This window comes from Chenopodium album, chromosome 23, assembly GCF_948465745.1.
Source record: "Chenopodium album chromosome 23, dcCheAlbu1.1, whole genome shotgun sequence".
Taxonomy (NCBI): domain Eukaryota; kingdom Viridiplantae; phylum Streptophyta; class Magnoliopsida; order Caryophyllales; family Amaranthaceae; genus Chenopodium; species Chenopodium album.
In genome coordinates, this window is record NC_137856.1 from 32,412,026 (window position 1) to 32,472,892 (window position 60,867).

Consider the following 60,867-nt stretch of genomic DNA (forward strand, 5'->3'; position numbering starts at 1 on the left):
GTAATAAGATCTTTTCATGTGTTAAATAGTACATAAAATAGTGTTAATTATGAAAGAATGAACGTGTGAAGGTGGCCCCTAAAAGCTCAAGCAATTGATCTTGGTGACCCTACTATTGATATTTCTTCCCATCTTCAAGTCTTAACTTGAATAATGTCAAAGTGTCAACCTCTAATAAAAATGATGTTCAAAATTTCACATTTCATAGCATATGGGCCCATACATTCTCAATTTCAGTTTTCATCTTTCTTCATGCCTCTAACAAGACTGTCCCTAGTTATCTACTCGATCGATCTTATTAATTACACCTTTTTAATTTGTCTTTATCTTCATAATTGCTCATTAATTCTACTCTTAACACTTTGTTTCCTTCCAAATTATTACTCCCAACAATCGATTAATCATCAGTTTTACCTTTCATCAAATTTTACTATAAGTCTATAACCACGTACGTAGTTACTCTTTTTAGCACTCACAATACGTCAGCACATACAAACTAATGGTATTTGATGTAATTAGTAATCGTAGTTTCTCCTTAATAGTGTCCTCAATGTCAATGATTGTACTCACTTCGTAAGATTTCTTATCTTTAATTTAATAGATCGTCTACCTCCTTAATTACTTCCAAATCGTGTCTAAATAAACTTGTTTTTTAACTGATCAAACATGTTATCGACTATATATTTACTAGGACTAATAAAGCCATAGAAGTACTTTATATTCTAGCTTGATTCTATATACACCTTAAATTAAAATATTATAAATAAGGTTGTCATGATAATCATAAAAAAAAGGAAGGTTTGAGGTTTGGTACCAACCTTAGAAAGGGTTTGGAATTACTATAGTATAGTATAGTATAGAAATAATTAAGAAAAATAGGGGAAATAATGATATGATATAAAATGGAGGTAGCTAAAACAAATAAGAAATGGGTAGCTCGTCACATATACGCCACCTCCCTTAACCACTACCGACCGTCATCATTATACAGGAAACAGGATTGTCATCCCACTACTACTTCTACTTCTCTATTTTTTTTTATATTTTTATTTTATTTTTTTGTATTATTTAAACAATTAGATTAGGTCATTCTAAACATTGACGATTACGGAAGGTCAAATACCGTTTCGTAATTCCGTTCCGTTTCAAAAGGTATGACGCCGTTCCGTTTTGTTCCGTAACAACGTCATAGCAGGTGGCAAAAGGTAATTGGACATTGGCGTAGAAGGAAAGGGGACCCGCTTATTGACCCCACAACTACTAACCCCCTCTTCCTATGGCGTGGCCTTTAAATTAGGCCCCCTTCTATCATTACTTCTTTTTTCCACTTGCCCTTTTTTTTTTTATTTATTTTTATTTTTTTAATGTGGGGTGAAAAATCATTCACTATTTTCTAAATCTATACTTCGATTTTCTACAAGAATGAGATGAGATTATTGGAGTAGCAAACAACAAGTCCTTTAAAACCATTTTTATACACCGATAAGCACTTCAATAATGTCTAACCTTGGCAGGTCCAAAAATGTTATTCAAACATATTGTGAACTATGGCCTGTTCACTTCAGCTTAATTTAAGTTCAGTTTAATTCAGTTTCTAATTTTCTTCTCTCATATAATATTTGTTTCAGCTTTATTCAGTTCAGTTCAGCTCCAATTAGTTGAGTTCAGTTGAGTTTGGTTCTGTTGAGTTTAGCTCAATTCAATTAATTTGAATAAGCCCTAAATATAGTCATTAGTTGGTCACACAAAAGGCTTTTTGGTAGCTTTAAGTTTAATGAAGAGAGGTGTATAGGTATTCGGATATAGTGTTAGTTTAAAGGCAAAGTGAATATTTCCAACTATCTAAATAGCCTTTTGGGATCTCATAGGATTTATCGAAACATCTCGTTCTCTAACCTTTTTGGGTCCGGAAAAGTTGATAATTGTTCAAACATGAAGGTTAAATTAACATGTTTGGATCATGTGACTTTAAAAAAAAAATAATAATTGAAATGAGTGTGGATGGATTTCTTTTCGTGCTTGAAGAAGTAAAAAATTGTCAAAAAATAAAGGTTGAAATCCACGCTTTGGATGAATTTCAGCCGATCTTTCCAAAATTGAACTGAGAGTGGAGTTGTTCCCTAGGGTCGTAAAAGTTAGATTCGTTGAGACCAAACATACCATAATAGACTTATCAATAGTTTTATAGAGTCATGAGATTGAATTTTGTTCAATTATATGGCTGTTTTGGAATGTATATAGGTGATACAAGACTTAATCAAATTTTGTTTATATCATTAATTCACGACTCTTTATAGCACATAAAAACATTAAAAAAAAATGTTTTTTCTTTGTATAAGCACGTTAGTTTGTGAAACACGTGATATCCTTGTGAAACTAATTGGGTGTGAATGGGTGTAAAAGGGGCTGGATATTATTATTGGGCCATTTGGTTGGTTGGCGGGCACACGTAAGCAAAAATCCAGTTAAAATGGACTTGGGTTATTAGTGTCAACAATTATTATGTCTTTAATTTTTGTAAAGTTTGGCATTTTTCAGAAGATGGAAAATCCCATATTCCTTCTATCTACGGTTAAATCATGACATTAGGTGATAAGTATGATCATGTGATGGTTTTTTATCATAGCTTCTAAATAATGCTGCTAATCATGACTATAATAATGTTACCCTCTTTCAATCTTTCTTCCTCTCCTCATACCTTAAAATATGAGAGGGACGGGGGAGCTTTATCTATGCTAGAAATTGCATATAAATACGGAAATATTTGAGTTATGCCCGAACTGAATTTGAGATAATGAGGTCATTGCAACTAACACGATTTACATATAATGATTAAATTATATTTGGTGACAGAATCATTTGAAATATCCAAAAGAAATTAGATAAGAACTGAATTGATCTGAATAACCCTTTGATCAAATTTGACCTAGATCGATTTATATTCAAGCTTCTAAATACAAAATGTTAATAGAAGTGTAAGCAATTTATGGTGTACGAGTGTACGACTTAAGAGTTAGGGTAATTGACCAAACTCTTGACTTTCAAATGGAAGCACTATACTATGACGGAATTTTCCTTTATTAAGCTGATCCTCAACAACTCGTGTGTCATTATATAACAAACAAAAAATGTTACTAGCCTTGTAAACTTTTATTTGATTTTGGTAATTATAATTCATGATATGTGGGACCTATGGTGTTATTTGCTTACTTGAGTGTTGCATTTCCGACATAGAGTGGTTAATTTTGATTACAACTCTAATTTTTTTTTCAACACTTAATAAGACTGAAGGTAAAATATCAATTTTTCCGTGTGATTAGTCACACCGTATGACAGGGGTTACTTATTCAATGGTTACTTGTATGAATTATGTGTTCAGGGGTTATTTGTATACTCAGGGGTTACTTTATCAGTCGGTTAGCACGTTTTCTGTGTGAGAGTAACCCCTGACCATACCGACTGAGTAACCCTTGAATAAGTAACCCTTGAATAAGTAATCCCTTGTCCTCTATGATTCTCTCATGACCAAACGAGTAAACTCTGACTAAACGAGTAACCTCTAAATAAGTAACGAACCCGTAACCAAACGAGTAACTCGTGAATACGTAACCCCATAATAAGTAACCTCGGCCACATATAAAAAATTTCCAAGGTCAAATTATCATCCAACAAAGCACTCCAAAAATAAAATGATACCGTCTTTATTGGATTATGTACTATGTAGTAATATATATGATCAGTTTATTTGGAATGTACAATAACTAAATAGTAAATATGGAGTAAGTAATGTTCAAAACTATTTACATAAACAATAAAATAAAAATAAAAAATAAAAGCATAATTCAAATTCCAGAAGTAAAAGGAACACTAGCAGCTGGTATCCAAGATTCACCTCCAATAAAATTTCCCACAAAAAATTTAGAAATTTGATCAACATTAGTAATAATCTTGTAACCTTTCCATTTGACTCTTTTACTTGTTAAAGATCCTGGCCCAAAATTGTTGTACTCAGCGTAGAACAACGTATCAAGTGCAAAATTACCATCCCATTCTAGCCAACAAACAGGACTAATAAGGCTATCAATAAAGCTCTCCACGACGACGGTACGTGAATATTGTTCCCATGGTCGTCCTAGGAATGATGGGAATGATGCAATGACTGGTTTAAGGTCAGGTGAAGCCGTGATGCGCGAATTTTGTATGATAATGCCTGTGTTTTGGTTAGGGTCAGTTCTTCCTTGGGCTGTCACGGTATTTTTTTGTGAGGCTAGAGGTTTTCTAACGACTATGTTACAATTTTGGAATATTGAGGCCGCGTTACCAAATATAAAGTCTATTGTACCGTAGATGTTACATTCTCTATAGAATTGTCTTTGTGAGTGTGCAAAGAGTGTGTCTTGGTATCCTTCGAAACTACATTGGTGGAAGACTGAGTGGTCGGAGCCTACTCGAAGTGCCACTGCTTGGTTGTTCTGAGGTCCGGCGGTGTTACGGAATGTTATTCCACGAGCTATGAATCCGTCTCCCGTCACAGCTGAAAGTTATGATCAGTGACATATGTTAAAGAATTTCAAGTACATGGTAAATTAAGGACACTAGTACAAAATGAATTAGTTTGGAGGCGAAGTCAGACTTAATTGTTAAGAAGGCTAAACGATCATAACAAATTAACAAATGGATTAGTGGGGCCTGACCAATAGTTAAATACTAATAATTTTTAGTAGGGCTTTGGGCCTTGGTGGGAGGGGAACAAGGAATGCTTTGGCCCAAGCTTCCCTAGTTAGTGATCAATTTTTTTGGGGAGAAAGAATGAAAGAGTACAAAAACAAAACTAACATTACATAAGTACATAGAGGGCAAACTTAACGTATGCGAATGTTATTTTGATCTTTGACGTATACAATGATGAAATAAAGTACTTTGTAAGCTATATATCCTTTTCCCATCCGTTTTAAAATAATTGACACATTTTGACTTTTGACATTATTCACATACTTCACTTTGACTAGTCTATGTGGAAGAAAAAATCATATAGTCATGTGGCGTGTGTGATCTTGTTATGTTAAATTGTTAATCTCAAAATGTATTTTCAAAATCTCAGCTTTTTATATTGTTTGAATATTGATATATAATTAGAATAATTTACAATTGAATTATATGTATTGAAAAAATAATAAAAGAAATGTGTTTATAATGGATAGGAGAAAGTATAGCAAAGAGGATCATCGATCAATTTCTTACCAACAGTAGCTGAGTTAAAAATCGTGAAGCCATCTCCATAACTTCTATTACCGGTAATAAATGTACTTTGCATGCCATCACCTACTAGCATAATATTTCTCAAATTGGTACCAATCACAAGGTATTCAGCATACACGCCACTCTTAATATGGATCACAAACCTCCCACTCCTAGTCTTCTTTGTTGTGGCATCAAGGGCCTCGCGAATAGTCTTAAAATCTCCCGACCCATCTTGAGCCACCACTAGGTTGGCCATGGCTAACTTAGAAGCTTGCAATAGTTTCCTATCGCGTCTAGTGACCCATGTAGGGAACCCTAGCTTGTATGATTGTGTTTTTGGGACGGAGTTATTGTGCATGGCTAAGCTATTGCTAATCAACTTAGTAACATTGTTGGAGATATATGGTTTAAACCCGGCTATACACGTCTCAAGGTTAGTCAAAGCCGTGCTAAGCCAAGTTTGTTTATCAAACTCATTGCAATCTTTTTTGGTAGGGTTTAGGGTTTTATTAAGCTCAAAGATGGTGCTATCAAAAAGGGTCATGCAATCGGCCCATGCACCCTTCTCACGCGCATCTTTACACTTTGATCCGAGCCCTTTGGTGTGGTTGTGTGCTAGAAGGGTGTGATCCAAAGCTATTTGAATCACCATTTTTTGGAACTCGGCTTTGTGTTTGGGTTCGAGGTGGCTCATAAAATGTAGGCATGGTTCCGGGTGTAGGGTTTGGTTGCACCACCAATGTATGTCATTTTTGGCAAGGGTTGGTGATGATAACAACAAAGAAGATGCTATCAAAAGAAAACACATTACTCGTACAAGATTTTTTGCGGCCATTTTTCGTTAAACTTTGTAATAATGGTTGATTATTGGTGTTTATTAATTAAGATAATGAAGCTATTAATAATATAATTACATAATGTTGATATATATAATAAGGTGATAATACAAGTTTTGAATTTTATGCATGCTTGTAGTGAGTTATTACGTTACGTGAAGACATTAGTTATTTCATGGACTATATAATCACCCATGCATATCAAAATTATCTAATTAGGAGACTTGTATGAATTAACAAGAAGTACTTAATAATTAATTGGTCCCTATACTTTTCTGTTACGGTGTTGCCTAACGCTCCATACGTATGATTATATACTTTAGGAAAATAATCTTGCCAGTTTTTTCAAAAACTATATATAGCTTATCGATTTAATGATCATAATTTGTTCTATTGGTTATTGGTCCGTAAGTCCAATCATGAAAAGTGATATTAGTCTTTTCTATCTAAACAACAAACTAATTAAGCCACGTTTTGTTAATTTATAATTTTTAATAATTAAGTTCAAGTATCTTATGTAAGTACATTTATGTTGTCCATAAGAGAAAAATAAAATGAACACGTAATTTAAAACAATCTTAGCTTTATACTCAGCATCTCTCTTCTTAAATAGCTCACGTGTGTGATTAAACTGTGATGTGATTAAAGGACATGCATGATGTATGGAAATTTCTTTGTTTGCTCAACCAATTAACATACTAATTTCAGTAATTTGAAACAATTTTCTTTGTTTAAGTGCTCAACCAATTCAATTACCATCATCAAATTATTAAAGATCTTCATCATCAGATTATCCTATCTTTCTCCACTGTTGCATAAGCCCAATTTTATACAGAGTTCATAACCAATTCAAATGAGATGTGGCCCAAATAAGTTGGTGATTGATGTCCACACTATATTGTCATTTGTGAATAATACTACGGAGTAATAAAGAGAACATTATGATCCAGATCATTCTTAAGTTCGTAGTCACTTAACGGCCTAAAGAGAGTTAGAGAGTGAACACATGTTATCATAAACTATTGGGTGAATCTGTTTCACCGTAAGTCTACCCACCTAAAAAATACAGTAACATATATGACTATATGTTCAATAACTTGTACTACCTCCGTTTTTATTTAGGGCCTGTTCACATTTACTTAATTTCAGTTCAGTTCAGTTCAGTTCAGCTCCAATCAGTTCAGTTCAGTTCAGTTCCAATCAGTTCAGTTCAGTTCAGTTCAGTTCGGCTCTTAATTTCCCTCTCACATAAAATATTCATTTCAGCTCAATTCAGTTCAGTTCAGTTCAGTTCAGTTCCAATAAGTTCAGTTCAGTTCAGTTCAGCTCCAATCAGTTCAGTTCAGTTCAGTTCAGTTCAGTTCAGCTCAATTCAGTAAATATGAACAGGCCCTTAGTTGACACGTTTTGACTTTAGCACTATTCACACACCTCCGATCCCTTTGACCGCGTTTTGTATTTTATACGTAATTAAAAATATAGTCATGTGGGATCTTGTTAGATTCGTCACGTTATATACTTTCAAAATATCAACTTTTCATAATTTTTGTTTAGCGATAATTAAAGATATTAAAATGATTGAATAAGTGCATTGACAAACGTGACTAAAGACACGTGTCAACTAAAAAGAAACGGAGGAAGTATTACCTAACTTAATTACATGAAATGTCGAAAAACTTATATACACGTATCTAAATTTCAAAAATCGGGATTTTCAAAAACTTATACAAAATGCCTAATACGGTGTAATTAACTTATATTCATCCACTATGAGTCCAGATTCATATAATACATTCTCATTAATTATTGTTTCTAAGCAAATAGTTGAAGTCGAATTGAGATAAACACGAAGAAGGTAGTAGATAAGATACGTATTACAATATCTTGCAAGTTGAAAATGAAAGTGGTAGTCCAAAATAGGAGAATGAACAAAAGTATGCTTTCACAATAAGAGAGTAACGAATGAGGGGAACGACAACAAGCTGTATAGTAGTGCTATCGACCATATCTAATGTATAGACGTTGCTGTAGGAGTGTAGGACCATTTTCTTAGGTGTTCTTCGTTGGCTCATGCAGGCAAGGCGACAAAGTTAATTATTATTCATCCAATATATGCACGCACCCAATAAGCTTATGAATTACGGCCGAGTATTTCATAAATCATAATGTCTATTTACCTTATAAAAGTTCGTATAAAAATAAGGGTAAATACAAGCTAGTTAATCTCTGAGATACATAAAATTTGTTTATCATATGATATTTTTTGTAAATAAATCAACAACTTTTTAAATAAAAGCGGGTCTCACAGTGAGGAAATTGCATTGATTTTGGCACACCCTTAGTTGCTTTTAATTTAGGCACACCCCTATGTGAGAAGAGTATAGAAAATTGTGCTCTCACATAGAAGTGTGCCAAAATTAATTAAGGGTGTGTCAAAATCATTTCCCCCACAGTGATAATGACCGGATAAAGTTATTGATTTATTTACCAAAATGCCATGTGATAAACAAATTTTGTTTATCCCCGAGATTAATTGGGGCTTCCTCTAAAAATAATAATGACCATATTTAATCGCGCACAATATATATTATACAAGGAATTATAAAAAAAATATAATATTTACCTCTAACTGGTCGAGTAACCCCGGACCAAATATCTTTGATTGATAGAACTGAGTAACCTTTGAATAAGTAATTTCATCCATACGGTGTGGCCAGCATGTAAAACTTTGTGTTTAAAATATAGTTAAAATTCTAAATTAAAGGACACAAATACGTAATTAGTGAAAAACTCGGATGAGAACTATAGATCATTGAAAAATTTACACTCTAACTTAAAGAAAATTACCATTTAAGAACGTCCGATCCTTCATCCTTGATTCTAAAAAAGAAAAGGGTTAAAACCAATCAAAGAAGTAAGAACGATGAGAGTGAGGGATAGCTCAAGTGGTTAGAGCTTCCCTCCCGATTCCAGGAGATTTTGGGATCGATTCTCACCCCCGTCCTTTGTGGCTCTTTAAACACCAAAGAAAAAAAAAAGTAAGAACGATAATGGATATCAAGTTTAGCAAGCAACCCCGCTTGTCAATTCTAAATTTTGTCATGCAACACTTCAACATTATCAACGTACGTAACGTAGACCCAACTTATAAATAAATGCACATGCTTTGGGCCTTTCTTACTTTCTCTATCACACTAAATATCTCTAATGTTTCATCCATCCCTATATTTGTGAATGTAAATGAATCAATGAATGAGTTATCCTTTTGTTAGTTTAATGGTGCTCTTTAACTTTTTGTTGTATCCTTAACGGCAAATTTGTTCATTTTCAACTAATTTGTTATCTCATGTATTTCATACATGTTGTCGTCTATTAAAAGATGGACTCGTATTAGAAACCTTAATAAAGTTGATTATTACTCCCTCCGTTCCACAATGATGTTCCTGTTTTGAATCTTTGACTTTTTTAAGAAAGAGAGAATCTTCTAAATTTCTCTTAATCTATAAGAGCAAATATAGTCATGTGGGATCTAGTTTGATTCGTCTTGGTGAGTAGATTATTAATATCTAACTTTTATAATTTTTGCTAGTGTGAGATTAAAGATATTTGCGGTCAAAGATGGGTAAAATTTTGCATCGATTTGCGAAACAGGAACATCATTATGAAACGGAGGGAGTATTTGATATAAAATCGATGACAATGCCGCACTAGCTAATGAATAAAAGAGTGAAGCTAGGGCTTAATTATTATCAATATTGAGGCTACTACACCGTAATAATTAAATGTGACTCCGTACATCAAACATTCAAACTTCATACTTCAATGATGAAGGGTATGGTCCAACTATATAATAATTGATTCAATTAAAGGGAGTATTTTGTTGACTTCTATAAATTATTATTGAAATTGCGAGCTATATATCATTAATTATGAAACTTATATGCTTGTATAGTTGTATTCGTAGCATAATAATTTATTTAAATGATTTATTCAAGTGGGACAGTAATATGGAAGATATCAGAAATTTAGGATGTAGAATAACAAACTAATTAAACTAATGACAACTAACTACTGTGAAGCAACTTGCAAAGTAGGACACTAATAACGATCCCTCAAATTGTAGATGTCGGCCTCCTTAGTTCATATAAATATTACGTACACTCCTATGTTAATTGTTGGGCCGTTTGCTATGTACAACTTAACAAAATAATAATAGTATAATACATATGCCATTGTGTAGATATCAATTAGCTTAGTTAAATGCCATTATAGTGTAAGTACGAAGTTTAAAACTTTACTGTAATGAAATAATCGCCTTATTACAATACTGAATACTCGTATATTGTATAAGGCTCCATTATGATCCGTCTTTCATTTTTTTTTTTCTTGATAAAACACTTTAACTTACTTTCGCCAGTTTGTATGATTTTTATTACTCGAGAAAAATATATTCACGTGGAATGATACATTCATCTCAATTTATATTTTCAAATAACATTGTTTCCTACAATATATACTTGCATCAATGTTTGAAAAAAAAAAGTACTACGTATAGTATGAAAAGAGTTTTGTACTTCATACTATGATATACGATTGAATTTAATTATTGTCTTCATAAAATTTAGGGCCCATCCACTTGATTCCAATTCCAAAATATCAAAATTATTTTCCCGGGTGTGCAAAATATCAAAAATTATTAATTTAAAGTAAGCCAACTTGCTGTCTATCTCTCCTATAAATTGATATAAACTTTCTCCAAAAAATTCATCATCTCAAAATCAAACATCAAATTTTCCTAGAAACCAAAATAATAATTAAAAAAAATGATGAAAAGCATATCATCTTCAAAGCATTTTATTGCTTTTCTTACAATAATTAGCATTACTTCCCAAATTACCTCAATATTAGCAATCCATCGTCCAATATACACAGATTTTCTTAAAACATCATGCAAGTCAACTCTTTACCCTGAACTTTGCTACAACTCCCTTTCAACCTATGCAAGTGACATCCAAACAAATCCTCACATGCTTGCAAATGCCGCCCTCTCGGTGACCTTAGCCACCACCAGGACCACCACCGCAATGATATCTAGGATGTCAAATGGCCCGGGGATTCGACCAAGGGAGGCGGGTGCTATGAGGGACTGTTTGGAAGAACTTAATGATGCAGTAAGTGAGCTTCAAGAATCCATCAAGGAGATGAATCATATGAAGGGTAGTAAGAAAGTAGGGCTTATGATGAATGATATACAAACTTGGGTGAGTGCTGCATTGACCGATGCGGACACGTGTACGGCTGGATTTGATGGAAAGGTCATGGACGGAAAGTTGAAGAGTGTTGTGAGAGGGAAGATTGTGACTATTTGTCATCTTACTAGTAATTCCTTGGCTTTGATCAACAGTTATGCTTCATCCATGCACAGTTAATGAGCTAAGTAAATATTTTTTTCTGGTGTGGTCATATTTTATGATAAATAGCAAGTGTATTAGAAAATCTGGGTTGATTTTGTTCACCATATTGAATTGTAATATATATAATGTATGAGTGATTCATGAATTAGACTATGTATTGGTGCCGAACAGCCATAATCGCGACATTTATCTTAACATACAGATTTTGAGAGATTCAGAACCTATTTTAAAATGGAATCTGTCATTTTTACAGCAGTAAATCGAAATAGAAAACTTACAAAATTAACCTTTTCACAATTCAGTAAACCAGTATACAATGACAAGATTTTAGAGCTAAAGATTCACAAAATTTGGTACTGCTGTATTAAAACTTTAGAAATCCTATAGTTTCTGGTATCAATGGAACTTTAAATTTGAAAAATTCAAGAAAAGCTCAGAAAGGACTCCTCTAACCGTATATAATCAGTTGAAGGCGGAGGATCAAGATGATCTTTTAGGAGGAGACATGTTATAAATCAGAGATCTAGTGGTAGTCGCAGCAACTATCTTCACCAACAAATCTGTAGTATTCAAATTAGACAGTAATCAATGACCAGACCTAGTTAATTATCTACTGTATATGAAATAGTGAGAGGAGGAAGTAATAAAGTTACCAATGAAAACACGAAGAGCTTCAATGAGCTGCAAGCTTTGTTTTTCCCAGCAGTTTGCAACCCCATTTTGAATAACCTTTACATCACATAAGCAGAAGGATCAGATAATTGGGACTAGGACAATCACAATAAATACTAGCTAATACAGAAAAGGAGCAGCAGAATGGTGAGAAACGAAGACTCAGTACCCTATGCTATATGTATATCGCGAAACTTTATTGTATTCCCTGTGTAACTCAAACTCTTTGTTTCAACTTTAGCACCCATGTTGCAATTTTGATGCTCTAACATGGATGTGGAAACTTGGCACTTCGTTTCAGCCAGAAACAATGAAACACACAGATCCCCCATGAAGTCTCATTCTTTTCCACGAAAAAATAAGAAGAAAATAGGCATAACTTCTTCATGCAGGCACAAGTGATTAAAGCAAGCCATCTGAGTTCACTTCTTTGAGCAGGGTAAGAGGACTGACATTTATATGAAAGAGTCAATGAAAGCTTTCTGCCTACTTATTTACGCAACTCCAATAAAGAACTCCATGAGGCCTAGATACTCTTGAGACTATCATCTATACATGCCAGTTCACACAAAAGCAATGGGCAATGTTGACTTCAAATCATTTCTTAAAAAGCTCAAAATCATGAGCCTTAGTACAACCGATGATTGGATGCTACAGCCACTACTACCATCTTTAATGATGTAGGCAGAGAATGGCTAAAATGGTTATCCAGGAAACAACAATGAGTACTGAGACAACACCAAAAAAAACTACTTAAAGAATTGAGATTTATCAGTTAATGAGTGCATGTTAATAATAGAGCCTAGTAATCCACTTCAATTCATCAAGCTTGAACTACATAAATTTGGCAGCTAAATCTTTATCATCCAAGAAATTTTCTAGGAAGAAGCTTAGAACAAACCTCTCTTTCTTCTCTTCTAGGAAGAAGCTTAGAACAAAAAATCATTATCACTATTGAGACTATAACTTGCAAATAGTGGCATTGGAGTAACTTTAATGTTGATGTATAACCTGCTTCAAACTTGTGAAGAGCTACTATGCAATATACTACTGTCCAGTTTTCAGAATTTAGAAGATGTTTGAAATTTATCCAGGTCATGCTCACTATTAACAAAGAGAAATTACCTCAAATAGGAGATTGGTCTTCATTACACAAGCTACTGAGAGGCCCACTGCTACAAACGAGACAATCAAGTAAATATTCAACAATGTTGATCGGCTTCGTCTACGACCTACAATACATGAAGTTAGAATAAGATACACATACCAATGCAAACTGATACGCAGAAACATGTATAGAACACATCCATGCACAATTAAAATAGAATACTGACCAAATTCACAAACAAGAAGAGAAAGAAAATTGAGAATAACTGATGAAAGACGGAGCACATCAGAATCTTCTCCCTTTATCATTGGTAACAACATTAAAATGGCACCAACTAACAAGACGAGACCCTGCATAACCAAATCGAGGATTGCGTCAGAAAATAACCTAAATGAAACCAAATTGCTCAGTTGACAAAGATATAATGTCAAATTTGACATCAAATTTAAAAAGCAATGAATTACTCCTAGCAAATATGCAACAGAAATTTAACACTGAGATCATTCCAGTGACTTCACCATCCTAATACTCATCAGCAACAAAACTAGAAATGAAATTAGCACTTTCTCTAAAATCAGTATTCAAGTTCTTCCCAACAAAAGGAAACTATTTTGTAAGGTGTTAGACTGACTATCTTCTCTTTGCACAAAGGTTCTAATAACAGATAAGAGACAAATCAATAGACAAACACTAATCATAGAGATCATACCAATCAAAAACATCAACAAGTGCAATGAATTAACTTCAGAAATCAGCATACTTCAGAAGTTCAGAGGATTGCAAGAACCCTAATCAAGAAGCCTGCTAAAACTCCCAACAACTTAAATGATCTTAAGAAGCAAATAAAGGGCAACACCTAAATGGAAAACAAGTAAGGTTCAAATACAAACCACAATTAATTTCAAATGTTAATGTCCTAAATAATCAACATTTCAGATTGGTTAGAACCAATTAAACACATCAGCAGAACATACCCAAAAACAAATTTCACATTAATTCAATACCCACTTACTAAATTCCACAATGTCATCAAATTTTGCATCTTTAACCATTCAATTTCCCCCACAAATAAAAAAAAAAAAAAAAAAAAAAAAAAAAATCCCTAATTTGTAGCATATTTATCATCAAAGTTCCCTTGTTTTTTCTACCAAATCCTAAAAACTATGAATGGGAAGCTACAATTAGAGAATTATTACCTGAATTAAGAGGAGAAAAGAGAGACGAGACTTCCCTTTTGCAACTTTAGTGTACCCTATTGATGAGATTCCAACAAGAACACAAGATTGTAAGAAAAAAAAGAAAGGTCAAATTTTTACAAAGAAATCAAAATTGCAGGAGAAAAAGGGGGTCATACTGGAATCAACCACCATGCGATAGGAAAAGTCGGAGCCATCAGTTCCTGATGGCCTGCCGGCGGCCGATCTCCTCTGCTGCATTCTCTCTCTCTCGCACTCTTCCTCTTGGTTGCTGCTCCGGTTGTGGAGTTGTCACTTTTTTCCCCTTTCTTGGGGAAAACGCGGTGGAGTTATGGTATGACTTATGGGTAAATCCGTAAATGCATATCATGCTTTCGAGTGGATTTAATAAAGCTGATTTAACTTAAACGACCTTGATCCGAACTTGAACCACCATTATTACAACAATAGAACAAGCTCGATCAAATTCAAATGTTGAAAAAGCTCAATCAAATTCAAATGTACTTCGTAGTTGAAATAGTACGAGTAATATAATTAACTTTTCAATAGAGCCGCATAGACTCGACTAGACCCATATACGGATTACCTCTTCATTTGAATCTACGAGTAACTTTTATGGTAAAACAATCAAACACAACTTGTATTTGACCTAAATTTTCTTAACCTATATCTGAATTCAATTGTCACTCTAGTGACTCTACTTTTGGGTGTTGAATGTAAGTTCTAAATTATGAGCCTACTAAAAGCAAATACCATAATAATCTACCGATACAAATAGAGTAAACTGTTAATAATTGATTAAAAAAAGATATCAAACTCAATAGAATATCAATAACAATCATTTCTATCTTTGTTCATTCAATAAACTATGTAATTATGTATAGTATGTATGGTCACCTCACTAGTAAAAAGGTGATGCAATGTCACATGATTATTGTTACATTGCTCTTGAAAATAAGAGTTGAACTAGTTTACAACAATGAAGGAGCTAAAAGATACAAATGTAACTAATAAAAATCGATGAATAATTAAGAATTAATGTACAAAGAATATGTATTTGAAAAATTACACACATATCAATTAGTGATCTTTATAAAAAGCTAAAAGCCCAACAAGAGGTGCATTGATGTAAGTAGCTGGCTCAGAATGAGGAAAATCAGCTCGAGAATCTGGATATTTGTCATTGATATCGGGTCCTCCAACAACAGCACCTACCAAAACATTCGGGTTAGGGTTACTACTAAAGAAGTAGGAAGTTCCGCCTTGACATTCAAGTTTATTAGGGTGCGCCTCAGTGGATGGCAAAGATGAGCCTCGATGATGTATCCTTTGAGGATATTTTTTGCCGTATCCTACCATGTATGACATGCTCAACGGGTTGTCTCCAAGTATATAGTCCACCTGCACCATTTTTTATAATTAGATACACACGACATTTAATTCATCTAGTCTTTAAAATGATACAATTTTACGTGTTATATGATGATATGTATGCATATGTGTGTATGTCATCAATATATATTACAGAGTACCACGTACGAGTACATACCTGACGTTTAGCGACTTGGGCGAGTCTAGGGGGCTTGACGACTACATTACCACATTGGATGGTCTTTTTTAAACTACTAGCATAACGACCGTAAACCAAAAGTAAAAATGATATAGCTGTAGTATGTTGCATGTTACTTCCACCTGCTTTGAACAAGAGTCCACCTAAACAATTACAATACAAGTTTAAGTTAATTAATCATTGTGACACTCTATTTATGTTGAAACTAACCAAAGTGAACATTTAATTTGTACTTTACCTGGACTATATGAGACTGATTTAGTTGTTGGAGATTCAGGCAATACTGAGCATACAAAGTTTTCAGCATTGGTAATGAATGGATTAGGCTGAAGATGCTTAGCAAATCCCAACTACAAATCATTGTAATCAAACACACAGTTTAATCGAGTGGCATATATAGAAATATTGTACGTAATATGATATGTGTGCACTACACGCGTGGGTGCGTGTATATATAGACTGACTAAACACAATAAATGGACGGTTAGAATAAGAGTATGTACATATATATATACCTTGGAAACGAGTACGTAAATGCCAGCATGCTTAGTATCCCATCCAAATTCAGCAAAGTTACCACCATTTAGTTTGTGGATGTTACTTAGCACATAATTTGAGTAATAAGGTAACTTTGTTGCCCTGTATAGCCAAGTTGCTGCCCATATCAATTCATCCTGCCATAAATTCCAAGCATAATCAACATTCTTCATAAATATTATAAATCGCTTTAATTTGATTCAAAAAATGATGTTACTTACAAGAATAATTTAGAAAAAAGCTATCCTGAAATTACCTGATATCCACTATAACTGCAATAAAATGAACAGACCCAATGTCCAAGACTGTCATTGTATGAGCCTTGGTATGTATTTGCAAATTCAAAGACCTAATCCATAAAATGATGTATGTCAAATCACTATTGACAACATAAGGTTATTATTTTCTTCATTTCACAATACAGACACCATTTTGACTTTAACACAAAATAATTTTAATTTAATGAATCGTGTAAAAAGTCAAAATGACTCAAATATTGCAAACAGAGGAGTCATGCATGTTTAAAGAATTGGCTAACTTGGTGCACACAAACGTACCGTTTTAGCCCGGCTAAGAAGACGTGCAGCATAAGTCCGGTTAGAAGACCTTAGCACAATGGAAGAAGCAGCCAACGCCGCAGCCATCTCAGCCGAAACTTCGGACCCTGGATACTTCTTGCTAACGGCAAAAGGGTTTCGAGGGGTGTCCATGTCTTCCGGCCTCTCCCAACAGTTGTGATCGGCGAAACCTTCTCCGACTTGAGCAAACACAATCCCTGGCATACGAGTGCATTTTAGAAAGTAATCGGTCGCCCATTGGATCGCCTCGAGGGCGTGTGGGAGCTCGGTGCCCATGAAGGGCTTAAAATCGGCCACACTCCAAGCTAGCATGGTTGTGGTGAATGCCATAGGAAAGTTGAACTTGATGTTATCACCAGCATCATAGTAGCCTCCTACTAAATCAATGTGTTTTATGCCAACTTGGGATTCTCCAATCTAAAATTTGTTACAAAATTTGTAAAGCAATAATTTGAGAAAATGAAGAAATTAAATTAAATTAAGTAAGAAAGATGTGACCAACCTATATTATCCTAGGTGGTTTGTCATGATATTGCAATTTTTTTAGTTTGTCGACCTTGTAGAATAATTACAAGTCGATTTTTTAACATTTTAGTATAACAAACTCATTCAAATGAATCATAGTATACATGATTTGTGACAAGTTAATCATATATACTACTTGTATTATGACCATAAACATATAATAATACTTTTGAACACCCCTTTTGATTATAAGGTCATCAACTCATGCTTTATATCTCTATCACATTAATATATTGGTTTCAAAGGACCTTTAATTAGGACTTTAGTTCATTTTCAATGTATGATATAGATAGATGACTAGACGAGTCATACTTTAAAATATGCAAATGAAGTAGAGAACACAAAAATAAATGATCAAATCAAAGGAACTCACGCTCTTTTGGAAGCCATCACGAAGACCAGAATCCTTGCGCCAAGTCATTCGTTGAGAGGGTGGCAACTTCCCCGACCTTTGGCCTTCAAAGAACAATATACTCTTTGACAATGCATCTCCATAATTATGACGTATTGCACCAGTTGAGCTTCCCACCAACTCAGCCAACAAAATTCCCATCAAAACTAACCCTACCCCAACCTTCCCGCCCATTTTCTTCATCATTCTTGCTTTAGTTGCTATCAGTCTCTTTGAATAAGAATGATGTATCCCCTATAGACTATAGTATATTACAATGCTTAATCATAATATCGAATTCATTGCATATATATATATAGGTATAAATTCGGCGTCTTAACAAACATTGTTTTCTTAGGAAGAGTAAAAGAGGGAGAGAGTGAGTGAAGGAAAAGGGATAGATATGAAAACAACAAGTTGAAAGGGTAGAAATTAAAAGAATTGGAGTTTGGCGTGGGAGGTGCGCTAAATGTGCGACTTGCAAAGGTTGTGTGATAGAGGAGGATGTTGCGTTATTAGGTTGATTAGATAAATATAAGAAATTATGCATGTTTGATAACTTATAGGAGAATATTAATGCAAGAACAAAGTAGCTAGTAGTAGCATAAATTTACTTGGTTTTTTGTGAAGGTTTAATTTGTTTGCGACCTAAAACCGTTATCATAATTCATAAGCGCCCATATTCCATTGCATTGCTTTAGGATCCATTACTTAGTATCTTAGATATACTCTCCTATACATACAAATTGCAAGTACTACTAGTACATTTTTTAAGAGTTGGTTTTTTTTTAATTTATTTTTTTTTTTTTTTGAAATTAAAAAATTAATTATTAAATTTTGCTAATAGAACATTGTAGTATAAGGAGATATCCAAACTTGAAATTAAAGAAATCTCATTTACAAAATATTGTTTGTGTCTTTTGATGAGTTAAAATGTTCTATACTATATAACTTCGGTTTGACTTTGATCATTTTGTAAATGATTTATAATCGTCATATTATAGATTAAGACTGGTTGATTAAAATCACATACTCCCTCAGTTTCTGAAAGTTCGACGTAGTCACTTTGCATTTGCGCAGTTTTTAATATTGAACTTTATTGTTGCTTGGTTATGTATAAATGAAAATTATTAAACGTTGATATTTGGAAAATTTACAAGAGGGGAAATCTAATAAGATCTCACATCTAATTTATTTCTATTTTATAAATCATATTATGTGGTCAAGGTTATTTTATTTTGACTACATGATTAGTAAGTGAGTCAAAATTTCAATAGCGGATGTAGTATATATTTTTTCATTTAATCTAAGTAATTTTATACTCTGTAAATGTTAATTTTACTAATTAAAATTCGAATCCTATTAAAATAGTATTGGTTTAGCTTGTGTTTAAATGATTGTAGAAGAAAAGTTAGCAAACATTCATGCACCATACTATTCATCAATTTGCTTTCCACTGGTCGTGGGTGGAAATATTGAGTTTGAGAAATTCAAGAGATTAAATGCTTAAAAATGGTACCTTAAATCAACCACCTTTACGTGCCTACATACAAAATAAAGTACCCTTTTAACATTAAGGCCTCTTTACCTACTAGCCGGATCAATTGGATTGGAGTTCCGTACGATTTGCTGCCCTGCTTTTCTCCCTACTACCATTTTTGAAGGCAATCTTAGATCAAACTTGTGTGCTACTCATAGTCTTCTTAATTTATCGTTGACTTATTCATAATTCTTTATGTTGTTTGCTAGGTTAGCATTACTTTGTAGTGTGTTTAGTTAGCCATTCCGGCTAACTCTGCCAGTCATGCTATGTAGGCTCACATATCGTGCCAACATGTCTCATGCACAAGTGGGCAGTGCCCAAAACATACTAAGATATTCTGAACTTATACTTATCTTTCATAAACAGAGCCCATGCGCATCTTGTTGTATTAGCGAACCCCCTTAGCAGATTTAATTACGGATTAGTTTTTATGTTTTTGTTGATTTGGTAAAAAATTAAGCGAGCGGACAACATAGCAATCGACTCGTCGTGCTCTAATCGAGTTTGTGTCAAATTTTGAAAATATTATCAATGCATGACCCATGGTTCACCGGCGTGCCTCTCGTGCCATATCAGACTTTGACAGCTTCATACCAAGCTGGGTCTTTTCCAAGTCATGTTTAGATAGCCTTCATGCCAATTAGGGGTGTCAATTTGGATGATCGGATCGGGTTTGATATTGTCGATTCGCGTCGGATAAATTTTTAAAGTTAAGTCATACTAAATTATCATGTCCACGCAAGTCCTAATCTAAATCGGATATTTTTTGGATCGGTTTCGAATCGGGTCGGGTGTGCTAACCACCTCTAATGCCAACCCGACCATGTCTATCTCTAGCCCGGCCCATGCCCAAGCCCATGCCCATCTTCAGAAATACCCTTCCATTTCCAAATACATCCTATCATAGTGTTTGAGTTCGTTCAATTAACCCCTCCTAAAACCCTCTTCCACCACTCCCAATCCCAATCCCATACTCCGGCGCCCAATTCTGTACTCAATCTCTCAAAAATGTTCATGTTAAGTGAAATTGAGCACAGATTAAGATTACCCCCAAAATTACTTGATCGTCCATTAGAAGAAGCTATCAAGGGTGAACTTGAAATTATCTTCTTGGACAAGGTTTTATCATCTTTTTTTCCTTTTGTTTTCTGGGTTTTATTTACTCTGATTAATTAAATTCCCCCCCTTTTTTTTTTAATTTATTCTAAATTTTAAATTGGTGGTTTAGGTGATTGCGAAAACAGGTTTGTGTGTATCAATTTACGATATCAAATCAATTGATGGCGGCTTTGTATTACCTGCTGATGGTGCTCCCACTTATACGGTATCTGATTTTTCTCCTTTAATTTTCTGTAGTTTTCCTTTTTTGGTTGAGTAATTTGCAAAAAAAGTTCTGGGTATTGGAATTAATGACTTGAACTCCAATTAAGTTGAAGCTTTGGATAATTATTTTACCATAAATTTCTCAGAAATGTACCTTTTTCAATAATATTGTTATTTCTTGTTTAATTTTGAAATGGAAGGCATTGGCTTTTTTCTACATTATGTCAATTATGTGTTATTTTCCAAAGTTATGATTTTTTTTGTTCGTGTTGTCATAGCAGAAATTGCTTATTGTAATATTTTGGGATAAATAAACTGAGGCCCTATATGTCAAATGAGTATAGTGACTAGGAGTGTGCTTGTTGGGTGATGCAAAGTACCGCGGTGATTCAATGTTATAGACTTATAGTGACTATAGATGGTTGTACTGAAAGGTTTGAGGATAGTTCAAAAGTTTTTAGAGAATTGTAGGTTCACCTGATTTGTAAATTGTGCACAAGTTTTTATTGCAATGCATGAGAGATGGTGATGTGGCTTAGAGCTTTTAGGAGATGTGGTGTGGACTGTGAAGTTTAATTATATGAAATTGATTGAGGGTGTGTCATTTGGAATTAGTCCCAATAGACAAGTGGAGGCTATTTGATGAATTTTGGTTTTGCATAATTTGTATGGAGCTTGTATTTTTTTCTATAGGATTTTGGGTACTTAGATTGATTTATTTGTTTATTGAATTATAAAAGAGGTAATGAGCTTTTATAATAGTAGCAATTATTAAGGATGCAAGATCAAAAATCATACCTTAGTATAATCATATAGCGTATATATTTTTATTGGGTGGATGGTGTGAAGTGCAATAGCATTTAAAACAAATACTGGGAGCTTTGAGTAGAAAAATAAACAGAGAGCGATTGTCGAATAATTGGAGATGCCAAAGGTCTTCCTCATCCTTGTGTAAAATAATTGAAGTGCAATAGCATTTAAAACATATGCCTGTTTATTCTTTGTCAGCTTCTCTAGGAATGATCTATCTCTTTCTTGCAATTTTGATTTTTAAATGCACTAGAAGGTCGTTAAGTTCCCTCTTATGAACAGCAGGGTGAATAGGTTGAACTTGCAAATTGAAAGGATATATGATGAAAAAATCATGGTCTTGTATAGGATAACTCCGGAGTGAACGTAATAGCACTGATATCTTTGTTTCTTCCTTGGATCATGCATATTCTGCTCTGCAGGTGGTTTTTCGTATGGTCATGTTCCGGCCATATGTTGGAGAAATTATTGCTGCAAAACTAAAGAATTCTAACAAAAAGGGATTACAATGTATGTCTTCTTTTCTATATATATCTTCATTACTAATATTTAGTTGTGAGTATGGCGTTTACTTTCTTCATTTGATATTTATACAATCTTGCCTTAGCATATCCTTCTTTCTTTGTACTTGTATGTTGCATCTCCTAATTTGAATGAAGATTAAGGGGACAGTCTTACTTGCATCCCACTTGATATTATTGATGAAGATGCTTCTTAGAATCTTGCCGCACCGATATTAATTGCTCTTAGGCTTGCTACTTGTATTGGTTGGGTTATAGGAAAATATCAGCCCTGGATGAGGGGTGGGGGAGCCGCACCATTTGTTAGTGTTTGATCATTTTTAGTTTCTTGTTGCTTGGAGGACAAAAAACCCTATATTCACAATGTATATGTTTGAATAAAGGGTTTGAACTGATAATAGATAAAAAATGTAGTTATATCTTTTTAATATAGGACCATGAGAAGCAGCTCTGGGACCTGTTTGTTCTTCAAAATGGTTCTTGACTTATCTAATAATGCCTTGTGGAGGGGATGCATGAGCTTTCATATTAATCCACTTTTCTGTTTCTTTCTTTTCATGTTCTAATCTTCGTCTTATTGACCACAATTTGGAGTTGGGGGTGTTTGTCTGGTTTTGAGCTAATAGCACTGGGACTACTAGCCTCTTAAAATCATGTCACCCAGAAAATATCATGGAATTGGTGACAAAATAATTTTGTCAACTAGATATTCTTCATTATCTGGCACTTGACCCTCATCTGCTCTCTTCCATTTGACCTGACCTTTCATATGCAATTATGATGTACCATGATTCCGCTTTGGCCATAATTTTGCAATCAAAGCTTGCTTACAATTGGACGAATTGGTTATTAACTTGTTTCTTGTTACTTTTTGTTGATCTTAATATTTTTACTGCTGCTCTCATACGTTTTTAAGCTTATAATTGGATTTTATAGCTTTCAGCGTCATAATCGCTCATTTTTTTTTCTTGGGTTTAATGTATTGTGGATTAATTTGATGATAAACAGTGTCTCTTGGGTTTTTTGACGACATATACATTCCTGCCTTTGCTCTGCCAGACCCGTCACATATCGAGCCCCATGATGATGATCCGTAAGATCAATTATCTTTATTTGTCTCTTTTTGCACCTCTAGTTTAAAGATACTAAACTTAAGTCAATTATATACATTTTCCTTTAGTTGTAATTTATTTATTTTTTCCTGGGGAACTGCAGCAAACAAGTGAAATGGGTGTGGACTTACAATGAGCTTGAATTATCCTATGATGACGGAAGTGCGGTAAGGACCCTCATTGATTTTTATTTATTGTTGATACTATTATTATTATTATTATTGTTATTATTATTGTTATTTTTATTATTATTTTTTTTATTATTATTATTATTATTATTATTTTTTTTTTTTTTAATATTGTCGCTACCATTATCATTTTCATAGATTACTATGTTTCCTCATCTGCAGATACGATTTCAAGTTACTAGTGTTGACTACCCTCCAATCCCTTTAGAACAAGAAGAAGGCTCAAAGCCTTTTGCTCCAATGGTTGTCACTGTGAGTTTTCTCATCCGTCTTATAATTGTTCACTTATTGTGAAGATGTTGCCAATAATAAGAGAAGAAAAGAGAAGGGGGAAAAAGAGATTATTATCATTGACACTTATAGTGCGTGCATATAGCATTGGTATAGCTATACAATAGAAAGTGCACATAACAAGACCACTATCAGCAAAAATCAATAAAAGTCAGTGGTGTTAACCATAAAACTCAATTGATCCTTAATGAACAAACCAGTTGTTCTAATTTCTAACCGAACAACAGAAGTATTCATTATTAATCAGAAGATTTCAGCTCTGTTTATTATAAATCACTTAAATAAACTAAGGTCTTTTATTTTTTAATAACTTGCTTTATACTGTCTGTTATACTAGTATATCTTCCCTTTTTTTCTGGTTGAACAAATGGCTGTATAATACGAGCATTCCTTTGTCATAGGGATTACTTAACTCTGATGGTGGTTTAGGCCCCATTTCATGGTGGGTATAATTCCCAACTACTGGAACTGATCATCACAGCAAGAACTAGGCCTATGAACATAAATCTCGATTGTTGAAGTTGATTAATACAGAAATAACCAGTCCTGATCATCGAAGTCATTCTAACAATCAAGTCGCAACGAAGCTGCTGAACTTGGTTCCTCCTGGTGCAATGTCCAGCTTGGTTACTTACTAGCCTTCTTAGAAACATGATGAATATACTCCTTGTTACTTCTAGTGCAATGCAAGAGAAATGAAAGACAACTTTGTATAATACTAGGTATTTTTTCAGGGAAGCCCATTTGTCCAAGGCCATGATTCTTGATCCAATTTTGCCCCAGCCACCAATCATGACTGTTACCTTTTTTTAATTTCATCTACCAATACAATATAGATATGGTGTGTATAGTACTCCGAATTTCTTAAAAGTCTTGTGCTTTTGATTAATTATTAATTTTGTGACTTAAATGGTGTTATCATTTTCCAGTTTTGCCCTTACCCCCCTTTATCACTTGTCACACCCCTCCATTCTCTCATCAACCACCAGTCGGGACCCTTGGTGGCGGCCAGAATACAAAATTGTTGACCTTTGCCTCTCTATCTTGCAAACACTCTCAGAATCAATGGTCACATACTCACATCCAAACCCAAAATTGCCCGGAAAAAGTTATCACATTTTATCCGAAGCAAAAGGTTAATAATTGAATTTTCATATATGCTTGTAATTTATGACATGTATGTATAAAATCATGTATTGAGCTATTGAGATTTAAGAGAACGTGAATTGATCCTGAAACGAGGGACGTATATTATAGAAATTAAAACGGTATGTGACATATGAAGTGGAGTACTTGATAACTAGGGGTGGTTTTCAGCTTTTGATATGTATGAATGAATATGATTTATCTATATTATTTCAGTAACTTTGCTTAGAATTCATAAAAACAATTCAATAAAAAGAAATATTAGTGCTTGTATTTGACAATAGACATAGAATAGAGGTGGAGGATGAGTGAAACCCGCTTGGTGAAATGAATGAGCATGGACATGGCACGTGATTCAAGCTGTCTGTCTTGGATTCCTTCTTAAACATTAATTGCGTTGTTACTCTTAAAATGTGCTATGTTAATTTTGCTAAATTTTAGCTGAAACACCCCAATTTAATAAATTATTTGAACCTTTTTAATTATTTTAAAAAACTATATGTAGTGAATTAGACATGATTAATGAAGAGCAAGAATCTTTTTGGGTAATAGCAATGGCTCATAGGTTGAATTATGAATATCAATTGCATTTTATATAGTTGGTGACTTGGTGGTGAGATTGATAGATTATACAATGAGTAATATTATCCAAATCTTGAACATGATTTGTGGATCAAAGGCTGACTTATTGTATTAGAAACCAAATTCAAGCGCTAATTCTTGATTCACATTTACTTAGTACTCTAGATAGCATGTTGACATTAAAGCCTTTTGCTATGGCTATCCGCGATAAACAACCTAGAAATTCTTCTCAATAACGTATCGACATTACTTTATCGAAAATTCTATACTCAAATATTAGATAATTATTCCATAATTTTGAGTCTTTATCTCAAAAGAAAATTAAATGGTAGAAGTATATTAGTTCATATTGTAATCTTTTAGAATTTAAGGACGTTTGGATACTAATGTTTATAAAAATGAATTAGAAGAAAATTATCAATTAATGAACTAAGAGCCTGTTCTCTTCACAGCTTAAGTTAAGGTCAGTTCAAATCTTAATATCCTCCTCTCATAAAATATTCAGTTCAGTTCAGTTCAGTAAATCAGAATATGCCCTCAATGTAAAAAATTGGTCTTGCACTCCTACAACTTTTATTAGCAAGCCTGGCCCCTTTGTAATATAAGCAATTAACCATATAGTATTGAATTACATTTGAAAAAAAGGGTGGGAAAAGCAATTCCTATTCACACAATATATCTGTATATCTAAGACATACATTTCGTAGTCAATTGGTTTATTAAAATTTACTCCTAATTATATTGTTGTTGAAGATTAAGCTAATTAAGCAGGTGTATTGATTTTCGTGCAAAATCAAGTAACATCACATGGAAGAGCCTCGTTTTAAGGCTCTAGTTTGAGACTTATATGTGTGTTGCAATGTCATTATGTCGATATATCTAGCACTAATTCCTTACAATTCGTACGTACTTTATTTTTGCATCTTATCATTGGTGTCATTAGGTTGTATAATGCATTTATGATGTGACTTCTATATTATCTGATCATTTAACTAATTATCTTGAAAGAAAGGCCGAGAATAAACAACTTAATAATATACTCCGTACTAAGAAATTGATCATTAAGGAGTATATTATTTCTATTCTGTATATGTGAAGATAGGTACATCGTTTAAGACAAAGTTTATGTCCTTGAGCCTAAATGTAGGAAAACTTTTTTAGGCTATAAATGGTACACAATATATTTGAAACTTTGTCTTAGGCGTACATATAACATGCTTATACTCAGTTGTATCGTATAGTAGCTTGTTTAATTTGTTAGGTTGAATACAAGAACTTTTACTTCTTTATGTGGAAAGTTCAATTGCTAGAATTAACTTTTACTTTCACTCGCTTGATTTACATATGTAATTTTGATTATCAAATTAACGCATCAATAAATTGTACATAACATTAAACGACTAGTAGTATGGTGGCGAGGAGGGAATGATTAGATTGCTTAAAATGGCCAATCCCAACTTCTTTCGAGGTTATACAACCATACTAGTGCCAACAATGTCTCCTAATCCAACAGTTTGTTTGAAAATTTTAGTCATTTGCTTGAACTTGAAGTTTATGACATGAAAAACATTCATCATTAGAAGAAAATGTATGTTAAATTCCTAAAGTATATATTAATGCTTTGAATTTTATGTGGTTGAACTACTCTTCAAGTATAAGACTTCGAGTTGCACTTAAACATGTCCAAGCAATGTGCATGTGCAGATCTAGAATTACAACCCCATTTAAGCATTTGTTGTCCTTGTTTCCAATTATTGGTGCGTTACAGATGTTCAAAAGCAAACAAAACTATTTACCTCTTTTATGTGGCATTCCTCTAATCATTTCTCCATTTTTCCAAAGTAAATAGTTAAATACACGAAGGTTAAAGACTCCTTTCAATTACGGAGTAGCAACACTACTTCCTCCGCCCCTAAATTAAAAGCTTCTTTCTTTTTATTATGTGAGTAATAAATGCTAGAAAGAGCATTTGTATTAAGAAACGGGAGGAGTATTTATACAATATCACCTACTAATTAAACTAGTACAAGCCCTACTTTGAATTGTATTAAATGCAAATATCAAAGATTTTTTACATATACTTATACATTAGTCCAAAGTCCAAACTCGAATTTCGATTTCTCCATATATATGAACACTTATAAATCTCATTTTTTGTAAGAAGAGCATATGAGTTATCCCTTATTAGGTGGTATAGGAATAGGATCACTATGCTATCTCCGATATTCACCGATTATATAAGAATAATGTGTTTTTTTAATTCCATATACTTGATAAACATCTTTAATTAGAGTGTTGTATGTGTTCCGGTGTTCCCTTTTTATGATCTTTTTGATTTGAGATTTGAGATTTTTGTATGCATAACATCCGTCATGTAGTTTGATTTAGGGCATGTTCCGATTTACTGAAAACAACTTAACTGAATTGGTTGGGGTTCAACTGAACTGAACTGGACTATTTATGAGAGAAGAAAATTAGAACCTAAATTAAGCTAAACAGAACATACCCTTAGATTAACTAGCTTTTTGGCCCGTTCATTGCACGGGTTATTACCTGGGTTAATTATATTCATATATAGGTTTGCTTTTATACAAAGTAATTGTTTCTTTTCTAAAACTTAAAAGAAAAAAAGAGTGAGGATAGAATTGTGAAAGAACATGAAGGAATAGTTAGATATATATATATATATATATATATATATATATATATATATATATATATATATATATATATATATATATATATATATATATATATATATATATATATACATGAAAAATGTGGGATATGAAATGACGTATTAGTTTAAATTATATTTAAAGTCTAGAAGATGAAAAGACCATTTTTATAATAATTCGTATGTTTATGTAATGTGTACTAATTAATTGAACATTATTTTATTATGGTGGAAATGAAACACTTCATTTTCTTACGTGAATTTACAAGTTGTAGAATGCATAAAGACTTAAACATACAAATTAAGGGAGGTGACATGTGGCATATGGGGTGATGAGTGACTTGTGAATTGTGATGCCATGTGTCAGATGAAAAATTTGTGGTTTGTGTTTTTAAATACTAAGTATAGATGATTATTATCCTCCTCCTCAAATCTAAATCACGCAACAATTCCATTTTTTCTTGTAAAAACTTCCAATGAACATGAAAAAAGAAGGAGAAACATTAATGCTAGAAATTAATGCTGCCTTTTTTAACTTAATTATACAGTAATCTACCACTAATTAAGGTTATGACTAGGATTACAAAAGGGAGGGAGGTATGAATAGTACTAATTGCAAATGATTATTATAATTATTGACTTGTGCAGAACTCTTTGTGCATGAGCAAAAACTTACGTAAAGAAATACATCATTCATCACATATAATATTGCTAAGACATGAGTTGTTTCTGACATTTTATTTTTTCCATAAAAACCACTTTGCTAGCCAAATTATAAAAGAGATCCATTGTTTAAAGCAAAGCATAATCAATACTTGTATTTTTTTCAACTATTCATAATTTCTTGCATATATTAGTTATATAACCAAACTTCTCCTAGAGATCTGAGTCCCTCTTATTTCTCCCTACAAAAAACACACTAAAAAAACTATATGCCCTCCAATACAAGAAAATGGTATCTCTAAATTTCCTATTCCTCTCCTTAATCATATTTGCCTCTATAGCTTGTACATTCTCCGAGCCCGAGGAAGCTCCCCTTGATGATATAAACAAATGGTGTGACACCGTTCCACACCCCAAGACATGTAAGTACTTCATGGCTCGAACACCAGGTGCGTTCGAGCCAAAGAAGAAGTCCGATTTTAGGAGAATGATGGTGGAGGCGGCCTTGGACCGTTCCATGGCCGCCCAAGGCCACTTGTGGACGTGGGGGGAAAAGTGTGCAAACCATAGTGAGCGAGCAGCGTGGTCTGATTGCATTAGGCTTTATAGCCACACCATAATTCAACTTAATTACACCCTCTATGGTTTGACTAGTAACTCGAGTTTCACTGACTTTGATGCTCAGACCTGGCTTAGCTCCTCCCTCACCAACCTTGACACTTGTATGAGTGGGTCCCAAGACATGAACGTCACATCGTTCATCTGGCCCCACGTCTCGTACAACGTGTCTGACCTAATATCCAATGGGTTAGCCATAAGTGAAGGCCTAATAGAAGAATTTGTCAATGCTACTAGTAGTGGTAACACAACCGAGTACCCTACTTGGATGAGGCATGAAGAAAGGAGGTTAGTGCAAGTGTCTAGGAAATTGGCTGTCAAAAAAGCTATGTTCGTCGTGTCTAAGGATGGTTCGAGCCCTTATAGGACGGTTCAATCAGCCATTGATGCCGCGGCTAGGAGCCGTATAACGGGAAGAAAAGTGATACATGTTAAAAGAGGTGTTTATAGGGAGAATATATATGTTGGACCATATAACGATGATATTATGTTGGTTGGTGATGGTATGAGGAATACCATTATTACTAGTAGTAGAAGTGCTCGATCTGGTTATACCACCTATAGTTCTGCAACCGCAGGTATGTTACATCATAAACTCATCTCCTATATTATTATATGCTTTGCATTAGCTAAATTGTGTAAGAGTTTTGGTAGTATATACTTAGGCAATTAGCAATCTATGTTACATGAACATGCATGCAATATGAATGAATTGAATATGTTAATAGAATGATTGTAGGCATTCTCCATAGAGCTTATCTCGATCCAATAGTAGGGTCGTAAGGGTCGGGTTAAACTAAGTTCGAATTCAGGTCTTTAGAGAAAGACCGGTTTCCTTTATTCTTTTCTCCTCATCACTCCAAAGTTTAAACGGTCTGTGTTTTGACAAACTTAAAAATTACCTTTGATAATAAGTTGGTGGTCTAGCCTGGACTCGTTTAATTATGATACATGATCGAAAAAACACACAACTAGACTAGCCAAGTGTTTAATTAAACTTATACTTTAGTAGTGTTACTCAATGTGTAGTGATTGTGATCCATTAATTAATCTTTAAAGGAATGGCTAGATTACTATCTAATCCAAAAATAATAAAAGGGCAATTCATGACCAAATACTTGAGAATTACAATATATTCCTATGAAAAGAAGTCAAAATAGAAGATCTAGATCTTAATTTATACATACAATTATTTTATAAGTTTGTGTATTTAATGGAGCATCAATCATTGACCACACTTTTAGTGACTTGAAGCAACATCCTGCTATGTCTGACTTTTTTATAAGTACTTAATTAAAGTACTTGTTCATCATTTACATTTGATTATTTCTAAAGTCAGTACTTCCTTTGCCATTTGGTACGGTGGCCCTTGTGCCAAGCAACAATTCATGCTAACATTAACTTGTTCATGTTATTATATATCACTGTTTTTTCTTGTCCCATAATATGTAACAAATTAATACTTCACACGTAAAAAAATTCAATGTGCGAATATGTTGCGAACTTGTGATTAATAGAGTACACCTTATGATCGATTAATGAAAAAAAAAAATCTAAATACGTGCTTTGTAGTAAAATCTAACGATTTTTTTTTTTATTTTGAAGGTATCGATGGACTTCGATTCATTGCTCGTGATCTAACCATTCAAAACGCGGCAGGGGCGCAAATGGGCCAAGCTGTGGCATTGCGCTCAAGCTCGGATCTTTCAGTTTTTTACAAATGTGCATTCCTTGGATACCAAGACACCCTATTTGTACATTCACAAAGACAATTCTACAAAATGTGTTACATATTTGGTACAATTGACATTATTTTTGGGAACGCGGCTGTTGTATTCCAAAGTTGTATGATCTATGCAAGGGTGCCAGTTTTAGGCCAAGCAAATGTCATCACGGCCCAGGGTCGGGTTGACCCAAATCAAAACACGGGGATCGTGATGCATGGATGTCGGATCATGGCAGATGAAGACCTTGCAGGAAAGATCCGAACCGTTTCCACGTACTTGGGTCGACCATGGCAACAATATTCTCGTACAATCATCATGAGATCATACATGGGTCCGTTGGTTCACAGAGCAGGGTGGATGCCCTGGAAGAGTGCAGGGTATTTGAGCACCTTATACTATGCAGAGTTTGGAAATTTCGGGCCTGGTGCAAGGCTTCGCAATCGCGTCAACTGGCCAGGCTACCATATCATCACTAGGCCTAATGCAGTCTCACAGTTTAGCGTTGAACGCTTCATTGCAGGGCAAAAATGGCTGCCTGCAACCGGTGTGCCCTTCAGTCCTGGTGTTTAAACCATACAATAGAGTACTAAATTATTTTGCTTGGCGATTAATTTCTCATTGATCATATTCATATTAGTGCAGAAACTACTACCCAGGGATAATTTTTACTCCCATTCCTGTTTGAGTAATTATTTGAAGATTGATCAGGTAGTAATATTTAAATTGTTTTCTGAAACTTATTGATTTATACATATTTAATTCATGTAAAAATAGAGATTGGAGGAAATAATTTTAGGGATACATTTTCCTTTGCTTCTCATTTCTTCAGTATTTTGGATTTTTAATAGTAAGCATATCAGAGTTTGGATCTTGGTTTAGATTAAACTTCTTGTACAAAACCTGGCCGAAAATAGACTGTAATATAAATATCTTTCTATTTGTAAATTGCCACACAACTGGGGTGCACCAATCAACTGAAATGCACTGTGCAGACTGCAGCCTGTACTACTGATACAATATACAGCGTAGATAGTTACAAAAACTTCATCACAACATTTCAAGGAATTGGTTTCAGAAAACGGAACTTTAGGTTCTTCAACCTTGTCATAAATCAGAAGCGCTAGCAAAATTTCGACTACAGAAGAGATCCTAATGACGAATCGATGAAGGAATATTAACAAGAGGATTAGCAGAGTTGCCCTAGGGTAATAAACTCCTTAACGGAAGAGCCTTGGAACTGATCTTTTAGGTACTTTACCTTCCATCTTCAGCCTTCTATATGATTCTCGTATGTGGCATGGCCTAATGGGGCCAGAATCCTTTCTTTCAGACATCACTATTTTAGCTGCACACAGAAGCGGGACCAATCAATAGGCAGCAACAATGTATAACCCACAAGAGTTAAAAGTAACAAGGTCATCAATTATGATACGAAGTATATTGCACATTGTATAAAAATTTTATGTTGCTTGTCATATCATTTAAATATATATTGCTCAACAAAATTCAGGATGCACCAAGGATAAGAGCACGCATGAAATTTTGAGATAGAAGTCGTTAAACTAGTTGGGAATTATCAGTACCTTCAAAATTAACACCCAACCTTAAGCAAACTAATGGAATGGTTAATTGTGCATCAGCCACACCTTCATGGCCTCATATATGCAGGAATGCAGCATGTTTAAGCCTAAAAAGGTAGCCTTTCTAGTAGTTTCTATTACTATAAAGTATAGACACTTAAAAGTTGAGATTAAGATTTGACAATACCAAAAGTGCTCCATAAACTAAAAGAATAGTGATAAAATTCTCAAGGACACACCCATTTCCAAATCACACTATTTTTGCCTAGCAAATCAGAATGCATACCTGTCTCAACGAGCTCCCCGACAAACATTTTTGCAATTCCTGATGCAACAATGGACATAGGTATAGAAATCTTCTGACTGCCTGTAATACTTACTAGCAACTGCATTGAAAAAACGAAAAGAGAGAAAAAAAAGAAACATAATTTAAGTTGACAACGTTATTCAACAGAGTGAGCTTCTCAGTGTTCCCACATCTTTATCTTTTAGTATTAAGCAACAAATTTCCCAAGACGAACATAAGATAGCAAAAACATGTGAAAGAAGAATACCCTTTTCATGTTGGATCTCTGGAAACCAGACCTCCGAAAAGATTCATATCTGCTCATTTGCTCCTCTGTAAATCGAGATAAGATGGTTCTGAAAGTAATTTTAACAGTATAGCCGGTCATTCATGAGAAAGTAAACATGTTAATTACATCCAAGGTGCATCAAGTTTTTCAAATATCAACTTGTCTTTGTTTATGTGCAGTGCAAAGGATTTTAGTCATAGAGAGACAAAAGTAGCAATGAACAGAAATGAAACCAAATCATATGTTTTGAGGTTTATGATGAAGTAATATATCTTCTAAAAAGTAAAGATACAGCAATATACACAGGGAGGAGAGAGGGAAAAAAAAAATGAATTTTCAAAGATATCATGAAATACTACGAGGCCGACCCGGTTGATCAGCCTGTTAATCAGCTGCATTTGTGGGCCCCACTTGCCAGACAAATTGACGGAGATTCAAGAGGCTGCATTTAATTTAAGTCTCATTTTTTTTTTTTTGTTTTTTAACCCATCTTCTCCAATCTTCCACCGGCAGCGAGCACCACCATAGCCACCATCTGGTCCACCACCATCACATCGACTACCATCGGAACCCCTTCACAGCCACCACCATCACATCGACTACCATCTCAAACCCATCACGCACCACCATCTCTCCTCTTTCCGCAGATCAAACCCACAAAGGCCTTCCACATCCTCATCTTCTTCCCGTCGTCCTCCTCTTCTTCCTCAACAATGGCCGCTTCGCGGCGAATCAAAAAGACACCCTACTAGAAAAGAGTGTAAATTAGGGCCATATCAACCCTTTAGGGAAAATTTTTCATTCGCAGCAGCATTTTGAACTACCATAGGCGGTGGTGGCGCGGAGGAAGAAGTGGGTTTTTGGGTTTTGGTTTCTGGCATGGAGGAATTTACTTCTCCCTATAAATTGTTTGGGCAACTATTTACAAGTATTTATACTCTATAACTACAAATGGATTCAAGGGCATTAAGCTGCAAATTCAACCACTGGATTGGTGATCGTATTCTCACACTTCTATAGAGCAATAGAAGAGGTCAAGGGTGAGCCTTAGTAGGTAAAGATTACAAGAGCATGTAACACTTAAATGAGTTTATTATTTATCTGAAAAAAATATACTATGGAGTGTAATGCATAAGAAAACAGATGATATGAGCTAAAAAAAGGCTTCTCAGTTCTCATTACACAATGCACACTTTACTTCCTCTTTCAATAAGAAGGTAATATTAATACTTGTAACTCACACCCTACAAATCATAAGCCCAAATTGAACAATGTCTGTATAAGATAGGATCCAATCAGCATATCAACAACTCAGCTAAGACAAAACCCGTTCATAAGAACCAAATCTTTTGTTCTTCACATGAAATTAATACCAATATTGATACAGATGAGGCACCACTCAATTAAGATGATAAGTTCATTCCTAAAAATGCTAAATCAGAAGCTCATACAGACACAGTCATGTTCAATATTCACATAAAACGATGTGTTGAAGTGTGTTTTTCGAGCTCTTGTTTCAAACAGTCAAAACTAATGTATACTCCGTATATATAAGGATGGTAAAAAAATGCAAATATTAGCGAACAGGTAATATAGTATGGTGGCAAAGCATTAAAAATCACATACTGCATTTTGGCCATTTTATCAGGGTCACCACTAGATGAGAGCTTCCCGAGCTCAACATCCATGTTGTCTTCCTCCTCCTCATCGTCTTCATCTTTGTTCTTGTTATTGGGTTGAGTAATCCCAGTAGAAGCTAGTGGAGCAGCTGAAGTTGACGCGACATTAGGATGAGCTACAAGTTCCAATCCCACCTCATCCTCAGGCTGATCAGCATCGTTGACAGTCGCAGCAGCGTCTATTTGGGTTTCAGTATCATTGGCCGCTGCAGGCGATTCAGGTGGTGATTCCTGCTCTACAAATGCTGCTTCGAAAGGATCTTGTGACTGCTTCATTCTAAGCCCTAATTCAACAATCGAAATCAACTAATTTACTACACTTGAAAGGTTCAATTTTTGGGAAGAGATCGAATTTCATAGTTCAATCCAAACATTATAATGTTCTGCAACACATTAGCAACTAAATTTGATTCAATTATCAAATTAGGCTTGAAAAATCACATAATTTTAAGGAGAAAAGGCACATTTGTTTCAATTATCAAATTAGGGTTGAACAATCACATAATGTAAGGGAGAAAAGGGCACAATTGATTCAATTATCAAATTTTTGGGCAAATTTGATTCAATTATCAAATTAGGCTCGTAATGTTCTTTCTAATAACATAATCGCTGGTTATGATCTTTCAGAAACTTAGTAATTAGAACAAATAGTCCAAAAATTTGAACCCGAAATTTACTATATATACTGACAATTATATTAATTACGATTAATGATAAAACCTAGAATGTGAAATTGAAATACGATGATTACCAAAAAAAAATAGAGCAACTTACCTCAGAAAGTTGCTTCAATGGAGGATAGAAATATTACAAGGCGCTTTAATGGTCCGCAACTGAGATAGAAGTAAGACAGATCGGCTACAATTTATACTCGTACAGTCGTACCGTAAGGGGTGTCAATCGTTTTATACTCGTACTTAAAAGGAATGTAAACTATTAATTCGGATATTTGAGTCCGATGAAGTCAGGTGAGGTTGGATTGAATCGAATTTTAAACTTGATTTATGCTGAGTACGAAGTACTCATTACTCCATAATTGAATTGTTGTATCCTAACAAGTCAAAATTTGAATCGAATAATTTTCGGCTTGGTTGGGTCAGATTTGAGTCTTTGACACCTTTGCTAAATTGAGGCACCCTATGCTTCACGTCTTATTCTTTTCGCCTTAATTTTGTTGAATTTATATTATTTTTACCAATTAAAACTTATTTATATAGATTTTCTATCATATTTGATCTTTAAAGTTGTTTATTTTACGGATTGAAATTTATTTTTCACTGAGTTGAAATTATATTTGCTATATTGGACTTAATTTTACTAATATGAAATCATTATTTAAAATATTTAATTCAGGTGAAAATAATAGGACTTAGTTATATATTTCTCGAATATCATTTGATTGCAATACTTATCTAATTCATCCGTTTCTCATTATAATTTAGGAAAATTTGATATTTGCTACCAGCGAAAACACCCTATGTCACATTTATTACCCGTTTAATCTTTTATTTTACTTTACTACCACCCAAATTCCCGAACTATATTTATCACTACCATATAACGGTTTCTGTCAATGTTACCGTTAAGTAGGGCCCAATTTATCCTTCACCACACTAATTTATTAACCTAACCACTCACCAACACTCCCATACTCCCAGCTCCTCACGCAAACACCTCACTAACCCCTGTCAGCCGCACCTCCAGCAACACCACCATTCATACCATCACCGACATCACATCAAACCACTGCAAACTGCCACCAGCGCACCCACATGCAAATTCCTTGCTCTCTCTAACATCACCAAGCTCATCCCACACTTCAACCCCCACTGTGACACTACAACGAGCACATTCAGAACCAACACTGCTGCCTGCAGGCTGCAGCGCCACCTCAAAAAGCGCACTCCACCTGCAGCCCCGCACCACCATAACCGACAGCCCAATCGAACAAATATCAGCCCGCAAGAAACTCTAATTCAGCCCGCAATTTTAGCATTTGGAGCCCCATAATTGGAAATTAACGCCCCAATTCAACCAAAGATTCAGAGACTCTAGAGCGAAATTGATGAAATTGGGCGGTTGAGAATTGAGATGCGTTGAATCGAATCAACGGCTGTGATTTGATGATGATTGAAGGTGAAGCGTTTGAAGATGTTGATTTTTGATGATGGTGGATGGAAGAAGCGAATTAGAGCAGCCAAAGAAATTGAATAGGGGAGGGGGGCTGATGATGTAGCGGTGGTAGTCGGGGGAAAGAGGCTTAGCTCTGACGACAGGAAGGGGCTGGCTGGTCGCCGGCGAGGGGAGGGGGTGGCAGTGAGGTTTCGGGGCAGTGTTGATGGGGAAAAGGAGGTTGGACGGTGGTAGTAAGGTGGCTTGGGTGGTGGTGTGGTGGCTGAACAGTGGTTGAGCCCCACTAACGAAAAAGTAACGGCATAAGACAACAGGTAGTGAAATCTCTAATTTTGGGATTTGGTAGTAGTAAAATAAAATAATAAATTAAACGGGTAGCAAATGTGACACGAGGTGTTTTTGCTGGTAGCAAATGTCAATTTTTCCTTTAATTTATTGAATCTTTTTGAACCAATTCTTCATTTGGGTGGTAAGGATCTAAACCACATAATGTATATATCCAATGTAGGTTTTGATTATCAATCAATCAAAATCTTAAAGCATGTTCAGATTTACTGAATTGAACTGAGTTGAAATGAATTGTTTATGAGAGAAGGAAATTAAGAATTAAATTGAATTGAACTGAAATTAAGATGAAGAGAACATGTCCTTAATCTCATAAGTGGGGTAAAATGATTATTCCGTATAATTAGGTTTTGATTATGCGGACAAAAAATATAATTGGAAGAAATACTCAATAGTTTTGTACTTGTTATATATTATGCTACTATTTTTTTTACGTGTTAAACTACTAATATATGTGTTCATAATTTTTTTTCGTATTTTTTGTCTAATGAGGAAACCTTGACGTTTAAATATTAAATATTCGAAGCAAAAAAAAAAAAACCTTTTTAGTTTGAGGATGAAAAAATTAGCATACAAAGTACGAGTAGCTTATTCAGACCAAAAATGAGTCGTGTTCTCTTTATCTAAAGTTATGTGCCGATCAAAATGTAAAAAAAAAAAAAAAGTTATGTGTCGATCAAAATACTCGGTAAGACTAAAAATACTCCGTATGTGTATACTTGTGCTTTTACTCCCTTCGGGACAACATTTGGCTCATTTGCCTCCCTTTGGTCAAAAAGGACTCAAAATACGCCCAATTCGGTAAACTCGAAAAATTGAAAATGATCAATCGCAACAACGATCAACCATGTCCATGATCCTATTTCTTACAATTCTGCAATAATTTTTTCAATTGATCCTCAAATATACAAACTTTCTCACACAAAACAATCAATTAAACAGTCATGGGATCACTGGCAACCCATTTCTCGACGTTTCTGTTCATCTTCCCAGTTGGATTTCGTCGCTTGTATTCCTCTTTCTCTCTCTTCCTCAAAGATCCTTCTCTTTACCGCTCAAAACCCTGGTTTTTCATCGACCCTAAATGGAAAAATTTTGACCTTTATGCCCTTCTAATTGCCCTACCCATTGCTGCTTTATCTGACCTCTTTCTTTTTCTCTCATTTTCAGGCCACCCCTCTTACAGATTTTCCTTTCTTCAACATGGGGGTGTCATTTTCTTCTTCTGGGTACTTTTAATTCTCATTTGTTTGAGAGAAATTCATGATCTTGTGTGTATTAATGAGAGTTTTTTGTTTCTTTTATCTGGGGTTTTCTTTTTGATTGAGTATTTCATCAATGGTAATGGTTTTACTGGTGTTAGCAGCAATGTGTATGATTTGCTTGGTAATTTAACCTTAATTTGTGCCTTTTCTTGCTTGTATTTGTCGATTCGGCCTACCGCCTTTTTAGCTGATTTTTTCCTGTCTAGTGGGATGATTTTTAAAGGGACTTGGGTGTTGCAAGCTGGGTTAAATTTGTATACTTCTGCATTTGGGTTGAAAGGTTGTAAGGAGGTTTCATTGTTGCCTAATCAATTGAATGTTGATGTTAAATGTGATCTTGATGAGGATAGCTTGAGGGGTATTGCATTGATGAAGTTGTTGTTTGTGTGGCATGCCATTGTAGTTATCATTGCTTGTCTTGGGTTGTTTGGATTGTTGTCATGTAAGGAGAATTTGAGATGCGGCGAGGGCAGTGGACCGTTGTTGGCGAAAATTGAGTCTCACAGTATGTCAATGCAGCAGCTTCCTGAATTTGAGCTGGAGTAGTGGTTCTATTCTTATATCTATCTGTATTGAGGGAAATTGAGTTGCTGTGGATAGGAGATCAGTGGAGTGTTTCTTCTCTGGAGGTAGATAACTCAAAAGTTTTGTGTAGCTTATAGTTTCTGTTTTGACAGAGAATACTATCATTAGGATATTTTTGTTTTTGTTAATGTATACTATAACAGTAATGTATTTAACATCAATAATGCTATAATTTTTTCATTAATCCTTCTGCTTATATGGTACAAATATTTTTTGTTATGTAGCTATCTATGCAAAATTCACTTGTCATCTAATCTTTCTGTGACGAATCTATAATTGAGGATACAGTGTATCTTCTTTCTTAATGAAGTTATATTTATGATGTTACGAAATGGGAGGCACCAATGCACTAATGCCAATTCTATCGGTAACTGGAATGCTTGGGGTTAGTTGTTTTATTAAATTTCGTAGAGAATTGTTCTAAAAATTCATGCTGTCTGCCGAGTTTCTGGAAACTATGCCTTGTGCTGGCTATGCTGTCCTGTGGAAATGTAAATGACAACTATATGCTTTTTTGAAGCTTAGCTATTACTCCCTCCTCCTGAAATCAGCTGCTGTGTTGATAGACGTGTTATCTGAATAAGTAATGTAATGACTAAATCTGCACGGAGGTAGTGTACAAGAATGCAGCACTGTTTGTGAGTTGTTACTGGTAGTATTGGATCATGGTACTGATAAGATGAGATGGAACAGGAGGAGGAAGACTGACAGGTCTGTGGTAATGAGTTTAGATGGGTCTGAGTATGATTTATTGTGATAGCTTGTTACTCAGATTGACTTGAAGTCTCTCAGCAAGAGTGTGGGCATGACCAGGAACAGGAGACGACATTCATGTAAAGCTTGGATTCTAGTGCTCTACTCTGCCACTCACATAAGGCATATGTCAAACAGGAGAAGGAGAGTCATAGTTTAATTGGTATGGAGTACTTTCATAACCTTGGAAGCTAATTGTTGATACTGAGAAAAGGTAACTAATTTTCATACTTCCGAGATGTGATGCTGATAGATTCCCATTATTTTTTCCGTCAATCATCTTCCCCAATAATATAGAGTAATCTATGCAGGGTACGAGTAATGATTAGTAGATTGTATTCAAGATGATACAATTTGGCATCATAGAAATGTGTGTTGTATTGAATTTGCAAGTAATTGCAGCATTTTTTGTTTAACTTTCTGTCTTTAGTACTATATTGTTGAATGGGATTGGTGTCTGTGAATCTAAAATTCGATCTTCAAGCAACTTTTGAATAGAGTGAAACAACCATCTCAATTTAATGTTGATTTTAACTTCTAATATTTGGATCTATAAAGATGTAAAGGAGGGACACAAACTGATGGTGCTTCTTTGATTTTTCTGCAGGGCATCATATTTCTGCTCTTTGTAGTTAGATAAGTATGCTACTCAATTCATCTAACTTTACATAAGCATCTGTGGCTACAGTTAAGAAGTATTATGGAAAGTGCCAGAAGCTGCTTGGTGTGCTTGCAGCTGTGGTAATCTGTAAGATTGCAGCTGCAGTAATCTGCCAGCCGCTGCCCATTACCAAGCTGCTAAGCTGCTAATTGGTCCTTGTGCACCCATAATTCACTGATGAATACTTGAATAGAATTACTCTAATTTTGTATATCTGTTTGCAGAGTGAAATTTGGGGGTACAAAACCATTGGGGCCCCCGGATCTTAATCTGATGATGGATTCTCTTGATCTTTCTGTTCAATTCACCGAATCCGTGAATTCTAATCCGGTATCTTATTCTCTTTACCTTTCTCTTGAAATCACCATATTGTTTTCTGAGTTTTCTGAATCTTGAAGAGTTGACAGGCTTTATCTTCCAGCCACATCCTGCATTTCCATGGTTGCATAAATTATTATTTTTTGTGAACTTGTGGTATCAACATTTTACTGCTATAAAACAAAATTATGGATTTGCCCTAGAATGTTGTAATTTTACTTTTTAGTACTATGTTCTTTTTTTGTTTGAACTCTATTAAGTGAGCAATGAGTGTCAAGATTGCAGACTATTTTATAGTATTAACTTGATTTTTACTTGAGGAATTATTTAACAACTCATCATAACATGAAAGTCTTAGAGTTTGACTCTATCCAAGACATACCTCGAACCTGTTGTTCATGATCATCTTCCTCTACCTCTGGTTTATACAAAATCTGCAACCAACAATGACAAAAGAAATGATCTACTTTTCAATTTAACTGCTTAAAAGGATAAACAATTTGCATTTAAATTGGACAAGGCGACAAATTAGTGAGATGCTGGAAGAAGTAGGATATAGAGCAATATTGTAGGGTTTCTACCTTGACCAAATCTTCCAACCTCTGCCTCATCTTTCTTTGTATGAATCCCTTGGTGCTCTGCAGCAATCCTTTCATTAAATCAAGATGTAAAATTGCTGTTTTCTAACCAGTGGGAGCTACAAAAGTAGTACCTTTATATAAAATTTAACATAGGTGTAGAAGTTCAGCAAATTCCACACAGTACTATCTAGTCTTTTGTCATCAACATGGCGCGAAAATATGTCTGCACACGAAAAGTTGGTCATCAACTTATTTCTAGTCCAGCTTGTTAGTTGGAGAAAGAGTGATAAGAGAGGCAGTATTACTTTCTGACTCGATAATGTTGTTACTAGAGACCCATATACATATTAGCAATTAGGAGATGTACCTGTTACTTTCCACTAGAGTACCTTGATTCTTGATATGTGGTTTTATTTTGCTATAATAACAAACTTTCATCCTATTATTAATTTTATTCCTAATCTGTCACTTCTTTTCATCAATTTAGACAGTTTTTGGAACATCAGTATAACTTAAGCCAATTAAAGTGAATTAGATTTAATATATAGACTTAGTATGAAATGAGTTGATACCAAAAGAGACAAATCCTCCATTGGTGCTCAAGTCTTCCATGAGTTCTCCTCTCAACTCTGGAGGAGGAATAGGTGACCACGTGCATGGAGGTGCTTTAGCAAATGCCTCAGAGCTTCCAATGTCCATGAGGTCCTGTTATAGAAATCATCATCATTTGGATGATCGACATGAAGTTAGGTTAAGGATATGATGTAAATTATGGTGGATGAGCCACAAACCTGGAAGAAGGACGTTGCTATAACCACATCTGAAGCTTCTTTGAATCTCATTGGGAATACAACAGTAATCTTCTGCGGCTGTCAAGCACATATATGTCACGCATCAAACACAAAGCCCTACAATGATCATGATGCTGTTAACTAGAGAGGGGCAAGGATGTATTTCTTGTAAGAGTAAATAGGAACATTTCATCTAGAATTGCTGTTATTACCTGTCTGATGACAAAGAGGGGCTCTCTTGGGTGATATATACACTTGATTGGTTTATACGTCCCTTCTGGAGCATCCTCTGAACTAAAATTTCGGAGCATTTCTTTCAGTTGAGAGCTCAATATTACAGATGCTACTGCAGCAATCTCCTTAATTATCTTCACTCCAGCTGTAAGAAATATAGGAGTGTTCTATGAATTAGATCAAATTGTAATTGTCAAGCTTGTTCTTGCAATCTTTTCATTGTGCTAAGGGAGAATGAATGGATAAAGTGATTTTAAATGCATCATGAGATCTTTTGTTGCTGTGTAGTTTAAAGGAATAAGGTGAATCGTTTTAAGCACTACTAAACTTTGCTGATTATAAATTTCACTTTGTATTTTCTGAGCTAATATGCAATGTTATTCTGTTTTCTGTTGTAGAAAATGTATCTGCAGACAGTTCGGGGTTGCAAACCTTTGCCTTGTGGAATATGAGCAGTATTCAGCTGTAATGTCAGTTGGTATCCATCTCTTGCCGGGTGAAGTATTTCCACCACATTAGGACTTATATCTTTCACCCTTTGTATAGTGTAAGGACACAGCCCTTGTGATAACAGTGTTCTGGGGGAGAGTATTGGAGTTGAAATCGACAAATAGATGTTTTGTGGATCTGAAGCAGTGGTCTGTAAAACAGTGAATGAGATATGTTAACGTACATCAAGTTCAACTTTACTCTTGATATAAACTCAACCAGGAAAACATCTGGCATTCTGAGAAGTGTTTCAGTGGGACTTATGAGATTATGTCCTAGGCCTTATTGTATCTTCCCTCTCATGTCTTCTGCTCAAAAAAATTTATTACGCATTTATACTCCATCCATCCACACATGTTTTTACTCTTAACTTTTCGCTTTCTTTATCATCCGACTAAAACCTTTATACTTCGTACTTCTTTAAGGGACGTAGGTCAGAGGGGGTAACGGATTTCTTGTTATAATTCAGAATTGTTGATCCATAGACGAAATTGTGTATCAGTTTGAAGTACAAGTCACAGGGATTTGAAGCTTACCTGAACATGGTATTCCACAGACCCAAATTCATATAAATGATGGTCAATTTCCACTGGCTTTTGATCTCTGTAATGTAAAATTATGATCAGCTGCATTTATTGGAATTAAATTAAATTATGATAATGACTTAACATATGGCCTAAGAGTAGGGATTTTAAACTTTTAGCCAAGTTTGAGCCTAAATTATCTGTGTTTTTCGATAGTTCAGTATTAGGAACTTGCTTGCAAATTAATTAAAATTGCAAGCATGTAGCTTACAATTGAGTGGAAAAATTAATGTAGCTAGATTAAGGAACCTTGTTCAAATAAGTTACACTACTTGATTTATCAAAAAAAGCAGCATCCGCTTAAATTATGTCTATATATATGATAAATACACTTTATTTATTTTCCTCCAATCTACAATATGCTACCATTCACTATTGGAGCACTTTGTATCTACAAAATACACTAACTTAAATATCTGATGTAGCAAGAATTGTAGCTTATCATTGTAATTAAAAACCGTAACTATGTTGCTGAATTGGGCAGGAACTTTCATCCCAACTCTCAGGTCTAAAACAAGTTTTTCGGCAAAAATTTGACCCTTTTAAAATTTGTACTTCCCATAATTTTATTTGATATTCATTATGATGTTACTACTATTGTGTAAACCACTTTATGTAGTGATGGACTGATGGTGCCAAGACATGCATAATAATTATCAAACTTGAGTATTTTGGAATACATCTTGCTTGTTTTGTGGTATATATTCTGCTATTGCTGGGCCAACTTTTATTATCTTCCTCTCCTTTCTTCCAATATCTAGTCTCATACTCGGATAGTACGCGAGCACATAGTTTGCTTGAAACTTCTTCCATCCCTTAAAGATTTTCCGTCTTCAAGAAATAGAGGAATACAAAATATCTGGTTTGCTTGTTTTATGCGTAATGCAGATTCTACCTATTGACAAAAAATCTCTTGGACTATCTTACTAGTTATTAGCTATTTAGCTACTACAGATGTTGTGAATATGGCTTTCTTTACGTGAGTAATCTTGTTTGCTTGTGCTTTAATTTAAGGACTTGGTACTAATTAAAGTATTTTGTGGTGGTCCAAATTATACTAACTAATAGGTTCGTTGCTTTCTTAAAGCATACATATCATATAGTAGTATATAAAAGCATTTAACAATAAGTTGTTACACTTTGCAACACAACATAATATTTTGACTAACCTACATAATTATTTGTAAGTCTTTGACATATTATGCACCATTAATACTTTTATTTTGTAGTCATTAAAGATAGAAATGATTCAATTGAACCATGCCAACACAAGTCCCCCTTGTAGGTCATGCCTTGGCCTCTTGCTTGGCATGACACAGATCACTGGAGAGCTTGCACCTAGCGGCCCCATAATAATCAATCTAAATGTATCAAAAACAAGTACTTAAGATGCTCCACACGACAAAATCACCGGGCCATGAGTCGTTTCACCTAGAGTCTAGAGTATACAGTACACGGACATGACTTGACCCACAACCATTTTTAAAAGACACGAAAGTGGCATATAAACTATAAAACATTCAAAAGACTTACCGGAATAGCTGAAGTAGGATTTGTTGTAATGCAGGGGATGAACGTTCAAAGCAACCATTCTTAAGCTTCTTACTTCTACCGCCATCCAACCCGAAACAACCCATCTTTAGTTAACTATCTTCCTTCCTTTCCCTTAAATAATAATCCTCATGTGTGTGGTTTTATGTTAATTGATGAAAATGAGGTAATAAAAGTTAGAAAATGTGACTGAATTGTGAGTGGTGAACCAACTGAAGTAGTAAGTGGTTTGGTTTGATGAGTGTCTTTTAAGTTATAATCATAGTAGTTAATCTTTGAAGCAAATTAATCTAAGCTAGCTAGTGTCACTGCATCGATCTTGTCTCAATCATTGACCCATTGAAAGTTAGTGTTAGTTGGATTTTTTAAAATAATGTATTAATAGTCCATAATATAACTTAAATCTATATAGATAAGATATCTAGGAGTAACTTGAGACCAACTATCAAAAAAAAAAAAAAAAAAAAAAAAAAAAAAAAAAAAAGCACTCTAGGGTTAGGATTAGGAGTATGTAGGTTGGACCGACTATCATATTGTATATACAGTTAGCGTGTGTGGGCCTATATGTGGGTCTAGCATAGCATTGATCTAACGTAATATAATACGAAAGTCATGTACTATGTACTCATATCATGTATTAACATTATTTTAAAATTTTGATAGGAGACATGAGTAAAATATATTGGTTCATGTATCATCCTAATCTAACACGATACGATTGTACATGAGCCGGCCCTATGTATTAAAGTTTGACACCTACTTGACATGGCACGAATTTTTCTTGGCTTGATACATGTACACAATACGCTGGCTTTACAAGTGGACTTGCACGGATTTGGGTCGTACACAACTCTAATCAAAGTACTCGTAATTGTTAACTACTGGGTTTCACGCTTAAATGATAGTGGTTGATAGAATATACAATAGATTTTTGCACTTTCTACAAATCTAGTAAAAGAAGATTCCAGTTCTCTACCACTTAGCCGACACTAACAGACTGAGGTCTCATCGTTGATTAAATGTAGTGTACTCTGTAATAATAATGATACTAGGTGCTGTACCAATTTTATGTTTGCCCCATCCTTGAGGGAAAAATGACATTTGGTACGGTATACACTCATTCGTTTGGACGGATTTTTTTAGGTAGGCGTTACTTAAAATTCGTCTGTCAATACAATAATTCAACCATTAAGGATATGTTCTCTTCAGATTATTTTCAGTTTAGTTTCTAATATCCTCCTCTCATAAAGTATTCACTTCAGTTCAGTTCAATTAATCAGCTTAGATCCTAAGTTTGACAAAAATGGATGACTTAAGTTTAATTGCAAGACTCAATACAAGCAACCTTGCTTTCTTACACTAGCCTTACCCATACGATACACCATATTTTATGTTCTCTTATGCTATCTGATTGTAATAATATTCATTTAAAACACCTACTTATTTTATTTATAAGTATAGTTTGTTAATTTCATGAAATGACACTATTTTTGGGTCCGGGCCTAAATACAACTTATAGCTAGTTTTTTTCTCACTAATCAAGTTTGATTTTAAAGATAACACACTTCAAGAGCAAATTAAAAAAAAATGTATTTTTCACTAAGGACTAGATATAAACAAAATAATTTTGAGGATAACACCTCAAAATTTACCAAGTAAACCAAGTTTACCAAGTCAATTGTTGAATATTTCATCCCTTTTTTTTTACATAATTGAATATTTCTTTTATTAATTGTTTTGCATAGCAAGAATAAAATGTCTAACTTTTTTTTTTTTTTTCTTTTGGTGCTTATTGATTCACAGTCTAAATCAATAAATAAAGATATATAAATATCGAATAATAGGGCTACCTTTGAGCCAAATTTGATTTTTATACAGTTAACCTGATTCAATTTATAACTTATACGATGATATTGAATATTCTAAATATAAACCGATTCGAAACACATTCAAAGCAAATCAGACCAAATATGACTTAAACCAAACCCGACTTAAACAAATAATTTACCATTGTTACCCATATTATTTAAAAATCTTGATTTGTGACACAAAAAAACAAAGAGTGGGGGCAAAATCTGTTGGCGGTAAATAGTTGAACAACAAATGCAACAACAACAACCGTTGAATCGTTATACCAAAGCTAGATCTAGAGGTCAAGTCATCGTTATCAACATTATGATTCAAGAAAACCAAACTAAAATCATTGTGTATTTTTACAATTACAATACAATTTCCAACCAATTTCTTCTTTTTCTTCCAAATTCCCTAATTCTTAAACTATATCTTTCTTTCTCTCTCCTATCAATCTCTTTCTAAAATTAATTGCACTCTTTCTCTCTCCTTCTCTCAAAGCTTTTAGTGTGAGGGTGTTTTTAGATCCTCAACTTCTGCCCCAATTCTTTGTGTCCTTTTCTTGAAAGGTCGTTTTTTATTTATTGAATTTATTTTTTATGCATATTTTTGTACCTAACCAAATAGCTTGCCAAATTTAAGGTAATGTTGAACTGGGTTTTTGTTTTTCTACATTGATGTCCTCTTGTAATCATCTGGGTACTAGAAATTCTTCATTTTTGCTGTAAATTTCGACATTTTTGGGGGTAAAATTGAGGGGTTTTGGTGAATTTGATCTGGGTTTTTTTGGGGGATTTTAGTTTGTTCATGGCGATATTTTGGTTTATGATTATGGTATCTAATCAAATGGGTACATGAAATTTCTTCCATTTATGTAAGAATTTGAAAAATTTTGAGGGTTTGATTGGATTGGTAAAGTGGGGGTTTTTGAAAATTTGAGCTTAGGTTGTTAATTTGTTGGGTTTTCAATGGATTTAAATGGTGAAGAGTCAAAAACTAAGCCACTTATTAGTAGCTTGAAGCCTGAAAAGGAAGCTACAGAGGGTGTGGAAGAGGAGGATGATGAATCAAAGAGATTGCTATCGCCTCGAAACGGCGAAATTTCAAATGGTGAGTCAAAGATAAAGAAAGTTCAGTGGAATGATACTAATGGTGGTAATAAACTTGCTGAAATAGTGGAATTTCAACCTAGGTATTGAGGCATTTCTAATCACTTTTTATCTATTTATGCAATCTTATGGTTTACCTTATGTTGTTGTTGGATAATGTAAATGATGTGATAAGCTTTTAGAATTGTTGTTAGATAATGTAAATGATGTGATAAGCTTATAGAATTGGGATTTCGATTTTCGGCCTAGTTAGTTCATTGATATCTCTATATGTATATGTTTGTGACTATGATTACGACTGATGTAGTTATGCATTGATGATCACTCTATTATGCCATTCAGTTTCTGTGATCTTATGTTATACATTTTTTTGGTGTACAAGTGTGTTTTTGGTTTGCAAGCTTTGAATTTCGCCTTAATACAGAGCTTTTGGTCTTGAAATGGAGGGTAGGTATTGTTAATGCCATTTTTTTAAATAATAAAACAGAGAAGATGAAAGATCATGGGTATTAGCCTTGTGTTGAGATTGTTGTTACTACTTGGCTTCTAGAAGAGATTTAGTTGGGATTTGTGTTTAGTCCATTTAGACAATCATACCTAGGCTTACCTGCTGCAGGTTTGGTTTTTCAAAAGTTTAGTGTTTGTTGAAGAAGATTAGGTTAAATTCATACCCTAGGAGTTACAGACATAAATATTACTTGTCAGACAGACCTCTAGCAAAGATTGCTGTAGCATTGTAGCAAGCTTCATTTAGTGGATAATGGATTGGTTTTGGTTTGATTTTTGTAAAATTGAAGTGGATACTTTGGATGATAAAGTTGGAATTTTTATTTGGCGAGGGATCTTGCTAGCTCATTCTTCAATTGCATTTAAGGAGGAACTAACTTGCATTTAAGCTGTATGCTAATATTTAAAGTTAGGAATCTGTAAATCTTGTGCATATCAAAAATTAACTTTTGGTTGAAGAAAGTGAATATGAATATAAGCTTGCTAGGTTAAAATTTGATGTGTGAAATAATTGTTTGATGTGTGATTATTGCGAATATAAGTTTTTAGATAAATGTCTGGACTTAGAGCTACAATGCCTTCAAGCAAGGAAAAGGATAAGTGTTAGCTTTAAGTTTCACAGCCTGCTTCATATCACTCAAAAGAGGTAATACAAGCCTATGAATCCAAAGATTTGGTTACTTACATATAAGATAGCTAATATCAATCAAATGGTAACTCTTTGTCTCTTAGCTAATAATAGGAAAAAGAAATATACTGCTGATTTTAACCAAGCATTACGGAAGCCCTTACAAGTTACAAATCATTGGATACTGGAAGTTTGTTGAAAAATTATGACTGTTATTTCATTGCATAATTGATCTTTTTGGACTGGCTCTACACTCTAATTCCCTTGACTTGATTTATATCAAAAGAGGGACATAGCTTGACATGCGATAATTTCATCTAAATTTGGTAGTAAAGCAAAATGCAATATATGCAAGCATGTGTATGAAGGTAGGGTTGCTGAACTGGGTGTTTGTCTGGTAGTGTCCAATCAAGAAAATCTGATTTGACATCAACAGCTCATCAATAACTTCTAGAAAATTTGATAGCCACTATTTGCATTGTTTGTTTCTTGGCCTGGTGCTTATCTGTTTGTTTCTGCTCATGATCAAGAGCATCGAATATTCTATGATGCATAAAATGATATCTGCTAGTTTCTTCTGTGACAATTTTGCTACCTAAAGTTTCTATAAAAGCGTTGCTTGAGGATTTCTGTTTTACAGAAGTCCTGTTGGAAGTTATCTGATTTATTTCTTAGTCTTTATGGAAATTTATGTCAAAGTATTGTATGGTAATATAACACGTTTAATCGCTTTTGAATGGCAGATCAAATATTTTGAAGATTCTTCCATTTCCAATCTTTTTACCTGGCATTATGTAAACTTTTCAAAATTCATCAAAATCTAACTTTTGCATATTTTGGTACTATATATTGGCAAATGACCAAATGTTATGTATTTGCTACTTAATAAGAGATATCGCTAGTAAATGTTTAACTGTCTGGACTCTATTGAAATGAGGGGCATATAAGATTATAAGCTGTATACATTCAAATGTTTGCACCATCTAGAATATAGTTTTTTATAGGACTTTATATACATTAATAGTTGGGGGGAGCAGATTGGGAACAAGGCAGGCTGTGGCTACTGGAAAGCGACATCTTTAATCTGCCAACTAATGAAAAATCATCCTCATAATTTCAGTAGATTTGCAATTACCACTTTAGACCATTAATGCAGATGCAAGGTTTTTTTTTTTTTTTAATAAGAATTATATTGCAAGTGCAAGTTTTATTAATGTGGGTTTGATGCTGAAAAATTGTGATCACGCCTATCTTAATCTTAGATCAACTACTGAGTATTAATCCAGCTTTTGGCTGCTGATCTAAGAGAGAACTGTTCTTGGTTATTCATTAATATAGCAACTCCCTTCCTCTGCTTCTTTTTGAGTGGCCCATTTCCTCGTAATCACTTTATTAAGGCTTAGGCAGAGAAGTAAAGGGACATCCTAGAACGGTATACAGGGCAATTTTCAGTAGATGTAGGGAGTAGCTGCTTGGCTATTTTATTAATTGTGATTGATTGGACCGACTCATGTTTAATGAAGAGATTCTCTAAGTTGTGGGTGATTTAAGTGTACTATTATTGCCCTGAATGATTTGCTTTTCTTCAAGACTCAATTTTGCTAATATATGATATATATATAAATACACACACACAATTTAAGATTCTGTAGGATTTCTTTTGTTTGAAATATTGTTATTATTTGATGCTTCCTGGTGTTAAAGTGAATTGGAATGTGTATATTGTACATGTCCTATATTTAAATGTATATTGATATTATTGGAGGATTTTTTTTTTCTGCTGCAGTGATGTAAGCGACAGTGATGACGATGAGGATTCGGATACTTGTTTCTGTACAATAATGTAGATCTTACTTCAATACCAACACCAGTTTGTAGATTCTTATACTTAGTAGATGTTATTCTTACACCCACCATGGGCACCAATCTGCAATATTCTGCTGGAATATTTCACTGAGTTTGTCACTTCCTAAGTCTGATTTTTGAATCATGAAATACAACTTTACTTGACTGCACTTCATCTTGAATCTTGATTTCAAGATCACTGAGTTTGGGAAGCATTCTTTTGCCCATGGAAATTTTTGCTCATAGGCATCAGCTTGCACTTGCGACAGTTGTCTAGTTTTACAGAGCTTAATTAACCTAACGGGTATTGAAGACTGATGGAGAATGTAAAAATCCACGACGACACTTGCAGCATGTCCTCCTAAAAGTGAGGTAGATGCAAAAAGATGAGCTCTTGTAAGTTTCAGTGTGTTTATTTTCCCTTTTTTTTTTGTCAGTAAGAATACTTTGTACTTCTGTTACTCTGAAACAAATTCCAGTATATAAATCTTTGTTCTGGTTGTAGAATGACACTTAACAACTTAATGGATCTCAAAGTTTTCTCTCTGGTTTTTTCTTGTGATTTGCTCGGGATTTTATTTCCCGTTCCAGATTTTGCTATTACGTTTGCCAACATTTCCTCTGTAACATCTCTGTCTATATAGTATAATTATTCTGGACTAGATTGTAAACATATCATTCGAGATGATTTTTGTAGTTATGTAGCATATGAGACTCGGTGCCCTTCTCTTGTTGGCTTGTTACAGTGTGCAGAGATGTTTTTATAGCCGAGAGCATGCCTATATGGATTATGTAATCCTTAATTCAGATACTCTGATTCTTGTTAGCATTGGTTAGCTGTTCTGGTCTCATGGATGAGAGTGACGGGAATGATGTTGCCCATCATCTAACTACGTAGTGCTGTTTTCGTGTTTTATCCTAGTATCGGTAAAGCTTAGAATAATTTTACACCCAAAATATTATTCTTTCAGGCCAAAAATAATCTGTTGATTACAGGAGGGGAATACTGGCTGTATGTGGATCAGTAAAACTTGGCCATACACAAACACACAAACAAATAATCATTTTGAAAAATAGGAAAATAGAATCATGCACACACTCACACTCAAAATTAGCACTTCCTTGTTTTGACTGTCTTCCACTGAGAAAGGTTCTCTATAGGGTTCAGCACTGGTACTATGTAGTGGCTCCTTAGTCGAGCGTTTGTTGCAGAACTGATAAGAGGCACAGAAGAGCAATCGTGAAGTTCCTCTGTTACTTTCTCATGGTATGTGCTCTGAGGATCAATCGTGCAACCATCATCATCTTCATAATCATTATCAATGTCATCATCATCATCACTTAGCTGACCATAATCATCATCATCCTCAACCTCGTCATATTCATCTTCACCGTCATAACAACAGTTGTATCTGTAGTTTGAAGGGTACAACGGCAGCTTTGATTCAGTTGAGATAGTTTTACTGAGAGGTGCATAGATTAGACAAGCTTCTACTGCTGCTGCTGCTGCTGCTGCTTGATCACTTTCTTCGTCGCCTCTTTCTTCCCAATTGTTGTCATCATGTTCATCCTCTTGTGAGCTCAGCGGCTCATAAGTTACCACCTCCAAATTAAACCTCACTTTCTTTCTGATCCTTGTCTTCGTTTCATCTTTCGGCTTCTCCCTACATTATAACAAATCATTACTCCGCAAAAATTCACCTGGCATTTCTTACAGTTGTTGAAGAAAAGAACGTGAATAACCTTGTGCTGCCGAGGATCTGTGGTGCATCCAGCTCTTCAGAATTATCCAACTGCAATGGTTCATATCCTCGAATTCTCTGTCAAACAAATGGAAAACAGAACACATACATATCTGAGTTTCAAACAGTTAAAAATTTTAGGAAAAATGAAAGAAAAGAAGTTGAGATAAGATGTTTAACTCTTCTGGTTTTGAAACCAAATTTAGAGGCTGACTTAGGCCGTTTTCTCTTATTTGTACCACCAAAACATGCAAATAAGGTCCACCCCATTACCCTTGTCTGCTTATCTCGAGCTCGCTTGCTTGATTGTGCTCGAACCCTCCCCTGCTCTGTAATGGAAAGAGAGAGCTATGTCTTGTGATAGTTGTGAAAGTGATCAAATGGGTGACAGTAGTGGTAGAAGAAGTGAAGAATAAGGGGTTGGTTGGTTAGGAGTAAAAGTAACACGGAAAAGTGATGTTATAGAAAGGAAAATTGGCTCCAATACAATTTGTTTTTTGAAAATGGGAACGTTGGGATTTCTGGATTATAAATCATTGTAACAAGAATTAGTTCACTTTTATTACTATTCACTTTCTTCTTTCTTTGAGACAGACAAATTAGACAGCTCTTTTCTTTTTTTTCTTTCTTTTTTTTTTTTATTTTTTTCCTTTCCTTTTCCTGCCCCTTCTAAATCTTTCTCTATTTTTTTTGTTTTATTCAAATGTCAAGATTGTAAGACACTTCGTATGAAACTCCTAATACGTTGAGCATATGGATCAACCAAATTGGTGTGGGAAGCAAGCATACTTACCAATTATTCCGTATTTAGCTTTACGGAGCAGAATAAATATATGCGGTGTGCCTTTTTGGGAGAGTGGGGGAAGGTAAAGGAATCCCACCCCCAAATTTTCACTAGCGGAGATTGAACCTCCAACCTCATGGTTGGAAGGTGCTCTCCTTTGCCTAGACCAAGCTAAAATTAGCTAAGCTTGGTGTACGATGTGCTTTTCAAAGCTTTGTACAAGCATGGCAGTAAGACAAAATAAAATTAAATGAAATAATCTTATCTACTACCTCCGGTCCAAGTTAGTTGCAACTTTGGGGTATTATTTGTGAGATATAAAATATTTCAAAGTTGCAACAAACTTGGACCGGAGGTAGTATTTATTTTTAGTCATACTATTGATTGTATTTATTCGGTTTAACTCTTGACCTTTCGCAAGCTTCACTTTTGCTACTAAAATGCACAGACGCCGTATCACTCAATTGGCAATAGAGTCTTGGCATACATCTCGGTGACGAGAATACGAGGTTTTCTTTGTGAAGGAAGAAAATAAAGGCATCTGACCGTTCCTTCAATTCAATTGAAAAGAAACGAAATCACGAATCATTGAAAAGGCAAGAAAGAAAACACGAGTTGAATTCGGCCAATCCATGGCTACGAAACAAAATGAAATAAACCATATAATGAACGGATATGAGTATATGAGACTAAACAATCTTTCTCATTTCACACTTGCGGAGTACCTACACAGATGTAACCTGTAAGCACCTGAGAAGCTAGTACTGTGATTGTGGCATGCAAAGAGTGCCCCTAAGAAACCAAATAACTACCCAAATACTAAACAAAAAAGCTTGATATAATGAGGCACAATGCTCTCAAAGAACAATCAGCTAATATAAGTTTGACGGGAGAAAAAAAGTGAAAACATGATCTCGGTAATATGTGATGCAGGTACTATGGATGACTGTAATATGCTGCATACGCTTCCTAGCAGGGAAACTCTAGTACAAACTCTAATTTAGCTTAATTCTGTGTTCCTTTCTACCAAAAAAAATGTGATGCAAAAATTACAAGACAACCCCCACTAGAAATTATATTAGCAGCAACTATCTTCGGATGCCTTAAAAAATAGATTATGACTGAGTTGAGAAACATACGCCCACTTAAAGAGTGGGGTAGACAGGAAGAATAAACAGCCATCATAAAGGATATTAAAGTGAAATCGTCGTAGATCCTTACTAATGACGGATAGGGACAATGTGACAATAAATTCCTAAAGTTCGAAGTATAACAGCCATCCACAAGAAACTTAAAAAATAAAACAAGCTCTAATGGAACTAATCCGTACTAACTCACTACTTCAAAAGTTCAAAGAGAGAGAGACTACTTCAGAAGGGCAAAGGCCCACTAGCATCTATATGTGACAAACTATACAGAAAATTCCTCAAAATTATTCTATAACTTAGCTTTCGTCGTCAAAATTTCCTACTAGGATAGACAAATTCCTCCACCAAATGTAAGGAAGGAAGAAAATATCCTAAATTAAACTCAACATACCAGATGGAGATCAGCTTAAAATTCCCACCAGCCCACCACACGTTGACACTTGACAGAAGATTGGAACAGAGGAGACCTTGCTTGGGTTGATCAGTCCCATGAATCCATTACGCCATCAGAATATTCTCACCATAAAACCGATTGCATGTTTAAGATTCCACCGCATACTTGCATTTAGCTGTGTGAAGCCCACCCATTTCAGAGCTTGAGCACCTCTCCTGTACAACAAGGGCAAATACAGGGAGAAATTGATTATTGCCAGGAGTTAAAGCTTCAACTACCAGTCTACCACTACGTTATCTCTATCCATTACGAACTGATCAACCCAACTTTGTCTACAGCTCCAATCTCTACCAGTACGAGAAGCTTCACTAAATCTCTGTTCCTACTTCATAGGACAAACACAAGGTAACTACAGAAGATTTAAGTTCATTAAACACATGCACTCATGATTTCCTGCTCACCTGATTCATCAAGGCTACTACAAGGAACAAGCAAATCAATACAGTGCTAAAAATATACCAACCAAATAAACGGATTCAATATAAGCTTATACAGCTTAATCACTAGTGCAGTAAAAGTCTAATAGAGCAGCAGTAACAGCAAATAAACATCAAAGAGCACACCAGATACCAAACTAAACTCAAACAAAAACAATAGTAAAAAGAAGCAACTAGTACTCCAAAAAACAAAATTATTATTAAACGCTAGCAAGATAACTACTGCAAACTACTGGGAATAAAGCAAGCCAACCAGTCCAACAGTATGCTTGAGATTGAAATAGGCTATTCCCCAGCAACTCCAAAGGCAAACTTCTATGGTCCATGATGAATCAGTTGGAGCAGAGCTATGACTACTGCGCTTGTCTAGCCCCACCATATCCACCACCATATCCCATCTGAGGTCCATTTGCCTGAGCTCCATAACCTCCAGCCCCATATCCTCCATGACCATTGGCATCACCATAGCCCCCTTGCATCTCTCCGCCGCCACCAGCAGCATTGCTACCAGGGGCACCTCCGGCACGATTACCTACGCTACCATATCCATCGCTTCCACCATAATTACCATATCCATAGCCTTGGCTTCCATACCCAGAGGCTCCACTTGGAGATTGACCAGTTGGTCCACCACTTCCAGCACCAGCGGCCCAAGGACCTGCACTTCCATAGCCAGCTGCACCATAACCAGAGGCTGCCTGTGCAGCATTCCATGAACTTCTTTGTGCATTGGCATTGGGGTTTCCATAAGCTGCAGCACTGGCAGGTCCACCATAGCCAGGGTTTGCACCTCCGTATCCGGCATACCCACCATAGCCCATGCCAGTATTGGCAGGACCATATCCATAACCAGCTGCACCATAACCAGAAGAACCATAACCTGGAAACGCACCTCCAGCACTCTGAGATTGCATAAAACTATTAGAATCCATTCTGCCACCATATGCATTTTGGCCACCACTAGAATTATAACCTCCACCGCCTCCGCGACCACCCATACCAGGGTTAGCATCCTTGGGTAGAGCACGCTTCACCTCAACTTGCTTACCATTTAAGTCATGGAAGGTATTCTGCAAAACTCTATCTACAGCATCCTCATTGTCAAAAGAAATGAATCCAAAACCTCGGGGTCTCTCTGTATTCTGGTCATACATTATAACTACATCAGTTACTTGGCCGTAGTTCTCAAAATACTGTCGAAAACCATCGTCAGTCAAAGTAGGAGGCAACCCCCCAACAAAAATCTTCTTGGTTCGGAAGTTTCCTCCACCACCTCCGCTTCTACCACCATTGTTGTTTCCGGTTCTTCCAGAGCTCTGTTGCTCTTCTCTCGACATAGCTCGCTTCGCCTCAACCTGGATTACAGAAAAGCATTCCCAAAAAAAACAACTTAAGATAGCATTCATCACATGCATTCATACATTATTGTTACACAATCCCATCAATACTACAACAAATTGACACTAGCAATATAAATATAAGCAAAACCCAATACATTAGACCAATACATCCAATCGAAAAAACAAATCTGGATAAAACCCTAGGAAAATAAATCATGAATAAAACAGCACAAAACATCATTCAGTACCAAAAATCATACAAAACCCATATCAAACAAGAAAAAATCAACACAAATACAACAGTAATCCCAAATGAAACATCTGAATCCAATTAATCTTAAAACCCTAAAAATCAAAAATGAATACAATACACAAGGAATTACACAAATTCAAGAAAACCCCATAAAAATAAATCAAAAGAAAGAAGAACTTACAGGTCTACCATCAATGGTATGTTTATCCTGAAGAACACGATCGAGAACAGAAGGATCTGAAAAGAGAACAAACCCAAAACCTCTAGGTCTACCAGTAGCTTTATCTCTCATAATATTAACCTGGTAAACATCACCATATTGTCCAAAATAATCTTTGAGCTTTTCTTCAGTGGTTTCCCATGAAATCCCACCAACAAACAACTTCCCTTGATCTGAATCCATTGATTAAAATGAATACCCTTTAGAGATTTGCACCCCACTAATCTCTTTTCCTGGAAATAAATTGGTGGGGTTTTTGTGGAAAAGGGGGATTAGGGATTTAGGAGAGAGAAAGTGGGGTGGAGAGAGATAAGGGTTTGGGGCGAACTGGTGAAGGGTTTGGAGGAAGAGAGAGAAAGTGAGTGGTGAAGGAAATGGCTGATTTTGGGTGGTTTTTCAGAGTACGTGGGAAAGTTGATGGGTGAGATTTTTTCTATTGACGGTCACGATTCTATGCTTCTTTTTATTTAGGTTATTTTGATTTTCATGGGGAAGGAAAGAGGGATCGAGGGAGGGTGCATGTGTGCAATGTTTTCGTAGACGATTAGGGTTGTGCACAAGTTTTAAACTGGACTTGAATTGATGTGAATTATGTGATGGTTAGTTGTGATAATTAGGTGTGTAGTAGACGACTAGGGTTGTTTGAACTGGCGTTGACATGATGGTTATCTATGGATTATGATTAGGCGCATAATGGATGATTGAGGTTGTGCGCATGTTTAAAATCGGATTGGAATCGATCATGATGGTTGAGTATGGATTATTTAACACTTGAATCAACCAAGATGGTTAACTGTGGATTAAGTAGCATAATCAACTATATATGATGGTTAATTGTGATTTATGGTGTGTATATTAAGTGTGTAATAGACGATTAGGATTGTGCGCAAGTTTAAAATTGGACAAAAATCGACCATGATGATTGATTATGATTTGAACCGGAAAAATTATCAATTCATAATGGTTTAGTGTGGAGGAATTTATATGAATGTTTGTTAGTGGATTAAGGGTTATGCAATGTATAGAGGGGGAAAAAAGGATTGGTGAATACCTATCTACGAACCTTTGCCAACGAGTGAGAGTAGTCAGTTATGTCGTGGAGTAGGTTGCCCTTATACGCTTTTTGAATGTGTCGGAGATTGTAGCTCATGGTGTGACTCTTCCTGCTACAATCAACTAACAGAGTGTTTTTGTCGAAATCATTCCAGCGTTCTAACTCAGTATTTGTTTAGCCAAGCTTCTAGTATACCGCTTGTATTTTTTTATAAGCAGTTTCTAGAAAAATCAGGAAGTGTTTGGTTGCTTATGGAACATTTATTCCACCTTACTTAAAATAACTTATTACTTATTTCAAACTAGATATTTAAAAACAAGACGACTTATCAAAAACATTTTATTCTTAACACTTATGGAATATTTAGACATAGCGAGCTATAGAAACACTTTTGAAAAGCATAAATAGATTTGTGTTGTTTGGCCTACTAAATTTATTACAATATGAACTAAATGTATTGAAATAATTATTTGATTAGTATAGTAGCTTATCAAAAACATTTTATTCTTAACACTTCTTCAATCACCTAGCATTATTTGTTTTCATAAATATACAGACCAATTGACCAGATATATAAAGTATTATATTTGGACTAGGGTCATTCTCCTAAGCGTTGATCTGTATAGCTGTATTACAGGCTAAATTATACTCCGTAAGAAGTGTTATCTAAGAGCCGAGTCTCCATAATATAACAGATATCAAAGATGAATTAAGTTTAATAAAAATAAGAGGTCTTTAAGACATCAATTTTAGTTACTGTTGTTCTATACTCCCGAATCAGAAATACTAAGATATAAATAAAATTTCCCTTATTTCCTAAGTCTTAACATTAGCGAATAGCTATATTTGGGGGATGAAGAGGATCAACTTCACTTGTGGGTTGGTGTTGTTTTCTCTGATAAGAGCTCTAATCTTTAGTTCCAAATATACCCATTACAACTAGAGCTGAAACGGGAGATTTAATTTAGAATACAGCACCAATTAAGTTTATTTAGAACAAGTCATTATGTTAATATATATATATATATATATATATATATATATATATATATATATATATATATATATATATATATATTTAAGCCAAGTTATCCAGAAGGTTAATGAATAACATGGAATTTATTGCTTCTCAACTTTGTTAAGTTTACACAACCATGTTTACAGATATCAACTTTGTTAAGTTTACACTATATCACAATTCAGTTAAGTTTATTGCTTCTCAACTTTGTTAAGTTCGCACTTTGATAGATGATATATCAATTAATTAAACACAACCAATATAAACACCAAAAACTAAAGGGTCGTTTGGTTAGGGTATTCATAAAAAAAAAATGAGAATCAACTGCCCTCATTTCCTTTGTTGTTGATGGTTTGTTAGGTCTAATTTTTCCCATTCTATTTACCCTTTTCATTCCACTAAATCCTTCCAAGTTGATTCCCTACCCCCTAGATATTTCCATTCCTAGTCCTTAGTCACCACCACCCTTCTACCTACCTAGCTACACCACCGGAAAGCTGCACCATTGCCCTTCCCCCCCCCCCCACCCCATCGCCTACCTACCACGAAAAACTGCACCACCACCACACCACCACCCTTCTTAGTTTTTGAGTTTTTGCGGGGGTGGGGGAAGGGTTTCGGGGGAGGGGAGAGGCGACAACGCCGACAAGGGATGGGGAGGTACAACGAGTGGTGGTTGGGTTGTGGGGTGGCCGGAGAGGGTGGGAAAGTGGAAGAAACTAGGGGGTAGTGTGGTGGTTGGGTGGTCGGAGAAGGTAACTTGTTTTTCTTTGTGTTTCAAAACAAACAACCTATTAAATTTTAAAATTTTCATTCTTCCCTTTGTTTATTTCATTTTGTTTACCCCGTGCAAACCAAATTAGGCCTGATCACGGATCGGATATCCGATCCGAAAGGGGATTTCGGATCGGATATCCGGATCCGAAAATTCGTATATTTGCTATTTGTATCCGATCCGAAAAATTCGGATATCCGAACTTTTCGGATCGGATATATCGGATATCCTATATTTGACTACTTTGATTACTAGTTGTTTTGAATGGCAAAATTGATTTTTTTTATTTTTTTTTGTCCCATTTTATCC

General features: G+C 34.8%; 9 protein-coding genes, 1 long non-coding RNA gene and 1 pseudogene across 10 annotated transcripts; 4 read left to right on the forward strand and 7 right to left on the reverse strand.

Annotated features, from left to right (window-relative positions):
• Positions 1–3,702: 3,702 nt before the first annotated feature.
• Positions 3,703–5,908, reverse strand: LOC145609262 (pectinesterase 2-like). The gene is made up of 2 exons (XM_081664790.1): positions 5,242–5,908; positions 3,703–4,534 (listed from the first exon to the last, which is right to left on the reverse strand). The coding sequence occupies exons 1-2, from the start codon at positions 5,891–5,893 to the stop codon at positions 3,843–3,845; spliced, it is 1,344 nt and encodes a 447-aa protein (XP_081520916.1). The 5' UTR covers positions 5,894–5,908; the 3' UTR covers positions 3,703–3,842.
• Positions 5,909–10,831: 4,923 nt separating this feature from the next.
• Positions 10,832–11,639, forward strand: LOC145609381 (21 kDa protein pseudogene; annotated as a pseudogene).
• A 37-nt stretch (positions 11,640–11,676) lies between these two features.
• Positions 11,677–14,796, reverse strand: LOC145609382 (uncharacterized). The gene is made up of 6 exons (XM_081664877.1): positions 14,626–14,796; positions 14,468–14,523; positions 13,498–13,621; positions 13,289–13,395; positions 12,145–12,220; positions 11,677–12,051 (listed from the first exon to the last, which is right to left on the reverse strand). Exons 1-6 carry the CDS (start codon positions 14,705–14,707, stop codon positions 11,972–11,974), a joined length of 525 nt encoding a protein of 174 aa, XP_081521003.1. The 5' UTR covers positions 14,708–14,796; the 3' UTR covers positions 11,677–11,971.
• A 751-nt stretch (positions 14,797–15,547) lies between these two features.
• On the reverse strand, positions 15,548–18,192 carry LOC145607391 (endoglucanase 8-like). Its single transcript, XM_081663060.1, has 7 exons — positions 18,047–18,192; positions 17,132–17,553; positions 16,831–16,923; positions 16,553–16,711; positions 16,276–16,387; positions 16,017–16,180; positions 15,548–15,868 (listed from the first exon to the last, which is right to left on the reverse strand). Exons 1-7 carry the CDS (start codon positions 18,096–18,098, stop codon positions 15,548–15,550), a joined length of 1,323 nt encoding a protein of 440 aa, XP_081519186.1. The 5' UTR covers positions 18,099–18,192.
• A 2,343-nt stretch (positions 18,193–20,535) lies between these two features.
• On the forward strand, positions 20,536–24,913 carry LOC145607676 (uncharacterized). The gene is made up of 7 exons (XM_081663269.1): positions 20,536–20,730; positions 20,840–20,935; positions 22,167–22,254; positions 23,274–23,358; positions 23,481–23,544; positions 23,728–23,817; positions 24,258–24,913. The coding sequence occupies exons 1-7, from the start codon at positions 20,620–20,622 to the stop codon at positions 24,306–24,308; spliced, it is 585 nt and encodes a 194-aa protein (XP_081519395.1). The 5' UTR covers positions 20,536–20,619; the 3' UTR covers positions 24,309–24,913.
• A 4,278-nt stretch (positions 24,914–29,191) lies between these two features.
• Positions 29,192–32,033, forward strand: LOC145609419 (putative pectinesterase/pectinesterase inhibitor 59). The gene is made up of 2 exons (XM_081664909.1): positions 29,192–30,120; positions 31,148–32,033. The coding sequence occupies exons 1-2, from the start codon at positions 29,214–29,216 to the stop codon at positions 31,837–31,839; spliced, it is 1,599 nt and encodes a 532-aa protein (XP_081521035.1). The 5' UTR covers positions 29,192–29,213; the 3' UTR covers positions 31,840–32,033.
• A 178-nt stretch (positions 32,034–32,211) lies between these two features.
• On the reverse strand, positions 32,212–36,015 carry LOC145609162 (transcription initiation factor TFIID subunit 11-like). The gene is made up of 5 exons (XM_081664710.1): positions 35,878–36,015; positions 35,051–35,387; positions 33,404–33,491; positions 33,136–33,235; positions 32,212–32,614 (listed from the first exon to the last, which is right to left on the reverse strand). The coding sequence occupies exons 2-5, from the start codon at positions 35,377–35,379 to the stop codon at positions 32,487–32,489; spliced, it is 645 nt and encodes a 214-aa protein (XP_081520836.1). The 5' UTR covers positions 35,380–35,387; positions 35,878–36,015; the 3' UTR covers positions 32,212–32,486.
• A 4,380-nt stretch (positions 36,016–40,395) lies between these two features.
• Positions 40,396–45,610, reverse strand: LOC145607834 (actin-related protein 2/3 complex subunit 2B-like). Its single transcript, XM_081663429.1, has 10 exons — positions 45,376–45,610; positions 43,795–43,861; positions 43,202–43,409; positions 42,748–42,914; positions 42,536–42,613; positions 42,317–42,449; positions 41,876–41,967; positions 41,745–41,801; positions 41,546–41,597; positions 40,396–41,273 (listed from the first exon to the last, which is right to left on the reverse strand). Exons 1-10 carry the CDS (start codon positions 45,477–45,479, stop codon positions 41,041–41,043), a joined length of 1,191 nt encoding a protein of 396 aa, XP_081519555.1. The 5' UTR covers positions 45,480–45,610; the 3' UTR covers positions 40,396–41,040.
• Positions 45,611–47,544: 1,934 nt separating this feature from the next.
• Positions 47,545–51,879, forward strand: LOC145609024 (uncharacterized). Its single transcript, XR_014105971.1, has 2 exons — positions 47,545–48,436; positions 51,275–51,879. It is a non-coding gene; the product is annotated as an uncharacterized LOC145609024 (long non-coding RNA).
• A 434-nt stretch (positions 51,880–52,313) lies between these two features.
• LOC145609693 (uncharacterized) lies at positions 52,314–55,764 on the reverse strand. The gene is made up of 4 exons (XM_081665150.1): positions 55,399–55,764; positions 53,256–53,404; positions 53,077–53,153; positions 52,314–52,997 (listed from the first exon to the last, which is right to left on the reverse strand). Exons 2-4 carry the CDS (start codon positions 53,343–53,345, stop codon positions 52,445–52,447), a joined length of 720 nt encoding a protein of 239 aa, XP_081521276.1. The 5' UTR covers positions 53,346–53,404; positions 55,399–55,764; the 3' UTR covers positions 52,314–52,444.
• Positions 55,765–55,917: 153 nt separating this feature from the next.
• LOC145609692 (heterogeneous nuclear ribonucleoprotein 1-like) lies at positions 55,918–58,187 on the reverse strand. Its single transcript, XM_081665149.1, has 2 exons — positions 57,673–58,187; positions 55,918–57,253 (listed from the first exon to the last, which is right to left on the reverse strand). Exons 1-2 carry the CDS (start codon positions 57,892–57,894, stop codon positions 56,252–56,254), a joined length of 1,224 nt encoding a protein of 407 aa, XP_081521275.1. The 5' UTR covers positions 57,895–58,187; the 3' UTR covers positions 55,918–56,251.
• Positions 58,188–60,867: the final 2,680 nt, after the last annotated feature.

What these genes read in the sequence shown, in the direction of transcription:
- LOC145609692 (XM_081665149.1), bottom strand. Translation starts at nt 57,894, where the DNA reads ATGGATTCAGATCAAGGGAAGTTGTTTGTTGGTGGGATTTCATGGGAA. An exon ending in ATACCATTGATGGTAGACCT is followed by an intron (nt 57,254 to 57,672) that starts GTAAGTTCTTCT and finishes TCTGTAATCCAG; the next exon opens with GTTGAGGCGAAGCGAGCTAT.
- LOC145609262 (XM_081664790.1), bottom strand. Translation starts at nt 5,893, where the DNA reads ATGGTGATTCAAATAGCTTTGGATCACACCCTTCTAGCACACAACCAC. An exon ending in TTTTAACTCAGCTACTGTTG is followed by an intron (nt 4,535 to 5,241) that starts GTAAGAAATTGA and finishes CATAACTTTCAG; the next exon opens with CTGTGACGGGAGACGGATTC.
- LOC145607676 (XM_081663269.1), top strand. Translation starts at nt 20,620, where the DNA reads ATGTTCATGTTAAGTGAAATTGAGCACAGATTAAGATTACCCCCAAAA. An exon ending in ATGGTGCTCCCACTTATACG is followed by an intron (nt 20,936 to 22,166) that starts GTATCTGATTTT and finishes TCTGCTCTGCAG; the next exon opens with GTGGTTTTTCGTATGGTCAT. An exon ending in GAGCCCCATGATGATGATCC is followed by an intron (nt 23,359 to 23,480) that starts GTAAGATCAATT and finishes GGGGAACTGCAG; the next exon opens with CAAACAAGTGAAATGGGTGT.
- LOC145609162 (XM_081664710.1), bottom strand. Translation starts at nt 35,379, where the DNA reads ATGAAGCAGTCACAAGATCCTTTCGAAGCAGCATTTGTAGAGCAGGAA. An exon ending in AGAGATCCAACATGAAAAGG is followed by an intron (nt 33,236 to 33,403) that starts GTATTCTTCTTT and finishes TTTTCAATGCAG; the next exon opens with TTGCTAGTAAGTATTACAGG. An exon ending in CGGGGAGCTCGTTGAGACAG is followed by an intron (nt 32,615 to 33,135) that starts GTATGCATTCTG and finishes TTCTGTGTGCAG; the next exon opens with CTAAAATAGTGATGTCTGAA.
- LOC145609382 (XM_081664877.1), bottom strand. Translation starts at nt 14,707, where the DNA reads ATGCAGCAGAGGAGATCGGCCGCCGGCAGGCCATCAGGAACTGATGGC. An exon ending in CTTTTCTCCTCTTAATTCAG is followed by an intron (nt 13,622 to 14,467) that starts GTAATAATTCTC and finishes TTGGTTATGCAG; the next exon opens with GGTCTCGTCTTGTTAGTTGG. An exon ending in AGACCAATCTCCTATTTGAG is followed by an intron (nt 12,221 to 13,288) that starts GTAATTTCTCTT and finishes TGTGATGTAAAG; the next exon opens with GTTATTCAAAATGGGGTTGC.
- LOC145607834 (XM_081663429.1), bottom strand. Translation starts at nt 45,479, where the DNA reads ATGGGTTGTTTCGGGTTGGATGGCGGTAGAAGTAAGAAGCTTAAGAAT. An exon ending in GGTTGGAAGATTTGGTCAAG is followed by an intron (nt 41,598 to 41,744) that starts GTAGAAACCCTA and finishes TGTTGGTTGCAG; the next exon opens with ATTTTGTATAAACCAGAGGT. An exon ending in TCATGAACAACAGGTTCGAG is followed by an intron (nt 41,274 to 41,545) that starts GTATGTCTTGGA and finishes ATGGAAATGCAG; the next exon opens with GATGTGGCTGGAAGATAAAG.
- LOC145609693 (XM_081665150.1), bottom strand. Translation starts at nt 53,345, where the DNA reads ATGGGGTGGACCTTATTTGCATGTTTTGGTGGTACAAATAAGAGAAAA. An exon ending in TTGGTTTCAAAACCAGAAGA is followed by an intron (nt 53,154 to 53,255) that starts GTTAAACATCTT and finishes TTTGTTTGACAG; the next exon opens with AGAATTCGAGGATATGAACC. An exon ending in CAGATCCTCGGCAGCACAAG is followed by an intron (nt 52,998 to 53,076) that starts GTTATTCACGTT and finishes GTTATAATGTAG; the next exon opens with GGAGAAGCCGAAAGATGAAA.
- LOC145609419 (XM_081664909.1), top strand. Translation starts at nt 29,214, where the DNA reads ATGGTATCTCTAAATTTCCTATTCCTCTCCTTAATCATATTTGCCTCT. An exon ending in CTATAGTTCTGCAACCGCAG is followed by an intron (nt 30,121 to 31,147) that starts GTATGTTACATC and finishes TTTATTTTGAAG; the next exon opens with GTATCGATGGACTTCGATTC.
- LOC145607391 (XM_081663060.1), bottom strand. Translation starts at nt 18,098, where the DNA reads ATGACTTGGCGCAAGGATTCTGGTCTTCGTGATGGCTTCCAAAAGAGC. An exon ending in GCAGTTATAGTGGATATCAG is followed by an intron (nt 16,712 to 16,830) that starts GTAATTTCAGGA and finishes AATTTATGGCAG; the next exon opens with GATGAATTGATATGGGCAGC. An exon ending in CCCAAGTCGCTAAACGTCAG is followed by an intron (nt 15,869 to 16,016) that starts GTATGTACTCGT and finishes AAAATGGTGCAG; the next exon opens with GTGGACTATATACTTGGAGA.